The 72,089-nt window shown below is 40.1% G+C and overlaps 1 pseudogene; it reads right to left on the bottom strand.

Moving 5' to 3' along the window:
• Nucleotides 1–40,764: 40,764 nt before the first annotated feature.
• On the bottom strand, nucleotides 40,765–41,393 carry LOC149467655 (uncharacterized; annotated as a pseudogene).
• Between the last annotated feature and the right edge of the window lie 30,696 nt (nucleotides 41,394–72,089).

Genomic DNA, 72,089 nt, shown 5'->3' with positions numbered 1-72,089 from the left:
CCATCTCCTGTAGTATGCCTGCAGTGTCTGACCATCTCCTGTATCATGTCTGCAGCCTCTGACCATCTACTGTAGTATGCCTGCAGTGTCTGACCATCTCCTGTATCATGTCTGCAGCCTCTGACCATCTACTGTAGTATGCCTGCAGTGTCTGAACATCTCCTGTATCATGTATGCAGCCTCTGACCATCTCTTGTAGTATGCCTGCAGTGTCTGACCATCTCCTGTATCATGTCTGCAGCCTCTGACCATCTCCTGTAGTATGCCTGCAGTGTCTGACTATCTCCTGTAGTATGCCAGCAGTCTCTGACCGTCTCCTGCAGTATGCCTACAGTGTCTGATCATCTCCTGTAGTATGCCTGCAGTGTCTGACCGTCTCCTGTAGTATGCCTGCAGTGTCTGACCATCTCCTGTAGTATGCCTGCAGTGTCTGACCATCCCCTGTAGTATGCCTGCAGTGTCTGACCGTCTCCTGTAGTATGCCTGCAGTGTCTGACCGTCTCCTGTAGTATGCCTGCAGTGTCTGACCGTCTCCTGTAGTATGCCTGCAGTGTCTGACCGTCTCCTGTAGTATGCCTGCAGTGTCTGACCATCTCCTGCAGTATGCCTGCAGTGTCTGACCATCTCCTGCAGTATGCCTGCAGTGTCTGACCATCTCCTGTAGTATGTTGCAGTCTCTGACCATCTCATGTAGTATGTCTGTAGTCTCTGACCATCTCCTGTAGTATGCTTGCAGTCTCTGACCATTTCATGTAGTATGTCTACAGTCTCTGACCATCTCCTGTAGTATGTCTGCAGCTCCTCAAAATCTTAGCAGTTGACCATCACTGTTATGAAGTAATGGCTACCCCCCCCCCCCCAAAAAAACAAAACAAAACAGAGACCCCCATTATAGTTGACATTGTCCTCCCAGACACAAAAATGCCCCATTCATTTTGAAGTAGGTATAAAGTGGCTGGCTGTGTAAAACTGGTACATGGTACTTAGTATTAGATACATACACAAACAAACACTCAGGGTGTGTTCATTGGTCTTCATTAGTAACATATTTAACATAGGGATTATTTACACAGCCCTGGTGTTTGCTGAAATTGCTTTAAACTATAAAGAAAAGCTTTTGAGAGTTTTCCTCTCTTTTTCAGATCTGAAGCAATACCTGAGGAAGAAAGGAAAACTCTTGAAAGCTTGTCTTTTAAGTGTTAGTTAGTACAATAAAAAAGGTATCATTACATACCGTATCACTCTCTTATTTTGTAATCTTATTTATATATACCTATTTAGTTGTTTTTAGTGGTATGATTTAGCATTGAAAATTATTACTGTTAAGTTTTGACTGTGGTATCTTATGTGCCTCCTCCGTATATTATTCCTAGAGTCGCCACTGGGGGCAGGTATGCCTGGAGGCAGCCCGTTCCTCCTTAAAGCTGAAGTTTAGCTATGTTTTTGCTCTATAGCTTTAGTGACATTACTTACTAGTAGTGAAGGGGGTCCCACATCATGCAGGCAGGTGGATCCTGGAAAAATCTTTAGTGCAGGGATGCTCCATCCTCTTCTATGATCTATGAATGGGGGATAGGATTCTGTGACTCATCAGACTCTCCCACTTTCACAGGTCATGTTACAGGCAGTGAAAGCAATGCAAGAACTTTTCTCAATGGATGAGGAGGTCCTTGTCAGGAGCTTTTTCACAGCAGCTATTCTGAAAGTATAATCACAGGAAGAGGACATGGCAGCCCACCAGTGAAGATTTCTCCAGGACCTAGCTGTCAGTTGACCAAATGCTCATCTTCAAAAAAACTTTTCTCCCTTGGCTTCCAAGGCTCTGCTGTTTCCTGATTCTTCTCCTACCTATCCAAGTCCTCTTTCAGTGTTTTTACAACTCTGTTTCCACCTCTCCTTTTTCTGTAGGAGGGCCCCCAAGGATCTGTATGGCTTTCTCTCTACTCCTCAGCTGGCACCGAGAGTCTTCTTGCACATTATCAATTTTTTAGCTGACATATCTGTATAGATTTCACACCATTCTTTAAAACTCGAACATTCAAAAACTAAACTCATAATATTTCCACTCCCTTCCCTGACTTATCTATCTAGATCAATAGCACAACTATTAGTCCCTCCCCTCATATCAGAGTTGTAGATATAATCCTGGATTCTGACCTTTTCTTTTAGCCTCACATGCAATCACTGTCCAAATCTTGCCACCTTAACTTCCGTAACATTTCCAAAATATGTTCTTTTTAAACAATGAGATCACCAAGATACAAATTCACTACCTTGTTATCTTCCACCTTGGCCATTGCAACTCCCTCCTTATTGGCCTACCTTTACACAGACTATCCCCCTTTCATTAATGCTGCTTCCAGACTCATCTGCCTTACCAACCACTCAATGTCTGCCATCCCCCTTTGGCAATTCCTCATCTCCTAACACATGGGAAACAAAATACTAAACAGCATACAATGCCATCCACAGCTCTGCTCCCAGTTATAACACCCAAACCTTCGTCTTCACTCTTCTCAAAACACCCTGCTTTCTAGCTCCCTTATCACTGTAATGGTAACGTGTACTGAGCACTCAAAAAACTGTGTGGAAGGGCAAGGATGACATGGTATTCAGATTCAGCCATGACAAGTTGGTGAATAGCAACAATGGTTCCCTTCCCTTCATCCCCCCAGGAAGCCTCTGGTGCAATACACAAACTGTTAACTGATGCCAGGACCTTGTTATCAATCCATTGATCAGACACACAGACCTCTCCATTACCCAATCCACAATTTCAGTCTGAAAACCCTAATAAGACTGTCACCCTCACAAGCTTGAGCAATCCAGAGACAGACCTTGGGTCATAAATACTTCAGTGGAATACACATTTCTGATAGAGGGCTTATCAGCCAAGATTCTAAAACTTCAGCACATTTCATAACTCATGACATTATTACAACACGGCCAGAATATAGACATATTTACCTCCCGCATTTATTGGGTTTGAACCCAAACATCCCTTTGTTAAGAGGTACTGGCATGGATCAGTCCCCCACACCCCTCCTGTGAGAAAAAGATCTGCTATATCCATATCCATTTTGAAGCTAACTTCATGCTGAAAAATAATCTGCATGGTAGAAGACTGTAAATGGTAGGTATTCAGAAATATGAATACTTATAAGAAACTGTATTTGGGACTTGGTCATAAACATGGTGACCTCCCAGCGCCCACCCCTTAAACTGAATAATTTGTCAGAAGGTCTCTGTCAACACCCCTTTGACACCACAGAAAAAAGAACTAGTAGGATACTGTTGTCAAGCTCTTGTTTTAACATCTACCATGGAAAGCCTAACCCAACGTGAGAGAGCCACAGCACCTTTTTCGTTTGAAGAATTGTAGTCTGCTAAAACCAAGTATTGCAAGTATTATTAATTTTCAACTCCTTCTTCAAGGATAAGTTCACCTTTGGGAACATGTTACATATTCCACCTGCTTTTAGGGTGAAACATGTAACATGTTCCCATAGCTGAAGCAGCGCCCACCCCATACGGCAAGCAGATATTCTAACAGGTGTGCAGGAGACCTGTATGGCATCAGCAATCTACTGATCGCTGTGCCATGCTTTCCAGGCTCCTTTGGACAACAATAATAAATATAAATTTTTTTACCTGCAAAAAAATGTGCATTTATTATTTTTGTCTAAAAAGTGAACTTATCCTTTAATTCTCTGCTGCTTTATTGTCTCTTTATTTCATTTTTATTTTATTTGCACCATTTTGACCTTTTAATTATTAAAACCTATTTGAAAAGTGTTAACACTGTCCCTAAGGCTATTAATGCAAGCTAAAGAATCCCTGTCTCTTGAAGAGTGCTAATGTATATGACAAATCTCTGAATATACCTGTCTGCTAATTGCTAATTAACCTAACCGAGTAGCAATAGCTCTCAGGTTGCTACCATGTAGTTACTAAACCCAGGACCCTGCATTCACTATATCTGGTCTCCCACACTACACAGAACATGGAAGTGCAATTATTTTAGTAAATATGAACTGCTAAATACTTTGCTCATCAGCAGTTACAGCAGTCTTGTGACTTCAGCTGAATACTTTGTAAAGGTTGTAGGAGGATGCAAAACCCCTGACCTCTGTTTGAAGAGTGCTGATTGGCCCTGTGCTGATCACATGCACTCTCCCTAGAAAAAAAAAAACCTGTCTAGCAATACACACTAAACTGAGCATGTTCAGAAGGGCTACAAGTTCAGTCTGTCTTATCAGCATGGATATTTGAACAAGAGGAGGGGCAGTGAAGTCAGGATCAAACACCCTTTTTACACAATGCAGAGGATTAAAACCTTAGGTTCCACAGTGAGTATAACTAGCATATTGTACTTCATATACAGACTGGTTTTCATGTTGTGGGTTTAGTAACACTTTAAGACTCCTTTCACACCAATTCTTTTTTTAGTGCTTTTTGCAGAAACCACTACAGTTCATTTAACATGGTTTTCTATGGGGCATGTTCACATCTATGCTTTTTGGAGCTGCTGCATTTTTGGAAAGGGTCAGAGACTTTTTTTTAAAAGCAAAAAGCAGCATTTTTGCTACAATAGAGTTCAATACAGAAGCTGCTGAAATGCATGGTAGTGGGTTTTTGCCGCATTTTTGCAATGTTTTGCATTTTTATTGTGCCCAGGATCCCAAAAAATGCCACTTTAACAAAAAAAAAAAGAGCTGAACAAAATGCGAAACACGGTAAAAATGTATAAATAACGCATCAAAAATGCGTGTGTAGAAAAACGCAAAATGAACTGTGAAAAGCACTGCAAAATGGACAAAAAGCAAATTGCATAGGTATGAATAGAGCCTTAAAGAGGCAGCTTTGGACAGTAAAGGGGAACTACAGATGCAAAAATTACTAGTTTACACTAATGATTGCATATAATGCAAAATGTTATCAACTATCTTTTTTAAAATTTGCTGATTTTATATCAAGAAGATTCATTGCTATATTACATTGCATATACTGCATGCCTCTACAGTTATTGTAATCAGTTGTGAACCAATTTTTTTTACTTATGTCTTCAGACACTAACTTTTTAAATGCAGAAAGTCCTTTGTAAAGACAGGTAATTGTACTTTATTAATGATCTACATTTGTTAAATAAAATGGATTTAAAATTTTGAATTACACGTTTTATATATTTTCAGTAAAAAAAGCATCACACAGTCTAGCACTTTTGCATGAACAAAGGAAATTATTTAATTTAAACAATGTTAAACTGTGATATCATTAATATAATGGATTTCCTTTTCCTTGAACTTTAACTTTCTCAGTGTAAAAGGTGTAAGACAAAGGTGCAAACAAAGTATGAATACTGCACAGAAAGATTTCTTTTTACTAATCTCATGAGCAGAATTAGATTAATTTGTGGAAAAGTAACAGCCAATTTAATTAAACACAAACTGACTAATTTAGCACTGTATTGCGAAGAGCAATGATAATGTATCACTGAGCAATCATTTTCAGCTTATAGCAGCTTAGGCCTAAGCTAAACAGACAATTGTAAGTAGCTCAATCAGACTACTAAAATTAAAAATAAATCATCACTTAGTGTAGGAATCTGCCCTTAAAAAAGATCAAACAGATTGTTCCCTATGGTATAAACTACATAATGTATGTAGTGTACAGTAGCACTTAATCATACAGCAACTGGAGCACTGTGTGACCATACACAATTGATGGCTACTATATGTTGGTTGAGTAGTTTACACCAGAACTAATATGTAAGTGCTGCAATGTGTTTTTTTTTTTTTTTGCTGTATTCAGTCTCTCTGGGGAGCTTTAGCCCTAAAGTGAGTGTGAAGGAAAATCCAAAACTTTAGAGTTGTCTCCAGAACAAGAGCTATGGGTAAATCATCCAGTGGAACCAGATGTTATGTTAACTGTATAAGATGGTCATCCCCTAACTCCTCTTATTTCCTGTTTAATATACAAGAAGTGAAGAAAAATCTACAGCTGGACAGCAAAATACAACTCAATTAACGCTTTACCCCTTCATTACTCTATCCAAACTCAAACATCGTTAGCTATACATAAACATTAAAGCATATTCAAAAAGTAACTTGACAGCTGAACAGTAAGATCCCAGTTGTTGTATCACTGGGACTGGTCAGAGGACACTGATGCTGTTAACCTGTTACTGCTAGCAGAGACTAATCACATAAGGACTGCCAATCTATCAGCATTATTTATTGCACACAGACTTTACTGGGACTGTACTAATGTACATCACCATAAAGACTGGGCTCAACGCTAGCCGGCTGAAGAACTAGGGCTAAAGACTGCTCACTCAGACAGCTGCTTCAAAAGAACTTTGCCTATTGTCAATAGTAAGAAGTACCTCTTTAGGATGTTTTGCATTTCATCACTGCCATTCATATAGAGTGTACTCAAAAGTAGATATAGCCTATTGTTTATAGAGGAGTTCTCTCAGTATTGATTATCATTGCTGTTACTGTTTCCTAATGCAATTACTTACTGCTGATTTTGTGGATTACCAGGTTTACTCTAATTTAGCTGCATATAACTCCACTCTATGCTGCTATACCCTAGTGATCCATGATTGACCTAATCCTTTACTAACTCATTTATGTGCATACTGCTATTTACTGCAACCATGACAATACATTGGGTTTACTTACCACTAACCAGTCTGATGTTTGCTATTTGATACTGAACCTTGGTTGTGTGCAGTGTATCTATATCTGTGTCCCCAGTTGCACTGAAGTATCCATTTATTTAACCTGGTGTGTCAGTGGGCCTGAAGTTGTTCTCAGAGGTGAGATAGAAGAACAGAGAACCAAATCCACCAAGCAGTTCCTGCGGGGTTAGTGCTACAGAACATTGCTTAAATATGAAAAAAAAACCTGCAACTAAGGGAGATAACAGTGTACCATATACAAAGGAGTGTTGTCCTCTCCAACTGAAAAAAAATCTGAATTGGTTGACGGTCATCACATGTATATGGGTGGCTTTCTGGGAGATAACAGGAACAAAATATAGACAAAAGAAGTCCTGTTAGTATTTTGTGTAGATTTTATTCACCCCCCCCCAAAAAAAAATCATGTTTTCTTATTGTAATTTAGCATGGTTAAGGTTGACACCTCCCCTTCCTCCATATTCCTTTTTCCAGTTCCTGCATTTGTGTAAGTGCTAAGTAATGGTTAGGTTTATATGATTTTAAAACGTTGTCTGCTTTGTGCAATGAAGCTTTTCCACGATACTGTTTCTGAGTGGCGGTGTATTGCGTGGAAAGCAATCGCATTTCCGGTACATGTGAATGGTCAAGTTGGTGACAAGACACACAGTAGGTCCAACCAAAAAAAGTTCAGTGAGACCTATCTAGCAATAGAAGGTCCATCCATTGTGGTGAGTGTAAATCTATGTGGGGTCACCTGGAGCACCTGGAAGTGGTCACCTGTTTTTTCTGTTACTAATAACCAGCATAACCAGCACCTGTTCACCTATCTTTTGGCGTTCAATCAACTACTATTTGAATGGGATTTACTGATACATTAGACATTATTTGTATTTTGTTGTGCTGTCCATTTATATAACTTTTTTTTTCTGTTTTTTTTCATTTTCACATGTGGCAAAATATTAAGTAATTTTGGTTCACATGTTTGGCAGCACAGGCTTTATACACATTTATAGGGCTTTGTAAGTTATTGTTAGTATTTTTAATTGAATTTGTTGGGTGAGCGGAAGCCAATGGAACGACTGGCAGAGAGGGGTAGCAGACGCTAAATGGTTGGTAAGGTGAATGAATCTGGCAGCAGCATTCATGATCAACTGAAGGGGGGATAGCCTATCTAAAGGTAAGTAGGGAGTTGCAGTAGTACGAGGTGAGAAATGACAGGGAGTGAATTAGAATTAACATGGCAGTCAGGCTTTAGCATTTTAGAAGGAAAAGTATTTCTCCCAATACAGGTTTACTTTAACATTTAGGCCTGTGTTTCTCAACCAGGGTACTGTTTGGGTTCCCCTGGGTGCTGCGATCACATAACCCAGTTTGCCTTGGATCAGAATCATGACTTGGCATGGTCCAGGCCAACTGACAGCACCATAACAACCAATGATGCTCTAGGGCAGGATTCACAGTGGCATTCCTTACTATACTGTTGGTAGTTGGCCTGCCTGCACCATGGCATCACATGATGGTGATCCAGGGCAGGCAACATGCAGTGTCACCCCCAGCATTCAGAAAGGGATGTAAGTCTGTCTCCTCCAGACCTGCTCCACCTCACACCATCTACCATTGGAGTCAAAATATAGGGCTCTGATGTGAACAGAGGATTCTGTGATTGTGAGGGCCTCTGAAGAGGGGACTGTGTGATTGGGGGGCTTTGTGATGGTTGGACTGTGTGATTGGGAGGTTCTGTGAAGGGGGCTTTCATGTAAAACAGAGCTTCTGAAGTGATGGGGGGACCTCTGATATGATAGGGATATCTTTGATTGTGGGTGCTGGAACCGCATAGTCAAAAAGACCCTGCGGTTCCCTGTGGTCGCATGCACCTTTTTTTGTGTGGAAATGTGGGCACAACTGCCTATTGAAATGAATGGGCTGCTGTTCCTGAGCAAACACGAGCTGCACTGCCCGCAATAGTGTGAAGTGAGCCTCAGGGGGGTGATCTCTGAATGTGGGCACTGACGTGATGTGGTGACTTCTCATATGCATTTAGTTTCATCAAGGAGGCTGTGTGCATGAACCCAGGCTCAGGTTTCCCATTGATAAGTAAAATTACTTCCCCCCCCAACTTTAGAATGAGATGCATCAAGATTGTGAATATCTTTAAAGGGTGTTGTGGCTGAAAAAAGTTTTGAGAATCGTTGATTTAAACACTGTAACTGCTCTCCCTTTCATTGACTTGAGCAGCACAAAATTCCTGACCCTGTGATAGCTAAAATCTTGCATAATCTTCCTTGTGATTATAATATACACAGTATTGCCATGCCAGTAGTATGCACATATAAACACGCTGATTTAATGCTTTATCCAGAAGTTGATGCAGAAGTAAAAAAAAAAAAATTTCACATGCTTCCTATTTTGCAGAATCGAAGAATAGATCAGGGGTACATTTGCAGAATGTCAGTCAATGGAGGCTAGAAACGAGTACAGGTGAGATGGATAAACTGACAAACTTTTTCTCAGTTTAGTTTCCTTTTAGTCCTCATGCACACTTGACATTTTTAAAGCGGCTGTTTTTGGCTTTTGATGTTTCTATCTACAGAAAGAAACATAGAATGTAATCAACATTTTTTTTGACTGGGATGTTTTTTGGCTGGAAAAAAACCCCAAGACTAGTGGGTTTCTAGAGGAAAACTATATGAATAAGAATTTCTAGAGTGGGTTTCTAGAATTTTTTTTAGCTGTAAAAACACTCTAATGCTGAAAAACACAGAAAAATGCAGTAAAATGCGGCAAACCTGCATTTTTGGATTTTTTTTACCATGTTATTTTTTACCACTTTGTTTGACCAAAAAAATGCTAAAAAACACAAACATGGAAAATCGCAGCTAAGCGCTAATGCATAAACTTTAAAAAAGCCAAGAAATTCATATTTTTAACGTGACTTGACACAGCTAACGTTACCAGCATTATCAAAACATCCAGTGTGCACGAGGACTTAAGCTGAGCTCTAAGCAAGAAGCTTAATAGCTTTATTTAAAAATACATATATGGGACCTGTCAAAGAATTAAATACTTTATCCATCCATAAACAATCCTGCTGTACTACAGAGCCAGACTGGTCACATGACTTTTCTTTCCTGCAGCCATGAAAAATAGCTTGGTCATCCTCATATCCTCAGCCTATGTTTGGACAGATGAGCTTGTCCCTCTGCTCACTCTGTTCTCACCTCCTTAAGCATGTTTCTTGTCAGCATAAAGTATACTTGCTTATTCAGGTACTTACACTAGTTCTATTTACAAATGGATAAATGTGTTAATTAATACACTGCTCAAAAAAAATTAAAGGAACACTTTTTAATCAGAGTATAGCATCAAGTCAATTAAACTCCTGGGATATTGATCTGGTCAGTTAGGTAGCAGAGGGGGTTGTTAGTCAGTTTCAGCTGCTTTGGTGTTAATAAAATTAACAACATGTGCATTAGAAGGGGATCAATGAGATGACCCCCAAAACAGGAATGGTTTTACGGGTGGAGGCCACTGACAGTTTTTTCCCTACTCATCTTTTCTGACTGTTTTTCTCTAGTTTTGAATTTGGCTAGGGTCAGTGTCACTATTGGTAGAATGAGGCAATACCTTGACTGCCTGTGCAACCTCTGTAAAGTCCAACTCCTCCAGGATGGCACATCAACACGTGCCATTGACAGAAGGTTTACTGTGTCTCCCAGTACAGTCTCAAGAGCATGGAGAAGATTCCAGGAGACAGACAGTTACTTTAGTAGAGCTAGACAGGGCTGTAGAGGTTCTTACACAATCAGCAGGACCGGTATCTGTTCATTTCTGCAAGGAGGAACAGGATGAGCACTGCCAGAGCCCTGCAAAGTGAGCTCCAGCAGGCCACTGGTGTGAATGTCTCTGACCAAACAATCAGAAACAGACTTCATGAGGGTGGCCTGAGGGCCCAACATCCTCTAGTGGGCCCTGTGCTCACTGCCTGGCACAATAGAATTTGATTGGCATTTGCCATTGAACACCAGAATTGGCAGGTCTACCACTAGCGCCCTGTGCTTTTCACAGGTGAGAGCACGTTCACCCTGAGCACATGTGACAGATGTGAAGAGTCTGGAGAAGCCATGGAGAACATTATGCTGCCTGTAACATCGTTCAGCATAACCATTTTGGTGGTGGATCAGTGATGGTCTGGGGAGGCATATCCATGGAGGGACGCCAGTCCTCTAGAGGCTAGACAATGGCACCCTGACTGCCATTAGGTATCGGCGTGAAATCCTTGGACCCATTGTCAGACCCTACGCTGGTGCAGTGGGTCCTTGGTTCCTCCTGGTGCCTGGCCTCATGTGGCAAAAGTATGCAGGCAGTTCCTGGAGGATGAAGAAATTGATACCATTGAATGGCCCCCACACTCGCCTGACCTAAATCTCATAGAACACCTCTGGGATATCATGTTTCGGTCCATCCGACACCGCCAGGTTGCACCTTAGACTGTCCAGGAGCTCAGTGATGCCCTGATCCAGATCAGGGAGGGAATACCCCAGGACACCATCCGTCATCTCATTAGGAACATACCCTGACGTTGTCAGGCATGCATACAAGCACTTGGGGGCCATACAAACTACTGAGTACCATTTTGAGTTGCTGCAATGAAATTTCAGCAAAATGGACTAGCCTGCTGCATCATTTTTTCACTTTGATGGAAATGAAAATTATCAACCTACAGAGGACTGAATTCAAAGACACCCCGAAAATCAAACGATGGGGCATCCTTACGTTCCTAACACATTATCAGTCCATATCAGTATAGATATCCAGCATGATATTTTTCCCCGTTGAGATGTGATGTGTTTTAAAAGTGTTCCTTTAATTGTTTTGAGCAGTGTACAGTATATAAATGTATGAATTGGTGTTTTATTTATCTTTCTGATATTCATCTTTAAAATAGTCCATTATTTATCAACACTTTATCTACTACCACAGAGAAGTTCCTTCATTAGTTTCACCTTTTACCTTTCCTGTACACATTCATCTCACTAGGTTTGCTAGGGTGGTGACATAATAGTCCATCCACATTTATTAATTTACTTTCAGTATTAAATGGTCATTTTCCTTTGTAATAATTACTAGTAGAAATACCATTAAGTTATTTTAAGGCTCGTTCACATCTATTTGCCGTGCTTTGATTTTGATTTGAACATGCTTCATGTTTGTGTGTTTAGATACATTCTTGTACATTTGTCTTCTTTTTTCCCTTGTTTTCCCTTTTTTTTTTCTTTGACATTCCTTTTTTTTCTTTGACGTTCCTTTTTTTTCTTTTTCTCCTTTTTTTTCACTTTTTTAATTTTGTTTTTCCTCCTGTTGGTCTTGGCACTTTATTATTCCTTTGGCATTTTTGTTAGTTTAGTTTCACATCCTTTTCATATTGCTCATTACTTATCTGATTTCCATTTTTCTTATGTTACTGCATAGTTGCTAACATGGCAAAATAGTTTGTAGGGAACCTTTTCTTTCTCTGTTTCCACAAAGCCATGAGTCACATCCTGAAAATTATTCAGATGGGCTGGGCATGATCATCTCTGAGCTGGCAGCACCCCCTTCTGAGTCCTACCCATATTCAGTTCCATTCAGTCCCAATGAGAGTGCCTGCACATCAGTTGCTGGGGGAGGAGGTATGGGGAGGGATCTCTGTCCCTCAAAATCAATGTTCTTCTCTGCCTCTTGTGGGCACGCTGCCGAACAACACACATGAGCTTCGCACTGAGTGCCCCGATGTGTCACATCCTGCGCTGGGCACCCACAGCGCTGATTGTTCTTGACCGGTCTTAATTTCTGGTGCGCAGCCCGGGACAAGGTTGTGTCAAGACACCATTTTAAAATACGTGACTGTACCAGCCAAGTTAAAGACAGTTGGCAACTATATTACTGTTCTCATTTAATGCCCCTTAATCGGCATGTTCTATGAACATTTCTGGCCCTGCAGTTAAAGCAGAAGTTTAGTTTCTCAATCAACATTGACTATTTTTAATCTAACTCAAGAATAGAAAGGTTGGGAGGGTGTCTGCTTCCACTGTTAGATGGATTTACTGGTACCACATCCGCTACAAGTAATACACATCACAGGAACAAGTCCCTAGACAAAAGGACTGCACTGGATTTTAAAAGGTACCACACCGTTAGGTAAAATCAAAAATCAAATCACATAAGATATTTGATACCCCAGAAAAACAATAAAAGTCTAATGCATTTTAATATACTACAAATTACACACAGCAACAGGTGGAACATAATATAAATAACTAGTTTTGCCCCAATTGTAGCAAATTCATAGGGACTCCAACAGATAAATATCTTCTACACGCTTCACAGAACAACAACCACTTCTTCAGGAAGGAGATGCTATTGTGTGTCTAAAAATCTAAAAATAAATATCAGAGCTCATACAAAACCATTTTCATTAGGGAATATATATATATATATATATATATATATATAATTTATTTATACTGTATATCCTTTTATACAATAGCCACATTCGCTACCTGTGATGATGATGGATGACATGCTGATAGAATATATAAACATGCATAAGTATATAAATATATACAGCACATAACATGTAAAAGCACAGATTGCTTCAATAGATGTGGATAAATGGACCCCTAGATGTAAAATACAAAATAACAGAAAAAATTCATAATTAAAGCAAAGGAATTAAAAATACACCCAAATCCAAATATTGTAAGTGGTTCTTACATCATTTCTTACAATAAATGACTATTGACTACTGACAATGTTTGGATTTGAATGTGTCTTTCTTTCCTTTGCTTTAATATTGAAATGAGTGATTTTTCAGCAAAATAAAGCACGAAGACATGTATGGATAGGGAGTTTTCTTTGAATATTAAAAGTGAATTAATTAAATTAAATTGCGTTTTTGGATTGTAATGCTATGATGCAGTGTATTTGTGCTTTAAGGACGCTATCTCAATGTGTTTAGGCAGAGAGGATCTGGTGTCATGGGTTGCCATGATGCCGGTGGCCCCTACTGCTTTGATCAGTAGGCTACTGCACCAGGCAACTGCACAGAGCATGCACAGGCTGGCCCAGCTGCTATTAGAGGTTCAGGATGACACTGATTTGTGTTGCCTAGCAGAGGGTCTGTATTTACCTGTCCCGATCAGGCTGCATCTCACAGATCAAATATCTAAGTTTCTACAATGGTTGTTTTGGCACTTTGGGGCATGTGACATGCATGTCTTAGGGATACGTAACTGTATCTAAAGGCAAAACCTTTTTCATTTTGGATAAAGTAAGGGAGGGTTATAATCCTGTCAGTTTTTTCCCCATTTGTGTCCTATAGGGGAGATTTCCCTTCACTTCCTGTCCCATATCCAAAACAGGAATTCCTCCATAGTAAGTGAATCCCAGGGTGTCACCAGAACTAGTGTCCTTAATGGAGGGTTTATCCTCTATTACTTTTCTGAAGTCAAACCAAAATTTGGGATTTTTCTTTAAAGTGCTTGTAAAAGCAGAAGTTTTTTTCCCCTAATGTATTCTCTATATTAAGGTAAAGAATCTTCTGTGATCACCCCCTCCTCCCAAACACTTATCTGAATCTCATGTCAGTGTTGTGCCTGAGAACAGCAGCGGATCTCTCTCCTCCTCACTGAACATGGAGACAACAGTGGGAGCCATTGGCTCGTGCTCCTGTCAATCAAATCCAGTTAGGAGGGAGTGGGGCTGAACCCTGCTGTGTATGCCAATAGATGCACACATCCTGGCTCAGCATTGAGCTCACATGAGTGGCCCCAAAGCAAGCCAACCTTACCAGCTAACTATGTGACTTTGCAATCTGATCGCTTTTCAAAGAGCATTTGACAGGTGGTGAGGAGATATTGTATTGCCTCTTCACCTCTTGCTTTAACCTATTGGGCCCCACACAAGCACCCCAATCACATGAATAGGTCACAATTAGTGGTCATAAAGGTGGCATAATTCCTGCCAGAGCTGCAAACAAAGCACTGTAGTGGCAGCATTTGCACATCCCTGGCTACTGCCTCTGCAGCTAAAGAGGGTAGCAGTTGAGGGGCGGTAAATGCATGGCTCAACTATGAGGTTTTTACCGTACCCAAATCTCAGATTTGAACAAGCCCTAATAGTATTCTAGAGGAGAGCAAGTGTCACAAGAGCAGAGTAAGTTCTTAGTTGACAACTTTGCATAAAAAGCTAAATTTTCATCCTGCATTTCTGAAAAACTTTAAGCAAAAAAATTAGGTCTTCAAAAGACTCACCATGCCTCTTAGACAATACCTTGAGGTGTTTGATTTCCAAAATGTAGTTATTTTGTGGGTTTTCAATTGTCCTGGTGTAATTTATGCCCCTAGAACACATGAAGGTCCTTGGATTTTGGGCACTTCTATGTGGCTAGGCTGTGAGAAAGTTTCACACATGTGGTATCGCCATACCTAGGAGCAGTAGCGGAATGTGTTCTGGGGTATAGTTTTAAGTATGCCTATGATATGTATTACAGTGATACAGTTATGTGTGTCATTGACAACTTTGTGTAAAAAAAACACATTTTCATTTTGTTTCCTGCATTTTTAAAAACGTGGCAAAATTTATATTTTTCAAAGATTCACTATGCCTTTCAGAAAATATTTTGGGGTGTTTGCTTTTCAAAATGTAGTAATTTTGTGGTTGTTTCATCTGTTCTGGTACTTCAGGGAATCAAGAAATATGATAGGTAATTGGGAAATTAGACACCTAATTTATGCTCCTTCAAAGCTCAAAGGTGCTCCTTGGATTTTGGGCATAGCAAAATATGATTTAGTGTGTAATTTTAAGTATGCCTATGTTGTGTTTAGGAAATGACAAAAAACTAATTATATTTTATTTCTTCATTTTCAAAACAAATGTGACAAAGAATTACAACTTCAAAAAACTCTTTTATTACCTTGGACTGTTTACTTTCCAAAAAGGGATAATTTCAGGAGTATTTGTACAGCCCTGGCATTTTAGGTCCTTTAGAAATAAGATTGGCAGTAAGTACATCAGGAATGCTAAAATTTCAAATAATGTATACTGTATATATAGGTGCATCTCAATAAATTAGAATATCATCAAAAAGTTTCAGTAATTCATTTCAAAAAGCGAAACTTAAATATTATATAGATTAATTACATACAGAGTGATACATTTCAAGCATTTATCTCTTTTATTGTTGATGATTATGGCTTACAGCTAGTAAAAACCCATAATTCAGTATCTCAGAAAATTAGAGTATTGTGAAAAAGTTCAATATTGTAGACACTCTAATCAGCTAATTAACTCAAAACACCTGTAAAGGTTTCCTGAGCCTTTAAATGGTCTCTCAGTATGGTTCAGTAGGTTACACAATCATGGGGAAGACTGCTTACTTGACAGCTGTCCAGAAGACAGTCATTGACACACTCTACAAGGAGGGTAAGTCACAAAAGGTCATTGCTAAAAAAGATGGCTGTTCACAGAGTGCTGTATCCAAGCATATTACTGGAAAGTTGAGTGGAAGTAAAAAAAAGTGTGGTAGAAAAAGGTGCACAAACAACAGGGATAACCGCAGCCTTGAGAGGATTGTGAATCAAAGGCCATTTAAGAATTTGGGGGAGATTCACATGGAGTGGACTACGGCTGGTGTCAGTGCTTCAAGAGCCACCACACACAGATGTATCCAGGACATGGGCTACAACTGCCTTACCTTGGCTAAAAAGAAAAAGGACTGAGCTGTTGCTCAGTGGTCCAAAGTCCTCTTTTTGGATGAAAGTAAATGTTGAATTTCATTTGAAAATCAGGGTCCCAGAGTCTGGAGGAAGAGTGGAGAGGCACAGAGTCCAAGTTGCATGAGGTCCAGTGTGAAGTTTCCATAGTCAGTAATGATTTAGGGAGCCATATCATCTTCTGGTGTTGGTCCACTGTGTTTTATCAAGTCCAAAGTCAGTGCAGTCATCTACCAGGAAATTCAAGAGCACTTCATGCTTTCCTCTGCTGACCAGCTTAATGGAAATGTTGATTTCATTTTCCAGCAGAACTTGGCACCTGTCCACACTACCAAAAGTACCAATACCTGGTTTAATGATCATGGTATAACTGTGCTTGATTGGTCAGCAAACTCACCTGACCTAAACCCCATAGAGAATCTGTGGGGCAAGCCTGGACTGGCCATAGGGTACATCGGGCATTTGCCCAGTGGACCTGGGCCGCCTGGATAGGAGAAGCAGCCGGGTGGCACATAGAGGAACCAATCTGTACATTTCTCTCCTGCAGCCACTGAATGCCCGCTTCTCCTCCTCTCCCTCCTGCAGGCACTCAGTGGTGGCAGGACAGAAATGCATGGATCAGTTCATGCCATTGTTGCATTTCTGAAGAAGAACAGGGTAAGAGGCCAAGTATGTCTCCTGATCTCAACCCAGTCGAACACCTATGGGGAATTCTAAAGGGACAAGTTGAGCATCACTCTCCATCCAGCATACAGGCTCTAAAAAGAGGTCGTTCTTGAAGAATGGAAAAAGATAGATGTTATGTATGTCGCCAACTTGTTCATCTCATGCCTAGAATACTTGGTGCTGTCCTTACAAATCATGGAGGTCACACAAAATACTAGATGTAGTAGTTGTTGTGGGGTGTATTCATTTTTGCATCAGCTAATTTGAGTACAACTGAAGATTTTGTAATCTAAGTTAAATTATTAACCTTACTTTCATGTATTGAGCTAAACAAATGTTCTATAAAACTCACTTTTGTCAACATTTAGGAAGTTGTTCAAAAAGAGGTGTACTCATTTATGCTGAGCACTGTATATATACAGTATATAAATCTATGTATATTAGTTATGGGCCGAATACCCCCCGTTCGGTTCATGGTCGAACATTAGAACCTAACGATCGTTCGACCGCGAGCTTCAAACAAGGACAATTCACTAAGCAGCATTTTACCACATCTGAGTATGCGGTAAGATAACGCATGGCTACTAAAATATCAAATGAGTGATATTATTAAGTCATGCAATATTTTTAGTAGTGAAAACATCCTTTAATGTTTCAGCTGTTGGCAGGGTTCCCTGCTGGTTGAATGTAAAAAAAAAATAATTGCGAGAATTGCCCGGCAAATAAAATTGTTTTGAAAAAAGGGAGTGGGGGTCTGAGCATGCAGCCCGGCAGGTCAGGAAAGGGGGAGGATGAAAGCGGTCCCCCCTTCCTGAACCATAGCAGGCTACATGCCCTCAACATATGGGGGTGGTTTGGGGTAGGGGAGCTCCCCACAGAGCACCTTTAACAAGGGGGCCCCCAGATCCCGCTATCCCCCATGTGAATGAGTATGGGGTACATGGTACCACTTCTCATTCACAAAAAAAATACGTGTAGTGTAAAAAAATGACAGTGGACAGTCTTGGACAAGTCCTTTATTAAAAACAAAAATTTAAAAAAGTTCCCCGAAGTAGATCCAACATCAATCATGATGCCAGCCACCACTGCCGACCTGAGAAAAAGAAAAAAAAACACGCTGCTCTCAATCCTGCCGTCTGACAGCTGCGCCAGGATGACAGTTCCTAAATACTGTGATGATGTCACAAGGGGGCTGAGTCACCCCACCCCCTTGTGACATCATCATGCATGTTGATTGGCGAGAGCGTTGCTTTGGCCACTCACAATGCACTGTCAGAGCATTGTGGGGTGCAGCGGGCGAATAGCTCGCGGAACACCCTTACAATTCATGTGTTTGCCAAACACACAAACAGCCGATGTTCGAGTTGAACATCAAGCCTAGCACATATATATATTTTATGTATACAGGGCTTTTTTCAGCTGGAACATGGGGGAACTCAGTTTCAGCACCTCCACCACTGAATGTATGCAATGGTAAAGGGTGCTGCAGTGTGATGGAAGGTCTATTGATTCTGGCTGCTGGAGGATCTATTGTTACTGGAGGAGATCTATTTTTGCATGGTGGTCTATTGTTGCTGGTGGGGTCTATTGTTGCTGCAAGGGATCTACTGTTGAGGGAGGAGTCTATTGTTGCTAGCTGCTGGAAAGCCTATTGATGCGGTCTGCTTGGGGATCTATTGTTGCTGCTAGGGGTCTTTTATTGCTGTGGATGTATTTTGTTGTTGCTGGGGGGAATTTATTGTTGCTGGGGGGTCTATTGCTGTTGGCTGCGGGGGATTCATTTTACTGCTTGTCTTATCATTAACAAATTCCGTACAAATTACTTTGCACCATAAAATGATGATTGGCTCTGTATTCTTTATAAGGAGCGGTACTGGGAGGTGGAGGGAGTTCCTGCACCTATTTTCTGGGAAAAAAGCATAAATATATATATATATATATATATATATATATATATACACACTATATTGCCAAAAGTATTGGGACACCCCTCAAAATTATTGAATTCAGGTGGTACAATCACCTCCATGGCCACAGGTGTATAAAAATCAAGTACCTAGGCATGCAGACTGCTTTTACAAACATTTGTGAAAGAATGGGTTCCTCTCAGGAACTCAGTGAATTCAAGCGTGGCACCGTGATAGGTTGCCACCTGTGCAATAAGTTCATCTTTGAAATTTCCCTAACTATTCCACTGTCACCTGTTAGTGGTATTATAAAAAGTGGAAGCTACTGGGAACAACAGCAAAGAGTCAATAGCTAAAGACCTCCAAACTTCATGTGGTCATCAGATTGCCACAACAACAGAGTGTAGAGAGCTTCATGCAATGGGTTTACATGGCTGAGCAGCTGCATCCAAGCTTTACATCACCAATTGCAATGCAAAGCGTAGGATGCAGTGGTGTAAAGCACAGCGTCAACTGGAATCTAGCAGTGGTGACATGTTCTCTGGAGTGACGAATCACGCTTCTCTGTCTGGCAATCCGATGGACGTGTCTGGGTTTGGCAGTTGCCAGGAGAACGGTACTTGCCTGACTGCATTGTGCCAAGTGTAAAGTTTGGTGGAGGGGGGATTATGGTGTGGGGTTGTTTTTCAGGGCTTGGGCTTGACCACTTAGTTCCAGTGAAGGGAACTCTTAAAATGTCAGCATACCAAGACATTTTGGACAATTTCATGCTCCCAACTTTGTGGGAACAGTTTGGGGATGGACCCTTCCTGTTCCAACATGACTGCGAACCAGTGCACAAAGCAAGGTCCATAAAGACATGGATGAGCGAGTTTGGGGTGGAGGAACTTGACTGGCCTGCACAGAGTCCTGACCTCAACCCAATAGAACACCTTTGGGATGAATTAGAGCAGAGACTGCGAGCCAGGCCTTCTCGTTCAACATCAGTGCCTGACCTCACAAATGCACCTCTGGAAGAATGGTCAAACATTCCCATAGACACACTCCTAAACCTTGCGGACAGCCTTACTACAAGAGTTGAAGCTGTTATAGCTGCAAAGGGTGGGCCAACTCAATAATGAACCCTATGGACTAAGACTGGAATGACATTAAAGTTTATGTGCGAGTAAAGGCAGGCGTACCAATACTTTTGGCAATATAGTATGTGTGTCTGTATATACAGTATATATATATATATATATATATATATATATATACACACACACACTATAGTTTGTACACTATACCTTTCACACAGGCTAAGTAATATACACTGGGAGGGGTTAATTTTACTAAAGGAATGTAGTAGAATAAACTTTTGCCTAAATTTATGAACACTCATTTATTTGCAAAATTGTTTTACAAAAACTAAATTAAATTTGTGTTTTCTTCAAAATACTTGGTCTTGCTCTAAATGGTCACCGTGGTCATGCTACCACCAAAAGGAAGCTCTACCTGTCTCAGAAAATAATATAAAATTCATTTGGATACAATATTGCATGAATGAATAATTGTCATCCAAAGCGTGACAGAGCTGATAACTGAATAATGTCCTGGACCAGAAGGGGGTGTAACAGTCTGGAATTGAAGTGAATGAACAGTAATTACACAAAAACATATGCATCATGCTATTTTGTTAGTTTAAATTAGTCTACACCATGAAAAATCCCTTTTCTAAATGTTTGTCCCCCACTTTGCATAATGAACAATAAATGTTCATAGAAAATGCAGAGACATGCGCAGAAACAAAACCAAGCATAATTTTATAAAGAGCTGTGTATCACATGCGTGCATGACAGCATATTCATAAGTGTGACAGGACCCTAAAGGTCTCTTTTGAACAAGATACTTAGCAACTTGAGTAACAAGTTAATTAAAGGTTAGATTGCTATTTTATAAGTTTGAAAAACAACTCTCATTTTGTCTCCCCACCCCTACATTTATATCCCCCCATACATTAAAGTAACATTAGCTATATTTATGTGTGTCTACATACCCTAAATCCAAAGGGCCTTGAGCAACCTTCCCATGTTGCCTTGTGGATTATCTGGCTCTGAGATAAGGACAGACTGATAAGTAGGTAAAAAATTGCAGATAGAAGGACACAGTGAAAAATATTAAGAATGGGGATAGAAATGAACATATCTTTCAGAAGCCAGTTGTGAAAGACATACAAAAGAAGGGAGAAAGAAAGACAAAGGTGTTGTAGCATGTTAGGCACCTTTTACATGAATATTCCAATCGAGTCCAATTGTCCATTTCAGACAGACCTGATTGGAACCTTCATTCTCTTCTATGGAGCACCAGGAAAACAGCTAATGTTTCTTCTGCCTTAAACAACCCCTGTTCTCTTAAGGCAAGCAGGCCTACAGGTACACGGTTGTCCCACTTCTTAGAACACAGTGTTAAAGTTCCTTGCCAGATAGCACTAGGACTGAGTGAATGAGACAAGTAGGGGTAACTACAGACTTGAGGTCCTATGAATTTAAGCATCAGTTTTTTAATAGGGACCTCGAGTGTTACTTTTTTTGTGGAGAGCCAGACCTTATCCCCAAGGGGCATGGGAATGATGGCAGTGTATTTCTGAAAGGCAGAACTGGAGAACAAACTATCCAAATTTGAGAGAATATTTGAACAGTACTGTTTGCATCAGAAACATCCATGTCATAGAAAGAGCATGATTTAGGATACTAGCCTTAAACACAATAGGAAGGAAACACTCCATAGGAGGAAAGGGGCCAGTTATATGCAAACGTAGCCCAGGGTAGGGCAGGGGACCATTCTATTTGTTTGCCTGAAACAAAACAGTAGAGATAAGTCTTTGAGGGCTGATTGGTGCACTCTATCTGCCTGTTAGCTTGGGGGTGATAAGCCAACAAGGACAGACTGGTGTCAATGAGAGTGCAGAAAGTTTTCCAAAACTTTCATAAAAATTGCATTTATCGGTCAGACTTCATGGTGTGCCCCAGAACGTTGTGTCTAAGTTTAACTGAAAAAACAAAACAGGTAATGACTATGAATAGGGAAGCATAGGCAAAGGAACAAAAGAAGCTATTTTACTGAAGTGATATTAAAGTGGTCTGAGAGAAGAAAATCTACAATGAAGTCCATAGAGAGATGAGTCTAGGGGCATTTAGGGACTGGCAGGGGAAGAAACAAAATAAAGTGGAGCTAGAGGACTTGGAATGAGCACTGGTAACCTAGAAATGGTAATCCTTTTAGATAGTAGAGCATCAGAGGTTGTGGGAAACCAGTGAAAGTGTCTTAGGAATACCTAAGTGTCTGGATCATTTGGCATCATGACCTCTGACAGGATTGTGAGCCTAAGATAAAATGGAACAAATAGATTTTCCATGGGTAGGTTATTTGGTGCATGGGACTGTGCTTCAGATACAGAGTTTGTCAGGCCAGGGGAAAGGGTGGCTAGGATCTGGGAAGGAGGCAGAATACGATAGTGCTCAGAAGACATCTTGCGCCAAGGTTTAAAGGGCATCTGCTCTAAAATTCTTAGAGTCCACACTGTAGGGGGTGGTAAAACTAAAGCAGGCAAAAAAGAGGGACCAGCAAGCTTTTTAGGAGTTAATTCATTTTGCAGAGATGATATATTCTACGTTTTTGTGGTCAGTATAAACCACAAAAGGGTGGTGAGCCTACTGTAGCCTATAACTCCATTCTACTAAGGCCCACTGAAAAGCCAAGAGCTCACTGTTCCTGATGTCACAACTGAGCTCTGCACTACAGAAAAGTAAGTGCACCTGGTTCATTGAAGGAGATTTTTGGGAAAGAACGGCTCCAGCACTGACATCTCAAGTATATGGCATCCAATGGAATAGCAGGATCAGAATGACTCAGGACTTTTCAGCAGCATAGTTTCTCCTCAAGATGCTCCATACAGACAGTTATTTTACTGATCCAATCTTTCTGGATGTACCCTCCAGTAAGGCAACATAAATCACCAAGGCCTAGACTCATTCAGCAGCACCATCCCTGGGAAGAGAACCTTCACCATAGTCTCCTCTCCTGACAACATACCAGGGGACAATGGCCCTTCTGGAAGGTCACCCCAAATATTTTTCCTCAACTTGTATCACTAGCAAAAAAACCTTCTAGTGGTTGGACAGGGGGACATAAATGCTTTGTGCCTGGCCTTTTCTGATTTTCATGGACACTGACTTGAACCAAGCATGCATTCAGTGAATTAGGTACTCCTGATCTGCATACTTGTTCCTGGCACTTGATTCAGAAAGTATAGAACCCAGGCAATTAGCATTTTTAAAAGTGGCCTGCAATGAAGACGTATTTGTTCCATAGTAAATAAGCGTAATCGGTTCTTATCTTCTGCCTTCTTTATTTAGGAATTTTGGGTTGTAGATTGGTAGAATAAATCTGGCACTCCTCTCCTCTGGTAGATTGCTATCTAGATAGCAAAATCCAAAGCTGATATACATGTATGTGATTGACTGTCTTAGCTGCATTTATGTCTGTTCAGCCAGTCTTGTGCTCCAGAATTGCAGTGGGGCTGATGAAGTGTATAACTCAGCAATATTATTTCATATTAAACTATATGCTGGGGACTACAACAGGCAAGAGCAAATAATACCCTGAGCTTAGGTATAACCCAACAAAAGTAGAACTATAACAATCCAAACTCAGGCTGAATACAGCCTAGTTACAGAACTAAATTTGAGCTAGGCACATCCCTGCTTAGGGCAGAGCCCCACTTTCTACAAGAATAAATGAAAGTTAAATAGTACATTTACTTACACCAATCTAAACCAGAGCTAAAAGATTACCGGTTAAGGAATAACATGGGATAAAAAGGATTAATTTACAAAACAGGGACAGCCCCTTCAAATAAAGAAAATTTGGCAGTAATGGTGTCCACGGGCCCTGGTGCATACAACCAACAACTGATAATGTAAATTTAAAATTAATTTAAACAGCAACCTAGGCAGTCTGTTGGGTCCCTAGGAGCCATGCACCTCGAGCGAACCTTAATATGATTCGCCATTTGATGTCAAGGTACATTTTTTCACTTAATCTTTAGTAAACTGTGTGAGTAATCATTTTAGATCAGTTTTGCTTTGCAGTACTTTATATGGTGCTGAATTTTGATACCGTCTGTCTACTGTCAGTTTGTCTGTCTGCTAAACCTGCTACTAAATGTTGTGTTTGTAGATTGTGCACAGACACAAATTAGCATACACACAGGAGCTCTGGAGCTGTAAGCAATAAGGCCAACAATAATTGTCTTCAAAACTGATTGACTTGCTTTCATTGTAACTCATCTAAATGACTTCAAGTCTAAGAGTATTTAGAGTGGATCTAAAGGCAGAAGGTTTTCTACCTTAATGCATCCTATGTATTAAAATAATGCTGTTCTGCATGCAGCTCCCCCCTGTATACTTACCTGAGCCCAATCTTGATCCAGTGATGCGCATGAGAGCAGAGGCTCTCTCAGCTCTCTCCCTCCTCCTCCATTGGATCAGAGACAGCAGTTGGAGCCATTGGCTCCTATTGTTGTCAATCACAGCCTGTGAGGTGAGAACAGAGGGTGTGGCTGAGCTGCGCTGTATGTGTCTATGGAAACACACAGTAGGGCTTGGGAACGATCATGCACAAGTACATGCATAGCAAGGTGCTTGCTATGGGGGCACTCAGCAGGGAGGAGGAGCCAGGAGTATTGGGGGGACACACGAGAAGAGGAGGATCAGGCTGCTCTTTACAAAACCATTGCACAGAGCAGGTAAGTATAAAATGTTTTTTATTTAAAAAAAATGCATTTACAATCACTTTAAATCCAGTTCAAGGCAGGACTGTTTATTCTAGATATGAACAGTTCTTTTGGTGGTCTTTCCATCTCATTAGCACCTTCAAACCATCAACAATTTATTGAAAATCAAAATCCAATGCTTTTGGAAAGCTATAGCATATGGCTGTTGAATTCCTCCCTCTTGTTGCACTCTGATGTAGGACTTTTTCCTCAACCAATAGCTTGGTAAACATATGTCAAAGGAAGGAGACTGTCCCCCATGGTTTTCTCTAAAGATTACAGCATCAAGGCTAACTTGTAAAGTAATTTGTATGTAATATTTTGTCCCTGTATGTCAGATACAGTACCTGTTCAGTCTAGCTACACTGGCTACAGCTGTACCAATTGGGACCATCACTGGAGTGGCAGACTTACTGATCGATGTTTCCATGGTTATAGAAGTTAATCCTGTTTTAGAATGCAAAAATACATTGAAGGGCACTAGTGCAGGTACAGATGTAGATGAACATTCTGCAGGCAGTTTGTTTGACCTCAAGATTTATTTCAGCTCTGTACTTCAAGAGGGTTGCTTCTTTAACTCTATCTGTAGTCATTTCATGTTAACGTATACCAAGAGGATTACAGATAATCACAAAAAAACAGCAGTCGCTGTAGAATGGGCGGCTCATTTTGCAAAACAAAACACAGAAAAAAGTTCACTTGCAATTCAGTGGGGATAATTCCCGTTAATTAGAAAGAGAAAACTTTAAAAAAATGTGCAAACTCTTTATTTTATAGTTTCATACACCACGGTTGTCACTATACTCCCTCCTCCTACTTTTACATTGAGCAGTAACTCTTAGGTTTACATTGTATGGCTAACTATAGAAAAGCAGATGCTGCAAGTTTCATTGTTGCCACTCTGTATTTTGTTTAAAAACTCCTTAATGTAGCATTTTCAATGTGTCTTCTGAGATAGTGTAGTGATAGGTTCTGACACCAACTAGTGTGTTGCAGATTGCACACTCACAGAAACTTTTTTTCCCCAAAAAACACTTTTGTTGTCCTTTTTCCAAAATAAAAGCCAGAACAGAGATTAAAGGAGAAGTAGGGTCAAAGCTCTTTTGGCCCTATGTCTCCTGTGGTTCACAGGAATGCACATCGTCCTGCGCTCCTGTGACCCATGCAGAGCCAGTCCAGGCTCTGGAAAGACCCCGACTTTAATGTGGGGATTCACCCAGATGCCTGACCGGCAGCTGGCACAGCCTCTCCGCATATAAGTGCCTGAGCCAGCAGCTCCCACACCCTCCACAGCCCGATAATCCAGGGAGTGCTGGAGGGGCAGGGGAGAAAGCCTGGCCCACTGCTAGTGTCATGTGATCTCTGACCAATCTCTGCAAAGCCTGGCCCACTGCTAGTGTCATGTGATCTCTGACCAATCTCTGCAAATCACATGACAGTTTCATGGCTTACAACAGTGCTGCTAGCTGTGACTGGTCACAGTGATCACATGTAAAGACTGGGCCAAGCACAGCCCATTTGTAGTATGTGATCAGTTATGGCCAATCACAAAAACTACTGAATTAATCAGTTTCATTCAGTAAAAATACTTTCTTATACCAATTAAATTTGTTGGTATAAGCAGTCATAATGTGTAAAAAAAAAAAAGAAAATACTGATCACTATGGTAATATTGTATTCCTCTGGTCACAGAAGCAATATACCAGTTATATGATGATTCTATACTGCATTGATGACAATATGTAAAAACTAAAAAAAAAATTGTGAACTTTTTTTTATTATTTCTTAATATTCCACAAAATTACAAAAATGACAACTTCAAAAAACTCACCATACCTCTTACTAAATTCCTCAGACTGTCTACTTTCTGAAAAAACTGTCATTTGGGGGGTATTTGAACTGTCCTGGTGTTTTTGGGCCTCAATAAAAGGGTTTATATAGATATATACCATAATTTGTGGACTCTATAACTTTCCTACCAACTAAATAACAAACACAGATTTGATTTATTTTCACCAAAGAAATGTAGCATAATACAGTTTGGCCTATATTTGTGTAGAAAGAATATTTATTTGCAAAAATTTTAACAGAAAAAAAAATTTGGTCTTGTTCCATTTACAGTGCAAAAAAATAAAACACTCAGTGGTGAATAAATACCACCAAAACAAAAATCTCTATTTGTGTTAAAAAATGCTACAAATTTCATATGGGTAGTGTTGCATGACCGCGCAATTGTCATTCAAAGTGCGACAGTGCTTAAAGGTGAAAATTGGCCTGGGCAGGAAGAAGGTAAAAGTGCCTGGTTAAAGTGTATACTTACAAACATAACATGGAAAATTCTAGAAAACTGAAAACAAAGATATATGCATAGATGAAGGTGTTTCTAGAAAATCTATGATTTCTAGCTGAGCAAAGCAGGAAATATTGCTGAACTTTGGGTATGATCTTTATTACCTACTTACATCGGTCCAGCTTGGACCTCACAGCATTGCAGCCTATGTGGAATGTTTCAGAAATGCCTGGCAGGGCAGATCCAGCTTGATGACTGACAATGGCTTCAAAAGGTAGCCCTGCTCTAAGAACAAAACAGCAGATTACTTCCTAGGATACCAGATGCAGCAAATGCATAACTGTTATCACTGACAACTATACAGCATATTGAAAAAAAGACCAATAACTTTATATTTTAAAACAAATTAATATGTCTGTTATAAAGCTTTTTTCCATTGAGCTGTGGTCATGTGATCACATCTTCAACACTCCAGTCTGCATTGTCCAGGGTGAAAGGATAGAATAAACTACATGGATATCAGCAGGACACATGGCATGCTGTAGCTTACTACCACAAACAGACTAAGGCAATGCGGAAAACAAGGGAATCAATCAGGTGACCTGCAAAAATAACCTTTATAAAGTATTACTTCTTTAACTTTCTGTGATGTGGAAGGGTTAGGTCACCCTTTCTGAAGCAGTTGTAAAACCGTTGCCAGAAAAATACCTGCAACAGATCAAAAATTACTAGACTGTCCATTGCTCATAATTTTCCAACCAGAACACACCACCTTTTCACAGCTGAACTGTCAGAATGTGGTAACACTTATGCAGGCCATACATGGGTCGAATTCCAAACGAATGTTCTTTAGAAAATCTGAAATTTTGTGCATTTTGTAATCAGATGGTGCCACCATTAATTTCGAAATTCAACCAACCAAGTCTTCAATTTCACCTCAAGTTGCTACAGAAAAGAATTTGTGGCCAAGAATTTTCTTTTATTTCCAGGTTACAGCTCATGCTCATTTCTTTTTTGTTTATATTTCCCACACAATTCTCCCATCATTGATTTGAAATTTGTTCATTTTTCAAAAAATTTCCAACATGCCCGATCACACAAATTTGATGGTCACACGAAAATCGGCCATTTCTGTGAGCCACTAATGCTATGCTGGGTATACATGGGGAGTTTTTTCTTTCATTAAACCCAGCGGGCTGAACGAAAAAAAAACTGAGAGGTCGCCGTACTAAGTGATAATAGTGCAACAATCTTCCCCACTGACCTATTGTGTTCTGATGGGAACTCTTGGGGACCATTGGTTGCAAGTGCTGATCAGGAAATGGTTTTCCAGCATTCTCGTTTGATAAAAGCCACTCATTAGACTGGCTTCTGTCAGATAGCTTGCTGTACACACAGGCCGGTTTTTGTTGAACCTGCTGATACCAGCCAATACTCAGCCCACGTGTACCAGTCGTTAGTTTGATGGCACATTATAAGCCACACCCTCTTTTCACTAAGCTAAATACCTTCTTTCCATTGTATTGAGGATATCCTGCAATTGTATGCATAGATACATTGCTATTACTGGAAGGAAGTAATGTCATTTCCTACATGTATTCTAATGTAATTTTACAAGGCTTTGGTGCAGAGTTTTTGGCAATGCTAGGAGTAATGATGGTAATGATGTTCCTATTGTTATCCAAGAGACCCTGTCTCAAGCTAAAGTAGCTCTAAAGGCTGAAGGTCTTCATGCTTTCTATACATGAAGATGAAAAGCCTTCAGTGTGCAGCAACCTCCTCTGCAACCCCCTCTTCAATACTTACCTGAGCCTATTTTTGATTAAGCACTGTGTACGAGAACCTTGACTCTCCTGGGTCTATCTCTCTCTTCTCATTGGCTGAAACACAGCAATGGAAGACATTGGCTCCTGTCAATCACAACCAATGAGGAGGGAGAGGTGCTGAGCTGCTCTCTGTGGGCTGGCTTGGGAGCAAGCACGCACAAGTGTTGCAGAGCAAGCAATTTGCTTTGGAGACACTCAGCAGGGGGAGGGGCCAGGAGTACCGGCAGGGGACAGCAGAAAAAGAGGATTGGGGCTGTTCTGTGCAAAACCATTGCTGAAAGCATGTAAGTATGACATTTTTGTTTTTTTAATTTTTTAAAAATCGTAGCTTTACAACCACTAAATGGAATTAAAATAATGGCTGTTGACCCTAAGATGGCTACATCAACCTTCCCTCCAGGTTTAGGTTGTTATTAAAATGTCCATTTATCATTGGTATTATTGACGCCTTAGTTTTTATATCCTATTAAATAGCAGAAGAATGTGCAATACATTAGACAGTAGCACACAACAACATCAACAACAAAAAAAGCTTGTAACCCTATACCTGTTAAGTGGGTTCTTCAGAGTATTCTTTCTTTATGTTTATAAAATGCATAGTTTTCTTGTGTTAACACCTGCAATCATGTTTTTGGCATGCAATTTCCTTCTATTTAAACTAGTTATATCACCTCTATTTCCTTTTAACCTTCTTCTGAAACTCATTGGACACCAGGTTCTTCAATCTTGGATTATCCCATGCTATCATGTAAACCCATTGGGTACCTGAGATTGCATTTCCATATTACTATTATTATTATTATTATTATTATACAGGATTTATATAGCGCCAACAGTTTGCTCTGCGCTTTACAATATAACGGGAGACAATACAGCAACAATACAGTTCAATACAAGAGGGATAGGAGGGCCCTGCTCCTTGGAGCTTACAATCTAGGAGGGAGGGGCTAGTGGTACAAAAGGTAGTAACTGTGGGGGATGGACTGGTTGGAAGAGTAGAAGATTCCATTATTAGCTGAGGGCAGGATAGACTTCCCTGAAGAGATAGGTTTTCAGAGATTGCCTAAAAGTGAGCAGAGTAGGCGATAGTCTGATAAATTGGGGTAGAGAGTTCCAGAGGATGGGGGAAGCTCTGGAGAAGTCCTGGAAACGAGCATGGGAGGAGGAGACAAGGGAGCTAGAAAGTAAGAGGTCTTGCAAGGAGCGGAGAGTATGGTTTGGGTGGTATTTGGACACAAAATCGGTGATGTAATTTGGGGCAAAGTTATAAATGGCTTTATATGTTATTGTTAATGTTTTGAATTTTATCCGTTGGGCAATGGGAAGCCAGTGGATGGATTGGCAGAGAGGGGTGTCAGATACAGAACGGTTAGTAAGGTGGATGAGTCTGGCAGCAGCATTCATGCTAGACTGAAGAGGGGATAGCCTGTGATGAAGATGTGAGTGAGGGAGCATAGGATGGAAGAAGAGGGTGACCGTATTAGTTGTGAGGGGACAGGATCCAGGGGGCAGGTAGTGAGACGGGCTTCTGAGAAAACCTTAGTGACCTCTTCGGTAGTAGCAAGGTCAAAAGAGGAAAGTGTTGAGGGAGGTTTAGTAAAAGATATGCGAAAGTGGGATGGATGTCTGTGCAGTGGCAATGCCCCTACGAATTGCATCAATCTTGTTTTTGAAATGATTTGCAATGTCTTGAGCAGTGAGTGAGGTACTGGGTGGAGGTGGAGAAAGTAGAGAGTTAAAAGTAGAGAAGAGACGACAAGGACTGGATGACAAGGTATTAATAAGAGTGACAAAGTAGGCTTGTTTGGCAGCATGGAGGGAGGAATTGTATGTTAAGAAAGCAGATTTATATCGGGTGAATGCTTGTTGAGATTTGGTTTTACGCCACAATCGCTCCAGCGCACGACTATGTTGCTTAAGATTTTTAGTGCTGTCAGTCTGCCAAGGTTGTAATTAGAGATGAGCGAATTATTCAAAAATTCGATTCGGCTGATTCGCTGAATTTGTGGAATAAATTTGATTCGATGCGAATTTATTCGCTGCGAATTTAACTTATAAAAAGGGTTTCTAGGCTTCAGAGAGCCTTTATATTAGTGCAGAACACTGTACCTTTAATTTAAATGCCCTTGGAGTCTGCTGGGGAAGAGAAATAATACTGTCAGTCAGTATGACATGCAGATGAGTGCCGTCGATCTTAGAATCACCGCACACTTCACTCATTTGGGCAGTCACGGGGCCAAAACCAGAGTGTGGAGCCACAGTGTGGCGGTGGAGGAAGCAGCAATGGGAGGCCATACAGCACCCTATTTTAAAATGGAACCCACCAGCAGTGTGAGGAGACCTGAAAGTGGCACATGGCAGAGTGTGGCGATGGAGACAGCAGCAATGGGAGGCCGTACAGGGACCCATGACACACTCTGAACCTGGCAGCAGCATGAGGAGGCGGTACAGGGGCCCATGGCAAGAAGAAGAAGAAGAAGAAGAAGTAGGATGAGGATGAAGAAGAAGAAGAAGAAGTAGGATGAGGATGAAGAAGAAGAAGAAGAAGTAGGATGAAGATGAAGAAGAAGAAGAAGAAGTAGGATGAGGAAGAAGAAGAAGAAGTAGGATGAGGAAGAAGAAGAAGAAGAAGTAGGATGAGGAAGAAGAAGAAGAAGAAGTAGGATGAGGAAGAAGAAGAAGAAGTAGGATGAGGAAGAAGAAGAAGAAAAAGAAGTAGGATGAGGATGAAGAAGAAGAAGGATGATGAGGAAGAAGAAGAAGAAGGATGAGGAAGAAGAAGAAGGATGAGGAAGAAGAAGAAGAAGTAGGATGAAGATGAAGAAGAAGAAGAAGAGGATGAAGAAGAAGAAGAGGATGAAGAAGAAGAAGAAGAAGAGGATGAAGAAGAAGAAGAAGAAGAGGATGAAGAAGAAGAAGAAGAAGAAGAAGAAGAAGAAGAAGAAGAAGAAGAAGAAGAAGAGGATGAAGAAGAGGATGAAGAAGAAGAAGAGGATGAAGAAGAAGAAGAGGATGAAGAAGAAGAAGAAGAAGAAGAAGAGGATGAAGAAGAAGAAGAGGATGAAGAAGATGAAGAAGAAGAAGAAGAGGATGAAGATGAAGAAGAAGGATGAGGATGAAGAAGAAGAAGTAGGATGAGGATGAAGAAGAAGAAGAAGTAGGATGAGGATGAAGAAGAAGAAGAAGTAGGATGAGGATGAAGAAGAAGAAGTAGGATGAGGATGAGGATGAAGAAGAAGTAGGATGAGGATGAAGAAGAAGTAGGATGAGGATGAAGAAGAAGAAGAAGGAGTAGGATGAAGAAGAAGAAGAAGAAGAAGGAGTAGGATGAGGATGAATAAGAAGAAGAAGTAGGATGAGGATGAAGAAGAAGAAGAAGTAGGATGAGGATGAAGAAGAAGAAGAAGAAGTAGGATGAGGAGGAAGAAGAAGAAGTAGAATGAGGATGAAGAAGAAGAAGAAGTAGGATGAGGAGGAAGAAGAAGAAGAAGTAGGATGAGGATGAAGAAGAAGAAGAAGTAGGATGAGGATGAAGAAGAAGAAGAAGAAGTAGGATGAGGAGGAAGAAGAAGAAGAAGAAGTAGGATGAGGATGAAGAAGAAGTAGGATGAGGAGGAAGAGGAAGAAGAAGAAGAAGAAGTAGGATGAGGATGAAGAAGAAGAAGAAGAAGAAGTAGGATGAGGATGAAGAAGAAGAAGAAGAAGAAGAAGAAGAAGTAGGATGAGGATGAAGAAGAAGAAGAAGAAGAAGTAGGATGAGGATGAAGAAGAAGAAGAAGAAGAAGAAGTAGGATGAGGATGAAGAAGAAGAAGAAGTAGGATGAGGATGAAGAAGAAGAAGAAGAAGTAGGATGAGGATGAAGAAGAAGAAGAAGAAGAAGAAGTAGGATGAGGATGAAGAAGAAGAAGAAGTAGGATGAGGATGAAGAAGAAGAAGAAGAAGTAGGATGAGGATGAAGAAGAATTCCATTCCAGCAAAAAGTGTATCTGCAGAGAGCTCCGCTATTTCTGACAGTTCTCTGACAGTTCCTTCACATTTACAGCGGTTGAAACATTGTATCTATTTGTTTCCGAATAAAAACATCTGTATCCTAAATGGAAACAAATAGATACAATGTTTCAACTGCTGTAAATGTGAAGGAACTGTCAAAGAACTGTCAGAAATAGCGGAGCTCTCTGCAGGGACACTTTTTGCCGGCTGTAGAAGGGATGAAAATCGGCCGATCGGGGAAAATTCGATTCGTGCATCCGAAGTTTGCTAATATTCGGATTCGGCGCAAATCGAATTTTTCCTAATATTCAAAACGAATTCCACTTCGCCAGGTTCGATTCGCTCATCTCTAGTTGTAATGGTTGGGGCCTGATGATTCGTGTTGTTAGAGTAGCAAGTGATGATTTCAGGAGATATAGGTGACTTTGCGTTCCAGGTGGCAAGGTGATAGAATAGTTAAAATACGCACTCACCAGATGCGTATCTAATATACGCATATAATCAAATAACCAGGGGTCCCCCTCATGGGATGGGATGAATGAGCTGAACCACTTGTAATGGACTCTCCCCCTCTGGGTATTGGTCTGGTCAGTGGTCGTCTCTCTTGGGATAGCCCCAAATACCACCATGGAAACCTCTCAGAAATCTAGTCGGGTGAATTGCGCAGGACCTGGCGTTCTCCTTGGTAGTAGTAGGCTGTGTGGGCTCTAAGGGTGAATAGTTGGCTCGCAAAGAAGTCAACAAAAATAATAGCCCATAGTGTACTATTTATGTAAAAAATTGATTTATTAATCCACGTGGGTAAAATGTAATAGATATACCACAACAAGATCAAGGTACACTGACCGTACAATAAAGGAGGCCACCAGACCTATAGCAGGTGTCGGTGGCTGGACGTCACAGCGTTATGGCCCCTTGGACGCATTTCATGCAATTGCACTTCCTCAGCAAGGGATAGCCATTGCTGAGCCATGCAAAGCAGAGCCATGGAAAGCAGTGAGCAAGAGCTGACAAGGAAGAAAACTGTATTGTTTACATACAGTTATCTCCCTCCATCGGTAATGCTCCACGATCACTGGGTGCCGGTGAGTAATCACCGGATGGGGTGATTGACAGCTGAGGCTGTGAATAATGACGTGGGTAAGGCACGTGCCCCCTACTCAGAAATGCATGATTTTGCACACCCCTTGCGCCCTATAGCAGTATATCTGCTATAGAGCGGCAGGAAAGCGGTTAAGCTCAATGTTTAGATTTAGGAAAAAAACCCTCCTGGTTTGCGTTTTTGATTGGAGCTTTCTGGCAGAAAAAATGCTAAACTCTCATAAACTGTAAACTGTGTACAAAAATACTCTATATCAGTGTTTTTTCCTGGCAAGGGAACTGATTTTTTTTTAAGCCCAGTGTGCATGGAGCCCAATGCCTAGTACACACAATCAGATAATCGGACAGTTTATTGTTCATTTTTTGTTGCTTCCTAATCTCATATTGAAAATGTTACTAAAGTTACAAAAATTCTTGTATGACAGAATACAACTTCAGAAGTGATGTAATGTATTGTAATGTAGTCTGTCGTTTATGAGCATGCGTGGTCTTGATCTCGCTTTTTTTTGGGATGAATAGTGTACTGATTAAATGAAAATCATTCTCACTGTTATCGTATGAAAAACATTTTCGTGCTTGTTCCTTTGGATATTGTCACCCGAACTGTCATGATTGGCTGTTGAAAGCTGTGTATTAACGATCAGATATGATCCCTCCGAAAGTGATTTTTCTCATCCGATATTCTGATCGTTTGTACAGGGCATCACTCTACTTCTTGAAATTAAAAATATATTCATTAAACGAAAAATTATTATATCACAGCGCTTCCCATATATATTTACCTATTTATTTATTTCAGGTGCTTATATAGCGCCGTCAATTTACGCAGCGCTTTACATATATATAGTACATTCACATCAGTCCCTAACCCTTAAGGAGTGTACAATCTAAGATATATATATATATATATATATATATATACAGATACTCTTTGGGGGGATTTTCTAAAACTGGAGCACTCATATTTTGGTGCAGCTGTGCACGGTAGATAATCAGCTTCTAACTTCAGATCAATTAAGCTTTGACAATAAAACATGGAAGGTGAATGGTTTCTATACAGAGCTGCACAAGATTTTGCACTTGCCAGTTTTAGTAAATCAAGCCCTGTATGTATTCGATTTGGAGTCGAGAAGGTGATGAAGTTAATACTAACTCAATAAAGGTCATTAAATCAGATACTGCTGATTTCATGACCTGTATGCAGCGCCATTATCCAAGAGATTAAACCTCACTGTGATGCAAAGTACGCCTTGGAGAAGAGAACATAGCTTCGCCTTGTCAGAAAACACAAAACCTTTTGTATAATTAGTTTTGCGTCTGACTAAAGAAGGGAAAACTTCTAGAAAATGACTTTCAAAGTGATTTTCACTCACATCTGCTGAGCTAACGTCTGTTCTGCACTGAAAGCAATTGGAGGAATCCCCTATATAGAAATAATGGAAAGGAGAGAGAGATGGAAAGCGTGATGATGAAGTCCCGTCAAGCAGACAAGCTCTGCAGTGCTCATTTTGTCCATGCTTCTCACGTTTCTTACCAGTTACACAGGGACTCGGAGATTTGTAATTGTACAGCCGACTCCTGAAAGCCCCCGGCATCTGTGCACAGGCAGTTTATGGGCGCAGGGAAGGAGGGGGGAGTTTATGACATGCAGAGCATCAGGGGACAGGGAGCCAGCGAAGGATTGGGAGCGTTGCGGAGAAGATGCAGAGATTGGGAGTAAGAACACGTAGAGAAGATTCGGTTATGGCACAGTTATTTGCTGTGTTTGTTTATTTTTGGAAATATTCAGCTAGCGCAGACTTTTAATGTCGTCGTAGTTTAGTGACAGATAACAAACAAGTTTATAAGACAAGATGGCAGCACAAGCTTGGAAAATAAATGTAAATTCACTATTAAAGCAAACATTGGGCTTGGGAATAGCAGCATCTGAGGATAAGGATAGAACCCCAAGGCACTGTCTGTCAGTGACATGACAAGAAGAACGCATCATGCGGAACTTTTACTTGTTTACAAATGTTTACGGGACACCCAGGACTCGTTTATCCCAGTATTTAGCAATAAAGAAGAAATATACTGTGCTGCTTATCATGCAACAGTGAATGAAAAGCATTGACCACATATCTTCCACAGCTAGTTAAAACATAGATTCCATGAGCACATATAAATGAAGACCTGCTGTTGCAGAGAATGGGTTGGCATACTCTTCCTTCTTTACACAGTATCATCAAGACCATGATGATGATTTACTAAAGGCAAATAGAACATGCACTTTGCAAGTGCAGTTGCACCTCTGCAGCTGCAGTTGCCAGAGCTTAGTAAATGAGGGGAAGCTCTACTGACTTCCAACATTGAAACGTGCAAGCAAAAATGCTGTTTTTTATATTTTCCTTACATGTGATTGGGTATTCTTTGTAATATGAAGATTTTCCTCAATTACTGAGCTCTGGAGCAATTACATTTGCCTTTATTTAATCCCCCACCATTTCTCTCATCCCCCTCTATTATCTTTCAGAACATACTCTGTCACTGCTTGTGTATTTTTACCTCTTTGCTGCAGTGCTTTTCCTTCCCTGATTCCTTTCACATGCGTGATTTGGCTGTACTCACCTATGGGCATCACCTGCCAATCTGTGGGTTTTATTTCCTTGCTCCCATCAATTCCTGACCCACTTCCTAGTTTGCTTGCCTATATAAGACAAGCTCAGTATGGCCCACTTTGCGTGAGCAATGTCACGGTTCTCTGAGTACCTGGTTACTTGCTACCTGTGTACCGATTCTGGCTTTGTCCACTGTCTGTGCTTGTTTGCTGCCTGTACTGGCTTTGCCTTGTCTCCTGGATTTCCTGTGGTCTTTTGCTGGTTGTACTCTGCACATGCAAGTGATCTCCACATCCTCAGCTGGGCGCACATGGGGGCCACAACCTAGACTCGGCACCCTTGGGAACCCTGAGTTTGTTATCTATAAGGGCTCACTACCACAGATGTTTGACATATTTCTTCTAATATACAGACAAACATAGTGATTCCTTGTGTCCATCAAGAAGTAGTTACCAGTCAGACCACTTACCTTCTCCCAAATATCCAATTTCAATATGCAGATCTCAAAGCGTGTTCTGTTTCAGCATACATTATCAAATTTTCCCATCCACACTGTGGTAAGGACAAAAATTTGGCTTGTTTAAACCAAGCTGAATTAAAGTTGTTAAATGAGCCTCCATATATTTACAGTTCCTAGCCAGACATTGAATGACTATAAATGTGCTGTCATGAAGCACATAGGTACCTGACTGGGTGCTATGAAAACACATCTATATGTCCCAAGGATTTGGGAATGTCCCAATACTGAACACCTCTTGGTGGACATACCAGCTGTGGACAGATGTCAGGATACAAAATCCCTATCTTTGTCTTACAGTGCTAGACCACCCAATGCATCACAAACCTAAAACTATATTAATTCATTTTTAATTTTCAAAGCAAACTCACCCATCCATCCATGTCTCCATGCTTTATTTTGCTGAGAAATCACTTTGAAAAACACCCCCTAATATTTATAGCCACGGCCTACTTGAGTAATGGCAGATGATTCATGTACCATTTACTTCCTGGAATCCATCTGCCTGCCCTTAGCTCAGGCATGCAAGCAGGAAGGCATGCTTAGCTGAGAAAAACCCTTCTCCCCTCCTTGAAGACTTCTAGGATGTGTGACATCATTTGCCAAGGCCTGGAAATCAAGAAGTAACTAAAGAAATGTAAAACCTGAAAACCGGTTAAAACAAGTAAATATGATATACTTTGCTTTATATTTACTAATGCTAGCAGCATAAGAAATAATATTAGTCAATGTTGACTGAGAGAGTGAAGTTCTGTTTTAACCCGTTTACGACCATGTAACACATACAGTATATGCAGTTGCCAAGAAGTGGGATTTAACCCTAGGCCCTGTCACAAAATAAAGAGAATTGTGGCACAAAACAGCCAATAACCTCGATATTGATAAAGACACAGTTAGTTTATAAATTCATAGGGGTAGCAGACTAGCTTGCTTGTCTTCAGAGCAGCATCTCAACAGAAAGGTATTTATAATGTAGTAAATGAACATCAGAGGGCATATGAACAGTACGTAAGTGCAGCAAATTAGAACTATAGAAAAAACTTTTTTTTTTTTATTCTGGATAGAGTAGGGGAGGGTTATAACCCCTGCAAGATTTTTTTACCATCTGTGTCACATTGCGCAGATTTCCCTTCCCTTCAATTTTTTGTGGACCCCCAAGTCACCAGAACTAGTTTCCCCATTTCTCCTCTATTACTTTTCTGGGGACAACCAACAATTTGGGATTTTTTGTAAATTTCACTTTCAATGATAATGGTAAAAAGGACAAATAGAGAGGGTGAACCTCCCTAAAGGGGGCACAGACAACAATGAGAGCTGACAGGCATCCTAATCCCTCTCAACTCTATTCAACGTTGTTATACATGCCCCCAAAAATGTTGCCATTGTACACAGGATGTGTGTAGTACATCCAGCCCTTCTGCCCTGCTTCCAGCCCCCCCAATGTCCCAGTACACGGTAATTCAACTCTGTTTAATGACAACTGCATTGCTGAGTATACCGAGAAGGTCCAGGCAAATGGAACAGTAAAAAAAGTAGTCTGACAATGTTTATTAACAGCATTGCTAAAATAGAAAGCTAAAAAGAAACATTGTTTCATTTTGAATCTTTGGCCCCATTCACACTTGGACAATTTGTAGCTCGAAGCTCAAAGCTCGTAGCTCAAAACCACTTGGGGAGAAAAAAAAACACTATTCTCAATGGAGATGGTTCACATCTCCACTCCAAGTCACCTGGAAGCCAAATGCCTGAAGCTCAAACAAGTTCTGGAACTTTTATTTTCGCTCAAATGGGGCAGATTTGCACGGTTTGGGCGAGTTTTTAATCCCATAGAGATGAATGGTCATGCGCATTTTGCACATTTTTGCTCAAATGAAAGTTACAAAATATTTCCAAGAAAATACACAGATCCCCATTTTGTTTTGAAGGCATAGAGAGCAACATGGATGAGGCAGTGTCTCTGCTGGATCCTGATAATTATATTAGGATGGTGAAGCAGCACCTCTGCCTGTATGATTCTAAAAATCCATCCTACAAGTCCAGAGCAAGGAAGAAGAGGGTATGGGACCAGATTGGCATCTAGGTGTTCCCAAACTGGCCAGATTTCAATGCCACTGTCAAGGATGATAAAGTTAAGCTAAACCCATGAAAACCCAACCACTCCCCACACCCACCCAAGTGAAATGATATCAACCTATAGAGGACTAAATTCAGTTCCCCCATAAATCAAAGTGAAATAATGATGCAGCAGGCTAGTCCATTTTTCTGAAATTTCATTGCAGCAACTCAAAATGGTACTCAGTAGTTTTTATGCCCCCCCACGTGCTTGTACGCATGCCTGACAATGTCAGGGTATGCTCCTAATGAGACGACAGATGGTGTCCTGGGGTATTTCCTCCCAGATCTGGACCAGGACATCATTGAGCTCCTGGACAGTCTGAGGTACAACCTGGTAGTGTTGGATGGACCGAAACATGGTATCCCAGAGGTGTTCTATTGGATTTATATCAGGCAAGCGTGGGGGCCATTCAATGGTATCAATTCCTCCAGGAACTGCCTGCATACTCTCACCAAATGAGGCCAGGCATTGTCATGCACCAGGAGGAACCCAGGACCCACTGAACCAGTGTAGGGCCTGACAATGGGTCCAAGGATTTCATCCCGATACCTAATGGCAGTCAGGGTGCCATTGTCTCGCATCTAGAGGTCTGTGCGTCCCTCCATGGATATACCTCCCCAGACCATTACTGGGCCACCATCAAAATGGTCATGCTGAACTATGTTACAGGCAGTATAATGTTCTCCACAGCTTTTCCAGACCCTTTCATGTCTGTCACATGTGCTCAGGGTGAACCCGCTCTCATCTGTGAAAAGCACAGGGCACCAGTGGTGGTACCTGCCAATTCTGGTGTTCAATGGAAAATGCCAATTAAAGCTCTATGGTGCCAGGTAGTGAGGACAGGGCGAACTAAAGGACGTCGGGCCCTCAGGCCACCCTCATGAAGTCTGTTTCTGATTGTTTGGTCAGAGACATTCACACCAGTGGCCTGCTGAAGGTAATTTTGTAGGGCTCTGGCAGTGCTTATCCTGTTCCTTCTTGCACAAAGGAGCAGATACCAGTCCTGCTCATGGGTTAAGGACCTTCTACGACCCTGTCCAGCTCATGGGTTAAGGACCTTCTACGACCCTGTCCAGCTCTCCTAGAGTAGCTGCCTGTCTCCTGGAATCTCCTCCATGCTCTTGAGACTGGGCTGGAAGACACAACAAACTTTCTGGCAATGGCCCGTATTGATGTACCATCCTGGAGGAGTTAGACTGCCTGTGCAAACTCTGTAGGGTTCAGGTATCGCCTCATGCTACCAGTAGTGACACTGACCCTAGCCAAATGCAAAAACTTCAGTGGCCTCCACCTGTAAAGCCACCCCCTGTTTGGGGGTAATCTCTTTGTTGCTCATCTAGTGCACCTGTTGTTAATTTAATTAACACCAAAGCAGCGGAAACTGATTAACAGCCCACTCTGCTGCTTAAATGACCAGATCAATATCCCAGGAGTTTAATTGACTTGATGCTATACTCTGATTAAAAAGTGTTCCTTTAATTTTTTTGAGCAGTGCATTATTCAGTTATTCCCTTGCCTCCAGCTGCCATGGGGCCTGTTCTGTTGGAGACATAAAGTTGGATGCAAATTGATCCCTAACATGTGTACCTTGTCTGCTACCCCGAACCCCAGTCCAATGAGCTCTTTCCACATTGTTTATTAATGAGTCCTCAAACAGGAATCCATCACGCTGCCTAACAAAGTTGTGCAGGGCACATGCAGCTTTAACAGCACAGATTGCATTTTGCATGTTCAAGACAATGCAAGTATGCAGAAGCCGCCATTTGTTAGACAAAATTCCAAAAGCACATTCAACAACTCTACGTGCTCTTGTTAGCTGATAATTGAATAATCTCTTCTGTAAATTAGATTGTGACCCAAATAGGGCCACCTAGGGCAAAGGCTTCATCCCCCAAAAAAACACTGGGTAGGGGAGGGCTATTTGTGCCCAGGAATAGACTATTTTCAGGAAGGTTCATCCCATTTGCATGCAATATCTGTCCGAATGAAGAATGGCCAAAAATGCTTGGGTCAGAGCTTCTGCCATATGACCCAATATCAATATAATGAAAGCAATAATTGGCATCAGGAACTGCCATTAAAACAAATGAAAAATATATATTGTAATTTAAAGTATTGGCTCCCGCGGGCCATTGGCTTTATGATCCTGATGTGTTTCCCATCAATCGCCCCAATGCAATTTGGGAAATTGCAGCGTTGCCAGAAAAAAACGGATATCTGTGACAATTCTTCTGTTGTGGGTTTTTTCATAACAACATCCTTCAACACATCCCAAATAGCAGAGCAGCTGTCATGGACTATGTAACTTGTCCTAGATTTTCCAACCAGAAAGGCATTGTTTAGACTAACCAATGATTGTCCAGTTGCTAGGTACTTACAAAGAAATAAAATTATATTATTTTTTTGTTTTTTAACAGTTAAGCTTCTGAAAAGCAAGTGGAAGAGTCTACGGGATGCCTACACTCCACACCAACGTCAGCTAAGGGAGTTTAGGAGTGGATCCGCGGTGTGTGCTCCAGCAGACTATGTCCATGCCAGAGACTTGGAGTTTCTTTGGCCAATTGTGGCTTTGGGGAGGTAAGCTTAGTATCTGTACATATGTCATAAAAAAATTAAAACAGCAGCAACAAAGATTTACTATTTTCAGTATGGAAAGCTGCTGGGAGGATCCTACTGAAAATGAGGATTCAGATCCAATATGCAAGCATTCAGCAAGCAGGTCAAGAACCTCTGGAGAGCCAAATGCCAACTCCAGCAAGCTCTACCTCTGGGACACCTGTGGTAGAAGAAGAGTCTACACTACCCATTTATTCTCATGTACCTCCAAGACCAAGCACACATGCAAAGAGAAGGAGGACTTCTGACCCTGAATTTAACCGTATACTGGACATAATGGCCAGTATGTCAGAACGCATGAACACCAACAGGTCTCATGTGCACTTTCCCGCAAGGTGTCTGGAAGGCATTATGGAGAAGGTACCATCAGAACTCCAGGGAGACATGTACCATACATGTCTCCCTGGAGGTACCATACGATATATATTGGAACTTTTGTCCTGCCAACTACCACATACAGGTCCTTTGAACCTCAACCACTTTATTGCCCCTATGCAAATATCTTCCCCCACCAACACCACATTCCTTAAACCCCCCTCATCTGTTAATACCACATTCTGCCCAAGCCCCCCTCCTCTGCTAACACAGCATCCTGCCCCCCCCCCCCCCATCATCATCTGTAACACAACATCCTGCCCAACCCCCCCTCTTCTGCCAACACCACAATCCCCCTTTCAGCACCTGGTTACATTATACCCATGCCATAAATGTGCTGATGTCACCCAATGAGCCAGCCAACTCCCCACACACCTACCATCAACACTATTTTTTTTATCTACATTAGCTCTATTTCTTTTTTTATTGTCCTTTTTTTGGGCAATTTGCATTTTTCAATGTGGTGTGACCTTGCTGCTGGCCATTATGTCCAACATGACTTTAAATTCTGGGGAAGAAGTATTCCTTGTTCTTGGACTTGTGCTTGCCCATATATGACCAGGACTTGAATTCATACTCCTGTATCCATGCTGGTACTATTTTCATAAGTTCATAACAAGTTTTGGCAATACAGAGCCTGTTGTTTGATCTTAAAAGTTATTATTTAAAAAAACATTTATTTCTATAAATATCTGTTTGTTTTTTTTTAAATAGTCATGTTTGTTTCCTCATATACCAGTTCTAATGAAGGTTTTTATTAAAAATAATACAAATTTCCTCAGCGTGATGGTTAGTCGTTCAACAGGAGGTACACTATTAAGAAAATATGTGTCCATTCACTGCAAATGACTACTGAGTAAACCCAGTAACTATTTAAACTGTCAAAAAAAGGGAGGTTTAGTGGACATGATAAAAAAGCAACAATGACAAATTATGAATCAAAAGAAGTTGGACTAGATTAGCACTAAATCAAGCTGCTCAGCAGGGGGAGTGGCCTGAACATGGCACCGTGAGGAGCAGGAGCTCCAGACACCCACACAAGGAGATGTCCCTGATCTGCTGAGATTGGCGCTGAAAGTATCCGGGTCCCAGGTTGGTGTAGTGGTGGATGGTCGCGGGGCTCCTGTGTGCGGGTATTCTGTGTGGTTGGCTGGTGGCATTGTGGGTCCCACTGGTGTGGAGTCCCGTGAGGGCAGATGGTTGGCGGTGGCCAGTGAATTGCACCAGGGAGGCGAGAGCCAGCGGAGAACGAGGGAGCAGGAGGTGCCAGCATTGGAGGTGAGAGGAATGGTGGGAGAGTCAAGGTGACTGCCCATGTGACAAACCCATGTGACTGGGACAGAAACAGGAAGTCTCAAAGGTCCGGGGAGCAGTGGCTCCGAGGATGAAGAGGAGGCAGGACACCTGAGTCGATACCCCCCCCCCCCCATCCACAGGTAACCCTGAGATACCCCTGGACTTTTGAGGCTAAGAGGACCCCCCCCCGCCCATGCTACAGAGAGTCGGTTCAGAGGTCATGGCCTGGATCCAAAAGTGTAAATTGGAACTGAACTACCCTAATCTGTTGGAAGGAGGTGGTGAGTTGCCATGAGTAACAGCAGGACATTCGAATCTCTGTTATGCACACTATCTGTGTTAGTCATGTTAAGTATATCTAAACAGCGGTGGGGTCAGAGGACTGTATGGCTGGGGTACTAATTGGTTGGTGGAACAGCTCATTTCACTCCTGCTCCTAAAGTAGCACAGGAGGGACCTTAAAGGCCAACAGAAGGAAAGATAAAGGGACTTTTAATGGGGACTATAATATAGTGTGTTTGTATTCCTAGTCAACCCAGTGTTAAAGCCTAAAGAAATGAGAAGTAAAGTGCTTAAGGGGGGGGGGCAAGAGTCCCCACAATCAAATGCAAATACTAGCACAATAAGGAAATATCTACAGCTGCAGGTGAAAAGCCCCGATAGCTCAACCCCCGATAAAAAAACAGTAGAGATTTAGTAAAACTGTTGGTGACCAATCTAGAATGTCATGTGGGACATGAGAAGTAGACTAATGAATTAATAAATGTGGACATTATAACAGACCAAAGTGCCAAGGAACATCAAGGGGCTGTGTCACAAATACCTACAAAGTTTGAAATGGTGGAAATGTTTACAAAACTAGAGATGTCCATGAAAAATGAAATGGTAATCTGAAATTATTTAGGACAAATGCTGTCAAGAGTGGAAGAAGTAGAGGAGAAAATGGAGACAAATAAACAAGTATTTACTAAATTAGAAATGCAGGTGGAAGAGTTGCAAAGAGAACAGAGAAAACTCTCCTTCAAACTGGGAGATCAAGAAAATAGAAACAGAAGAAATAATCTACGGATCCGCAGTCTACTAGAAGAGCTCCAAAGGGAGGATTTGCAAGAGAAAATAAAGAGAGTGCTTAATCCATTGATGGGTAGATCAGCAACAGATCCTTTAAAAATGGTGAGAATACATAGGATTAGGTGACCGCAAGGAGTTGTAGCAGAGTCTCCCAGAGATGTGATTATTCGTTTCCACTATTACACAAGATGGAGAAAGAATATGGAAAAAACTGCGTGAGACCACTGAAGTAAAATATGGAGAAATAAAATTGCAAATTTTTGCCGACATTTCATTTGAGACATTAGCCAGGAGAAGATCCCTGAAACCGTTGTTGGAACAAATGAAGGAGAAGAAAATTCGATATAATTTGGATTTTCCAGCATGTCTGATTGAGTGGAAAAATGGGAAATCAGCAAGACTGAGATCCCCAGAAGAACTAAGTGATGTTTGTGAAAAATTTGATTTCCAGGAAATGGATATTGAGGGTTGGACAAGGGGGATTAAAGAGGGTGTGGGGCTTGGAAGAGAAAAATGTCAGAGGGTTTCTAAAAGGAGGACATGAACCAGAGGGGGATTAGCTTTACCTGTACTTTGCCCCCCTTTTTTTTCTTCTCTCCTTCCTTTCTCTTTTTTGTGGCCCACCCCTCCTTTTTTTCCCCCACTGGTAGCATGATTCCTTAATTGAATAAAGGGTTAGATAAGCAGCAGGACCTACGAGGAAGATTAGCAGGAAATGGCGGGGGAATATCTGGAGATTAAACTTTCTCCTAAACTCTAGATCCCCTATCCCCTATGCCGTGGCAAAGAGGAGGTGGTAAAAAACTAATGATGTTGAAAAAGATGTTACATCAAAGTCAGTTAATAGATACATGGAGGGTGAAACATCCCAGAGGAAAAGATTATACCTTCTTCTCTCTAGTGCATAGATTCACGATCTATATAATGATTGAGCATAGACAATTGGACTCATTGGTTAAATCTATAATAGAGGTTATGTCTATTTTGGATCATGTTCCTGTCACAGTTAGACTAAAAGTAGAAGGAGAAGGAAATAAGGGGGCTACTTGGAGATTAAATGAGATGCTTATACAAGATCCTGAAATAGAGAAAAGGTTAAAGGAGGAAATTGAGCAATTTTTCCTGTTAAATGAAACTGATGAAGTTTCGGTGGCTACTGTTTGGGAGGCACATAAGGCCTATATTAGGGGAATTCTGATAGCCGCGGGGACCCAAAAAAAGAGAGATGTTGAGAGAAAAATAAAGGAGGTGACAGAGGAATTATATAAACTAGAACAGGCACATAAAAAAAACAGAATACAGAGATATATTCAAAGACCATACTTAAAAGAGAAGAGCTAAAAGAACTGGTGGAGCAGGAATCAAGGAAGATATTTAATAGGGTGTCAAAGGAAAGATATCAGTGTGGGAAAAAGACAGGAAAATACCTGATGAAAAGACTGAAAGAAAAGGAATCGAAGAACTATATTGAGAAAATTAAAGATGAAAAAGGAGAACTGGTGTATTTCACCACTGATATCGCTAAAATGTTCCAAAAATACTATAGTAAGCTGTATGATGTGAATTCTAAGAATCAGAAAGTTACAGAGGAAGAAAGAGAGGGAAAAGGCAGGAATATCTAAAGGCAGCAGATTTGCCAAAAATATCAGAACAAAAATGAGTGTCTCTAGAACAAGTGATCTCTTAAGACTAAATCAATACCACCCGGAAGAATACAGCAGGAGGAAAGAGCCCAGGACCCGATGGGTATATGGTGGGATATTATAAGAAATTTAAAGAATTATTGGTTCCTAAACTCTTTACATATAAATGCCTTAGGAGAGGGAATGGGAATAAGAGAAGGATCGCTGCAGGCACATATAACAATTCTTCTAAAAGAAGGGAAGGATAGTTCACAATGTGCCAGTTATAGACCCATATCTTTATTAAATACAGACACAAAACTGTTCGTGAAAGTGTTAGCTACTAGGTTAAAAGAACTGATGCTAGAATGGATACATTTAGATCAAGTGGGGTTTGTCCCAAGTAAGGGAGGGAGGGATAATGGACTAAGAACACTGCTCCTGCTACAAAAGGCAAAGAAAGAAAGGTTACCAACAATTATATTGTCGATTTAATGCCAAAAAAGCTTTTGATAGGGTACACTGGGGGTTTATGTAACTACTTTAGACGTCTTGGGAATAGGGACCAGGATGTTGAGGTGGATAAAGGAGCATTATAATTATCCATCAGCAGAGGTAAAGATAAATGGATCCCACTCAGAGTTTTCAAAATGTATAATGGTACTAGACAGGCATGTCCACTATCTCTGTTGTTATTTGTTATATCCCTGGAACCCCTGCTGGCGATGGTAAGAAGGAGTATAGATATTAGAGAAATTAAGATAAGGGAGGTAGACCATAAGGTAGCAGCATATGCAGATGATAAATTGGGTTAGAAGGTACTTTAAGTAATACACAATTAGAGAGGATTATTTGGATACCACAAACATTTTTCATTATGGATGAGACTAGTAGCACATTGACATAGGAGGTGTTTAAAATATGGAATAGAATGCACAAACACATGGGTTGGAAGTATAATTCACTTTTGATTCCCCTGGTGGGCACTGAATTTTTCCCACCAGGGAAAGACAATATTTTGGGGAAATGGTTTAAAGACGGAGATACACGGTTAAGGAATATAGTAGTTAAGGGGAAGTTGTGTACTTTTCAAGATTTAAACAGTAAAAAAGAGTTGTTTGTTGAATTAGAGGAACTGAGATATTAGCAATTAAGACATTTTGTTTCAAAGTTGCCTCAACCACTGAAGATGCCAGAGGACATGCTCCCATTTGAAAAAATGTTGAGTTCTAATATAGCTCCAAGACATGTCACTTCTAGGTTGCACAAGATTCTTATTGAATTTATGGGGGGGGGGGGGGGGGGTGTCCTCTGTTATTCTTGGAGAAATGGGAAGGGGAGCTGAAAACAAAAATGAGTGATCAACAGAAAAATAAAATGTTTAAATTAACATATGGGGTTCTGATTACGAACACAGTTGAAATGAATTATAAATGTTTAACAAGGTGGGATTTTACACCGAGTGTAGCACATAAACAACGAGCAGAAGTTTCACCGTTGTGTTGGAGGGGATGCGGATTTAAGGGAACAATGGCACACATATGGTGGGAATGTCCAAAAATACAAGGGTTTTGGCAAAATATAATCCAATTTATACATGAAATACTGTGTACCACCATACAGAAGGATCCGTGGGTGTGTTTATTTTATAGGTCATAGAAACAATATGAAACAATATAAAAATAGTGTATTATATCATCTAATTAGTGTGCCTAAGGGACTTACCTCCAAATTCTGGCAGGTACAGGAGCCTCCAACAATAAGAGACTGGATAGATAGGGTCGCATATATAAATAAAATGTTGTTATATCACATAGATGAAGATAAAATTGAAAATTTTTGAAAAGAATGGGGTAGATGGTATGACTTCAAGACTTAATTAAAATAAATGGAAGTAGTGGGAACCTCAATCGGTTTGAGATAGGAGAACTGAATTGAACATGTGGAGGACTGTAGCAAAAATAGGAACAGGGAAAAGAAAGGATGGAGAGAAGGAGAGAATGGAATGTGTAGAAAGAGATGATCGAAGAAAAGGGATATGGACATGGATAGAAACGATGGAAAGAGAAGGGAAGAGCTATATGAACTAGGGTAGGTTGAGGGGTGGTTGGGGAGGGGGCTGGGGGGAGGGGAAGGTTGGGATGGGGATGGACAATTTAGATGAAATGTTTGTAATTTTATTTTTTAAATATGATATACTGTTGAGTTTTGTAACAAAAATTTTTAATAAAAGCTATAATTAAAAAAAAAAAGAAGTTGGACTAACCTTTTTATCGACATCCTGGTGTACTCAAAAAATGTATCTTCATGAGCACAAGATTACAGTAAACGACCCAGAACTAGCCTTTCTTTTTTTTATCAGCAATTACAGGGTGGATCCAGTATCTGCGTGCCCTACTCTTCCTCTGTGGCTGCTGCCACAAAACACGCCATCTCATCATCACTCATCTTTGCAGAGCAAAATACACCACATAACACAGCAAAGAAAAGGAAGAACGATGAAGAATAGGAAGAAGAGATTTCACCCAGACAGCAGATGAAAAACATAGTAACAAATGATGAGAAGATAATTTTTTCTATTGCCTAATAAAAAATACCAAAACTCAAAAATGCCTGGAAAACACTGTATTAAAATGCAAAAAAAACACACAAAAGACATGCAACAAAAAGTGCAACAAATGCTCAAAGATGCTACACTCAAGTGTGAATCCAGCCTTTCTGTTTACTCATATACAGATCAAAGAGATGAACTTCTTGAAAAGTAGTTTTTTTTTTAATTAAATGTTCCTCTGTTTAACCCCATATTAACCCTTAATTTACTCTAATTAACCCTACTTAACTCCTTTTACTCCTTATCCATTTAATTATTATTTGCCTGCTGAATTTTTTTTTTGTTCATTTCTATTTTATAAACTATTAATATTTAAAACTTTTTGTTGTTTTTGTTTGCTTTGTTCATTAACATTTTTATACCTTTAACATATATTTATATATACATATACATTTCACACTGAAAAAAGTGCGAAAATGGAATAAATATGTACTTAATGTGTAAATAACTTTGCAATGCCACCAGAATCATAATTTTGGTGTCATTTTAAATGGCAAATCACAGAATAAAATGCACACTTTTTATGTACAGTAACACTATTTATTTTTAAACTAACACTGCTCAAAAAAAAAAAAAGTGCATATTTTGTTTTTTTTTAGTTTTGTTACGTTTAATTGTTTAAGGATTGTGAAAAAATACCATTGTTGCAAGACAATATTCATGAAAAGAAAAAAGAAAGCTTTGTTTGTCCTTAAAAAACAATATATGTATTACGTTGTTATCTTATGTAATCACAAAGTTATTGCTGAATAAACAATTCCATAGCAGAATTGTAAAGTTTGCTCTGGTCTATAAGGGGTGAACAGGTGTGAGAGCCAAAGTGGTTAAATAACATCTTGATAAAACAGTAAATAATGCACTCACATTTAGTAGAGTAAAAGAACACATATTATAAAAGCAGAAGTAGTCATCTCAGCGACCCAAGTCAAGCAGCAGTGATCCGGGGTCATGTAGTGTAGAGCAGTCAGCAGCATAGAGAGCTACAGTAACACCAGAGCTGATCTGACAAATTTGAAAAAAAAATCTGAATAATGCAAGAAAAGAAAAGGGAAGGGACATAAGGACGTTAACATTTATCTCTAGGCTTTTTTTTTTTTTAACAGAGCGGGACGGTTAGACTTTCTACATTTTATTGCTGTCTTAGACCCCATTGGGAAGATTTGCCCTTTTTATTTGTTCTGATGACTTTTGTTACAAGAAAGAAAATTCGGGAAATTCATGATTTCAGAGATGCCCCCAGGATAAGAGAAAAGGAGAATTCCACTAATGGAGACACAGCGTAAGGGGGAATTTCCTTCACTGTGGAAGGTTTCCCCAAAATTCCTATTGTATCTCTGGGACAGGAAATTAAAGGAAATTTCCTCAATAGCTCATAGAGAGCAAAAAAATTAATTGAATGTGTTTTAATCCTTCCCCTACACTATCCAAATGTAGTACTACCCCCTTGAGGGCACTGAAGTTAACTGGTTCTGTCGATCATCCAAGCAACAGTCCATGCATTCCGGCTCTAATAAGCAGTCTTGAAGATTTTTCTTTTTGTGATTTATTGCCTGCAGAACTTGTAACAGCAGAGGGATTGAGGCATGGAATACTCCAAAATTCCCAGAAACATTAGTAAGAGGACCCTCTTCACCTTGTAAAGATAGCATGGTTTGCATTCTCACAGCTGGGGGCCATGAGGTAAGTCTCTTGCATCTGGTTACCCTGCACAGCTGTGCAGATATAAGTGACCACTGCAATTCTAAGGTGCTGCACAGTCAAAGGGGGTCAACCAGGGTCTTTACTCACAGGCTGCCTCCTTCTGACTTCCTCTGGACACGGGCCAGTAAGCTATACTCTTCTTCCAGACCTGATCCCCTTGTAAAGAATCCTACATCCAGCTTTTGTTTAGTCCCAGGTCTCCCACCTGCCACAGGCGAGACCCAGCAGAACAACAACACAATCCATAGGTGCTTCCAATGCAAGCAGCCTCCTGAAGTTCTCAGAACCTTCCCTGATAGGGAAAAGAACTGTTTCCTCAGTGTTTCAGGCTGTTTACTACCTCCCAGACCACCTTCTGGGTTGCACATCCCTAGGGATTGGCCAGGGCATAGTAAATATTCTGGCCAGTTGTTTGAATTTCTCACACTAAGCTCTGGAAGCTTCTCCCAGAGGCAGGGAGAAACAATCAAACTCCCAGGCTTTGAAACCCCGAGCAGACCAAAGCAAATGATCACTGCTCCTCTGATTACAGAAGGAGCCAAAAACTTGATTTATGTCTAAACACACTCTTTAATTGTATTTTTCAATTGCATTAATTTTTACTTTGCTTTAGTAGTAACATATAAGGTCTTTAAAAGGTCAACATTGTTTCTCTACAGTGTTTTTTGTGGTTTTGAAAGACAGTAATGTCTGCAATGGCTCTCTTCTTATGGCCAGGGAGGGAAAAAAGAAAGGAAGGAGGCAAGGAAAGAAAGAAGGAAAAAAGAAATGGAGCTAGCGAGGAAGGAAGAATGAGTGTAAGCTCCAAGGAGCAGGGCCCTACTTTTTTTTTTTTTTTGTCTTTTTTTTTTTATTTAAATATTTATTAGTTTTTCATATTATTACAAAAATTCCATAAGAAGAGACACAATACATATAAATAATCAATACATTTCTACTTTGCCCCTTCTATTTACCTCTTTTCTTTCCCTCCCCTCCCAACCCACTTCTACCCCCCTTCCCCCCTCCCTCCCCTCTGCAAGATCTCCAATCTCTCAAGGCCCAATAACTTTAAATAACTTCCTAGTTTAAAATTTTCTATATTTCTCTTTCAATCCTGATTTTTCCCATTTTTCCCATCGCAAATAGTATAATTCCAACCTGTCTTCCTGAATATAGTAAGATTTTTCCATTCTACTAATCTGGTTTATCCTATTGATCCAATCCTCCTCCGTCGGCACCTCTGTCTTCCGCCAAAACTTGGGTATCAACCCTTTTGCAGCGCTTAAGTAGTACCATAAGCCTGATTCTTTATATTTATTTACTGTTGTCTCAACATTATGTAGGAGACACATGGTTGGGTCTAACCCTATGTCATTTCCAGTTATTATTTCTATTAATTTAACTATTGTCTTCCCTACCAACCAGGGGTGGACTGACAGCTCATGGGGCCCCCGGGCAATAGGGGATCATGGGGCCCCTGTGTCCTTGCCCAAACGCAAAAAAGCCTATGAAAAAGGTACCAGGGGCATCTCATGGGGCCCCCTACTGACCCCAGGCCCTCGGGCAGTGCCCGAGTTTCCAAATTGTCAGTCCGCCCCTGCTCCAAACCCTCTTGTATTGAACTGTATTGTTACTGTATTGTCTCCCGTTATATTGTAAAGCGCTGAGCAAACTGTTGGCGCTATATAAATCCTTTATAATAATAATAATATATTGTACCATATCTACATCTACTGTATTCATTTATGTATCTATAACAGGGGTGCTCTGTCTTTTGAAGAGTGAGGGCCACTTAAGTGATCTGGTAGCCTCAATGATATGAAATGTTTCAGAATTTAACTTTTTTTTTTTTGAATAGAATAATGAACATTTTCCTCCTGGAACTGCTGAATGCTGGTAGGAGGGAGAGAAAGAGAAGCCAGATTTCAGTGTTTGCAGGAGGAAAATAGGGAGCAGTGGTTCCTGTATATGCCATCCCCGCCACCCCTCCTGTCCAAGTGTAAAACAAAATGTAACAAGGAGGCCACACGGGCTCCCTGGAGCATGGGGTAGGGTCAGCATTGCAACCCCTGACACTACACCAGTGGTTGGGGGTGTGATAAAAGCAACTATGCGGTTTTACCACCCCCCAGACTGTAAATGTATATGAGCCCTTACTGTTCTGAGTTCACTTTAAGACTGCTTTCACACTGATGCGCTGCAGTTTACCAGCTGCACGGGTGAAGAGCAGTGCACCTGTGGTTTTCCTGCGGGTTAGCTGTGCTTTTCCATAGATTTACATGTAGTGCACTTTCTGAAAGCGTGCCAAAACTCCCGGCATTCTGTAGTTTTGGTGTGCTTTCAGAAAGTGCACCAAACCCGCAGGATATATTAGAAGTCTGCGCTGCACCTGTGTGAAAGCAGACTAACAGTTGCTAACCCTTTTATAGGTGCTAATATGTGTTGTTTAATATACTGACCTTCTTGTCCTTTTCCAACTTCTGCTGGCATCATTCTCTGTCTCCAAGCTGCTAGCAAAGTCCCAGAAGAAGTGCACTTGATATCACTCCGCCTCGCACAGGGCAAGCATTGACCTATGCGTCCCCTGCTCTCTTCAGGGTTGCCTGCTTCCTTCACTGCTGGCACCAGCTTGATGCTCTCTGATTCTCCGGGATGGTGGGTCGGCAAGCCCAGATCTCATTAAATGCACTCTTCCTGGTTTATGTTTCAGGGCCACATCTGAGGGCCATAGGTTGAGCACCCCTGATCAATAAAGAATTCAAATAAAAGATACAAAAAAGAAAGTAGTCAGTTGAACCTTTTAAAAAAAATCTACCAAACTACCATAATTTATGTATTCCCAGAAAATTGGATGGGTCACGACAAGTATAAAAAGACACGGGGAATATTGTATTGCATGGTAAATATATCAGCATCGAGGAGACTTCTTTGGGGCAGGAATCCAATGGTACCTATATTTTCAAGATACTAGCAGCTTCCCGACTGCCTTATAGCAGAAATACTGCTACAGGGTGGTACGGGTGCACAAATTCGCTGCCGCAGCTGTCGATCACCGGGTCCCTGCTTTTGATTACTCACTGGCGCCTGGTAATTACCGAGCATCTTCGATGGGGAGGAGAACTGTTTTATTTACTAACAGTTCTCTTTACTGTCAGCTCGGGCAAACTGCTTTGGATGGCTGTGCACAGCACAGCCATCCAAAGCAGTGTGCTTACAATGAAGCTCACAGACACCGCCCCATAGTAAAACACTCCCTGCTCACAGTTAACCTTTTGATCGCCCCTCATGTTAACCCCTTCCTGCCCAGTGCCATTAGTACAGTATCAGTGCTTTTTATTAGTTATTACTGATCACTGTATTGGTGTCACTGGGGATGTCAGTGACACCAAGTCAGTTCCCCCCCCCAGTGTCAGAATGTCTGCCGCAGTCCCGCTATAAGTCACTGATTGCCACCATTACTAGTTAAAATTAAAAAAAAAATCCCAGTATATATATTGACATTTGTAAACGCTATAACTTTCACAAAAACCAATTAATTTGCACATATTGGGTTTTTGATTTAGCAAAGACATGTCGCAGAATACATTTTGGCCTAAATCGATGACAAAATTTGATTACATTTTTTTACTGGACATGTTTAAAAGCAAAAAGTCAAAAATATTGTTTTTTTTGCTAAAAATTGTTTGCCCTTTTTTTTTATAGCGCAAAAAAATGCACAGGCGATCAAATACCACCAAAAGAAAGCTCAATTTGTGGAAAAAAAGGACGTCAATTTCATTTGTGTGCAGCGTTGCATGACCAAGTAATTGTCAGTTAAAATAAAGCAGTACCGTAATGCAAAAAATGGCCTGGTCAGAAAGGGGGGTAAATCCTCAGGAGGGCAAGTAGCTAGACAGCTATTTTGATGGCTGGCATTCTTTTCATTGGCTTCACCTCAAACACAAACATAGAGGTTCAGTGGAATCATGTATAGAAGGTAATCTGTATTCCTCAAAGTGGTATTGTGCTTTTTTATCAACAGTGAAGTGCCTTTAGTCCTTGTCTGAGAATCAGCAGTGAATACATAAGAGGGTATCTCTGCAGGAAATGAATTAAGCCATTGCACCTACATTATACACGTCTTCCTCAGGCATTATACTGATCAGTGTCAGCAAACTGGCAGGACGGATTTTAATCAGTTATTACCATATACATCAGGGGAATACTCCTTTAGTGAGGTTATAAAATGTCCAGAGCAATATAAATCTGAACAGCTTTATTCAGATTCCCTGACCAGCAGCCTGCCAGATGTGAGGAAAAAAGGTCATTGGGTTAGTAACAGGTGAGATTGGGACCAGCATTCTTCAACTGGGAATTGATTTCCATGGGGACATGACCTTTAAACAGAACAGAATGACATTGTAACAGAAAGAAGGAATAAACCATTAGGAATGGCCCATTTAAATGAATGACAACACAGGTTATGAGGTGAAATTCCCTTTCTGACATTTGTGATTATCTCACTTAACCAATGCCAAGTATTGTAAACAAACTCTTCATTTAGACAAACAACAATTACTGACTTTGGAAGACAAAATGGGAATCTCTGCCACATTATTACCTCATTTGTCATTTCTTTAAAGTGGAACGATGGGCGAAATATCTAACATATGTGATACAATCTGTCAATAGCATTCATTTTTTTTTCAGAGTACACCGGTTTCATTACCTGTCAATTCTGTGAATAAATCAGTTGATCTTCCACGTCCTGTAACAGGCCAGGCTTTCCAGCATAAGTGGCAGTTGGGGTTTGAGAGAAACGCTATGGGCTGTTTGACACAATTGCAGTATTAATCTTTTCGCTGCCCTAGCCGTTTGTTCGCACAGAAATTTAAGGTTTGACATGTTGGGTATCTATTTATTCGGCGCAACCTCATCTTTTAAATTTTACCAAAAATGTTGGTAATTAAGTGAATTTTAGGACAAACAAATGCAATAGAGTGTGTTTTTAACTGAAACAATGCATTTTTAGACCTTTGTGGTAATATCGTGTGGCATAAAAAAATGGTACTACCACTATTATATTTTTTGCACAGGTTTAAAAAATCATTTTAGGCCTGTAGATAACACAAAACCTCCAAACATTAGATATTTTCTGAAAGCAGACACCCTAGAGAATATAATAGTAGTAGTACCATTTTTTTTTATGTCACATGATATTACCACAAAGGTCTAAAAATGCATTGTTTCAGTTAAAAACACACTCTCTTGCATTTGATTGTCCTAAAATTCACTTAATTACCCACATTTTTGGTAAAATTTAAAAGATGAGGTTGCGCCGAATAAATAGATACCAAACATGTCAAACCTTAAATTTGTGTGCGAAAAGCTTCAGTACCCTATATTTTTTATAGGTGACGCTACAAAAGCCCCTACAGGTCATCAGTTTAGCGTTATGGAAGAGGTGTTGTGTTAGAATTATTGCTCTCATTTCAGTATGCAAATCGCATGCGTTTATGTTCATATGTGGGGGTGCCTCTAAATTTTCTTCTGGGGAGGGATGTTATGTGCTTGGGTGTAACTTTATTTTTTTGCAATTAAAAACTTTTTTTTGCTTAACTTTCTTTTCATCACATGGGGGCACATAGGGGGCAATTGTCAGAGGAGGGATTGGCACCGATCATCAGGGCCCTGATGATCAGTGCCCAGCAGTGCTGCCCATCTGTGCCCAGCAGTGCCACCAAGTGCCCAGCAGTGCCACCCACCTGCACCCATAAGTGCCACCCACCTGTGCCCAACATTGCCAACCATCAGTTCCACCCATCAGTGCTGCCCAGCAGTGCCGCCAATCAGTGCAGCCAGTCAGTGCCACCCATCAGTGCCGCCTGTCAGTGCCCATTTTGTTGCATATCAGTTCCAGCTCATCAGTGCCACCTATCAGTGCCCATCAGTGCCGTCTATCAGTGCCCATCATTGTTGCTAGAGATGAGCGAATCGAACTTGGCGAAGTGGAATTCGTTTCGAATATTAGGAAAAATTCGATTCGCACCGAATCCGAATTTTAACAAACTTCGGATGCACGAATCGAATTTTCCCCGATCAGCCGGCAAAAGGTGTCACTGCAGAGAGCTCCGCTATTTCTGACAGTTCTCTGACAGTTCTGACAGTTCATTTACAGCGGTTGAAACATTGTATCTATTTGTTTCCATTTAGGATACAGATGTTTTTATTCGGAAATAAATAGATACAATGTTTCAACCGCTGTTGAGCGGAGCTCTCTGCAGATACACTTTTTGCTGTACTGGAATTCTTCTTCTTTTCATTCTTCTTCTTTTCATTCTTCTTCTTCTTTTCATTCTGCTTCTTCTTCTTTTCATTCTTCTTCTTCTTTTCATTCTTCTTTTCATTATTCTTCTTCTTCTTTTCATTCTTCTTCTTCTTTTCATTCTTCTTCTTCTTCTTTTCATTCTTCTTTTCATTCTTCTTTTCATTCTTCTTCTTCTTCTTTTCATTCTTCTTCTTCTTCTTTTCATTCTTCTTTTCATTCTTCTTCTTTTCATTCTTCTTCTTCTTCTTCTTTTCATTCTTCTTTTCATTCTTCTTCTTTTCATTCTTCTTCTTCTTTTCATTCTTCTTTTCATTCTTCTTCTTTTCACTCTTCTTCTTCTTCTTTTCATTCTTCTCATTCTTCTTTTCATTCTTCTCATTCTTCTTTTCATTCTTCTTTTCATTCTTCTTTTCATTCTTCTTCTCATTCTCCTTCTTCTTTTCATTCTTCTTCTTTTCATTCTTCTTCTTTTCATTCTTCTTCTTCTTCTTTTCATTCTTCTTTTCATTCTTCTTCTTTTCATTCTTCTTCTTCTTTTCATTCTTCTTCTTCTTTTCATTCTTCTTCTTCTTTTCATTCTTCTTTTCATTCTTCTTCTTCTTCTTTTCATTCTTCTTCTTCTTTTCATTCTTCTTCTTCTTCTTTTCATTCTTCTTTTCATTCTTCTTCTTTTCATTCTTCTTCTTCTTCTTTTCATTCTTCTTTTCATTCTTCTTCTTCTTCTTTTCATTCTTCTTCTTCTTCTTTTCATTCTTCTTTTCATTCTTTCTTTTCATTCTTCTTTTCATTCTTCTTCTTCTTCTTTTCATTCTTCTTCTTCTTCTTTTCATTCTTCTTTTCATTCTTCTTCTTCTTCTTTTCATTCTTCTTTTTCTTCTTTTCATTCTTCTTTTCATTCTTCTTCTTCTTCTTTTCATTCTTCTTCTTCTTCTTTTCATTCTTCTTCTTCTTCTTCTTTTCATTCTTATTTTCATTCTTCTTCTTCTTTTCATTCTTCTTTTCATTCTTCTTCTTCTTTTCATTCTTCTTCTTCTTCTTTTCATTCTTCTTTTCATTCTTCTTCTTCTTCTTCGTCGTCGTGCCCCGTGACTGCCCAAATGAGTGAAGTGTGCGGTGATTCTAAGATCGACGGCACTCATCTGCATGTCATACTGACTGACAGTATTATTTCTCTTCCCCAGCAGACTCCAAGGGCATTTAAATTAAAGGTACAGTGTTCTGCAGTAATATAAAGGCTCTCTGAAGCCTAGAAACCCTTTTAATAAGTTAAATTCGCAGCGAATAAATTTGCATCGAATCGAATTACTCCCGCAAATTTGGCGAATCAGCCGAATCGAATTTTTGAATAATTCGCTCATCTCTAATTGTTGCATATCAGTGCCGCCTATCAGTGCCACCTCATCAGTGCTGCCTATCAGTGCACGTCAGTGCTACCTATCAGTGCAGCCTCATCAACGCACATCAGTGAAGGAGAAAAATGACCTGTTTGCAAAATTTTATAATAGAAACAAAAATGTATGCTCTTTTTTTGTTTATAGCGCAAAAAATAAATTACCCAACTGCGAGTACATACAACTAAAAGAAAACTCTATTTGTGTGAAAAAAATAATAAACATTTCATATGGGTGCAGTGTTGTATGACCGCGCAATTGTCATTCAAAGTGCTGTAACGCTTAAAATTGGCCTGGGCACGAAGGGGGTATAAGTGCCTGGTAGGCAAGTGGTTAGGTGCTGCCCAACTAACCACTTGCCATCTGCCCTAGAGTAGAAGTACTACTACAGGGCGGCACGGCTACACAAAATCACATATGCATAAATGATTTGCATTTCCAGATAGGGGGTGCGCTCTGCCCTACCCACACCACTATAGTATAAAAAATAAATAAATGCAAATTCCAGTATATATACCATCATTTTAGACGCTATAACTTTCCAGTAAACCAATTAATAAACAATTATTGGGATTTTTTTTTTTGCAAAAACGTAGCAGAATACATTTTGGCCTAAATTTATGAAGAAATTTTATTTTTTTAAATGTTTTTATTGTTTTATAGCAAAAAGCCAAAAATATTGTTATTTCAAAATAACAAATTTCAATCTTTTTTTGTTTATAGCGCAACAAATACAAATGCAGAAGTGATCAAATAGCACCGAAAGAAAATTCTATTTTTGGTGAAAAAATTACATAAATTTAATTTATGTACAGCACTGAGTTGAAAGAATTGGGCAACCATTGGGTGGCTAAAGGTCACACCAAGCGAATATCGTTGTGCCACGCTTGTACAGCGTTGTATGTACAGCGTTGCATGACTGCGCAATTGTCAGTTAAAGTAACACAGTGCTGTATCGCAAAAAATGGCCTGGTCAGGAAGGGAGGTTAATTTTCTGGAGGACAAGTAAACACCAAGTTGTAAGGGGTACAAGATCAACTGGTAGTGGTAGCAGTCAACCATGCATGAGACAGGGACATCTAGGAACAGTCCAAGCTGGTTTGCCCTGCAGTTTCAAAGCAAGAGGGCTTTGTGAAGCAAGTCCATTGCATTAAACAAATACATCTGTTTCTCATAGCAACTAAATCAACGCACATCAGCTTCTGACTAAGAAAGTGCCCCTAAAGTATTGCCCATAACGAAAAAAAAAGAAAAGAGAAGAATAGCTGAGAGCAGACATGACTAGGTGAAGAGGGGAAAGAAAGACAGGAAGGGGTTAAGTTAAAGGGGGTGGTCAAAAAGGAAGATTACCTGATGTTAATGGTAGTACTGGGTGGGATCTTCGACAATTTTGGGGAGTGGTGGGGAGGTCGGAAGAGCTAGTGCTGGAATAGCAGCTGAAGAGGAAACTTCCCTCCCGCCCTCCCCTGGGGTTGTTTGGGTCTTTTGGTGCTTGCTTTATTTTGTTTGGAGGGCGGTTGTTGGTCTTTGGAGGCAGCAAATTATTTTAAGTGAAAGTATATGGTTGAGACCCATCTGTGGTATGATGTGCCCGGCTGCATTCCAGTTAACCGAGGTTTAACTAGAAGGTGGAGGTTCTACACTGCGGAAGGTGTGGTTTTGCCTAAGAGCTGGTGCGTTGTGGCTGGAGGCCTAATATGAATATTATGGTTACATTTTCACAGGGGAATATCAATATTGTTTGGTGCCTTTGTAGACCAACAACTTATCCTGTATGTTTCTGTTTTAAGGAATGTTTTGTGATTTAAGTTGAATTGTTAATAAAAGGCCGTGAAGGCCATTTTACTCCAATGGTGTTTGGTCTCCTTTATTGGTAGATGGAGATTTGGGGGGAAGGGGTATTTCGAGAGTCGGGTTGGGGATGTTTTTATTTGCTCTTGCCTTAGCTAGCACATGTGTATATTGTATGCATATCTTGTTATACTTTGCATGCTATGAATTTTGTTTCCTGCAGTTGTTTGTGCAGCCTTTTTTTTTTAGTAAACCGCATTAATACACTATAGAGTTTTAGGTTTCATTGGCTTATACCTAAAAGCAACCTTAATAGATACCAAGCAAAACAAATGCATGTGACAAATACATCTAGAACAGAGAAGGGATTCTTTATTTGCAGACTCCAAATAGTATTTTTTATATATTAATTTGGTTCTAAAGTCAAGACTTTTTTTTACCTTAATGCATTCTATGTTCCACAACCTCCACTGGTGGTGGACTCTGGAAGAGGAGGTCAGGGACCGCTCTGTACAATATCATTGCACAGAGCAGGTAAGTATAACAAAATTTTGATTTTGTAATTTGTATTTGTATTATTTTTTTGGTATATGCCTTCAGTAAACAAAACACAACACCATGTTAAATGGTCATTAACACAAAAATTGCTTATACATTAATTCAGCACAAATTCTCATAAATAAAATGCTTGTTAAGGAGAGATCATATCACCCATGAGGACAAATGACCAATAGACAGACCTCATCATCACCACCTTGAAGACATATATAACGTTGTTACCATTCACCATCTGCTTCTCTGTATTTAGTTGTGGGTTTTTTCTACATAAGTGCCCACAACGGGATTCAAGCTGAATTGGGCATATGCCCAGATATTGGTGAGCCTTTTCAAATCCACTGATAGGATTCACTCCCCTGAACAGGAGAACTGGTAGAGAGGGGTTTGTCTGTTCACTTCTGCTCTTAGGATCAAGGAATTTATGTTTTCACTGAATACGTAAACCAATAGCAGTGCCATATTTAATAAATTAAAATTACAGCTCGGTAAACATGGGCAACATTAATGTCTAAGATATTAATTATTTAAATGAAGGCCTTTTCACTAACTAAGCTATGTGTATTTCTGGCATTTTTTACATGTCCACAATTTGTTTAGTAAGTAAAATATATGTATGTATCTAACAATGCTCCCATGTACTTTGGTAAATACTATGTAACTGTGTATTCTTTGTAACATCACTCACATAAGCCATTCAGTGCTTTCAGACATAACGACAAGGTCTAAGATAATCTTTATTAGATTGTGCAATATTTTCCTATATGAATAATTAAAAAAATAAAAATGATTGCAGAATATCAGCTATCAATGTAAAGAAAATTACCATCACCTGTCTGAAATGACGATTGTGAAAACAGATTAAGTGTGGATTTACACATGTGCGGTGAGAATTGAAGCTCCGGTTTCATAGCTAATTGACACAGTAATTGTTCAGCAGTTCAGCTCAGGATCAGGTCAGGTTTACAACAGGATCAGGTCAGGTTTACATCAGGAGAGAAAAGCGACCTGAAATCGTGCTCACAAACTCATGACATGTGCGATTCTGAAGCGGTTCCCATAGAAGCAGGGGCAGACTGACCATTCGAGCACTCGGGCACTGCCCAAGGGCCCGGGGTCAATAGGGGGCTCCATTACATGATCCTGGTACCTTTTTATAGGCTTTTTTGGGTGTGCTTTGAGTGTGGGCAAGGACACAGGGGCCCCATGATGATCCCCTACACAGTGCGCAGAAGTCGCCAACTGTCTGCAGAGTCAATAGCTAAAGAACTACAAACCTTGTGTGGCCTTCAGATTAGCAAAACAACAGTGCATAGAGAGCTTCATGGAATGGATTTCCATGGCTGAGCATCTGCATCCAAGCTTTACATCACCAAGCGCAATACACAGCATCGAATGCAGTGGTGTAAAATTGGCCTGGGTAGGAAGGAGGTATAAGTGCCCAGTAGGCAAGTGGTTAAAATTTATATGCGTGTAAAGGCAGGCATCCCAATACTTTTGTTTATGTGAACAGGCATAATAGGAAGCAATGTTATTTCACATGTCATGCAGATCAAACCTCATCCAATCCTCATATATGTAAATTGACTCTAAAGGGAATGTATGTTGGTTTCATATTTATTATGATTAGGACTAAATATGCAGTATAAAGAATTAAAAAGTTGAATTGTTTAATTTATTTATTTATTTTTAATTTGACCATGAAGTATTGCATATTAATATTATGTTAGCTTATTTTCCTTACAGCCAGTTATAAAAATGTGTTTAACTGAAGTCTAACGTTCAATAGTTCAAGCTAAAATTTGTATACAAAAGTGGAGGAATTAGAAAAAGAACTCATCTCTTATGGGATTTCACAGTTTCCTTTGTTATATAATAATTTTATATATATATATATATTAGATACAGTATATACCCACACACACACACACATATATATATATATACAATGTTTATTTACATTTATTATATATTATATTAATATTATATATTATTTTAGTGGTCAATCAAAGATTTTGTACATGTAGTAAACAAGTATATATAATTTGAAAATCTTAAAAACTGTATAATACGCTAAAACCATGTATGCAAAACCTTTATAGTTTATTTTTACAGATAGTCCATGGGTACTTGGCAGTCAATTTTATTCTGAAGGTCTTTCCAAATAGAGGAAACATTTCTAAAACTACTTATTGGCAATGTATTTTCAAAATGGAGTATTGGATGGGTGCCACCAGCACTGTAGTTTGGCTTGAGGAGCACGTAGATGGAAATGATCATTGATTTATTAAGGAAATAGGAATAAAAGGATATTGTTGAAGTCTACACACAAAATACGACCATCCACTAAGAGTAAATGTAATTAGCAAAATTATATCTCTGATTTGCATGCTGTCCATGGGAGAAACACATTCTTATGTTAAGTATGCATAGCATTTTCTGCAATATTTTTTCTGTTTTATAGTTTCAAATGTTTTTATAGCCATATAGGACGACTCCAACCTAAACTGAAATGTAAAGCTGGAAAAGCAATGAAGGAGTGTAATGTATGAGTTACTTGTCACTACCAATGCTGGGTCCCCTGCAGAGGGGTTCAATGGGAATGTATAAATCTGAGTGGAAAGGCTACAGTGTGCAATTACTGGATTCTGGTAAAAGATCTGTAAACTGTAATGAATTCCTGAAATCCATGTTATGAGTATGGATGAGCTTAGAGTTTGGTCTAAACCTATGTTTTGATCAAACATTTACTTGTTTGAATATCTGTATTAAAGGATAAGTTCACCTTTGGAACATGTTACATGTTCCACCCGTTTTTAGGGTGGAATATGTAACATGTTCCCATAGCCACAGCCATACCCGCTGTACCCCCCCCCCCCCGACAGATAATACGGGGAGAAGATTCCCTGTACTATCTGTCAGATTTGAAAACAGCGTGGCCATGAGAGGCTCCACCCACACAGCCGCATCACTCTTTCAGTGTTCTGTGAATGAGTGCCTACAAATCCCAACTGCCTTAGAGGCTGTGGGCTTGTAGTTTTTAATGAATTACAACGGCACTGTTGAGCGCTGTGGTAGTTCATTGAAACTTCTTGCCAGTATATCTGCTTTCTTGTACATCCCATACAGCAAGCAGACATTCTGACAGGTCTGCAGGAGACCTGCATGGCATTAGTGATTTACTGATCGCTTGTGCAATGCTTTCTAGACTCCTTTGGACAAAAATAATAAATGCTAATTTTTTTTACCTGGGAAAAATTGTGCATTTATTATTTTTGTCCAAAAGGTGAACGTATCCTTTAAGTCCATACTTTAGGGACATACAATGGGAGTTGCTCTGTCGAACATCCCATCATGAATTGCAAGAGCACAGTTGCCAATTTCCACGGTTGACTTTGGCTAGTGATGGCTGTGAACACAGTTGCAACCCACACACTTTAAAGGTCTGCTGTCCCACAGTGTAGGGGTTTAATGTGAGGGACAGCTGACAGTATTGCAGAGACAGAGAGTTTGCAGTGTAGTGCTCTACTACAGCTATATAATGCAATATACAGCACTGTATTTAGTGCTGTATTTTATATTGCCTGTGATATTTCTCAATGAATTGCAGTTTGTATGGTTGGGGAGGGTGGAGTGTAAGCCAACTTGTGGTACTACCTTGTTTGTTTTGTGTATTGGCAACAACTTCTGTTGCTGTGTTACTGCTATTCTTCTTATCAATTTGTTTTTTGGGGGCGTTTTTTCTTTTTTTCTTTATTTTTCTCTTTAGCATGTACTTTTTTTTTCCTGCAGTTTAGTTATTTTACTTTTTTGTCATTCAGCTTTATTTTTGTGTTTCATTTTATTAGAGTATTTTATTATAATTTCTTTTTTACTGTGAAAGCAGCAGCAGCAGTGAGAAGTTGTTAGCAACATCACAAAAGCTGGCTTGTTTGCAGCAGAACACTGCATAATATTGTGGTGCTATTTAGTCCACAAAAGGGCCACCATTTCCAGCACACCCAAGCACCACATATTGTACAGTTCTTGCCATAGCTGCTATTAAAAGTATGGAAGAAGGTTAATGATATCATATCTGGGAGGCCCAGGGAGAGGCAAAAGTAGTTCCTGTGCAGTTTTCAGTTGGTAAAAAGCATCTGTATCCAAAGGTTAAGGTGGTCATTGGAGCACAGCTGCAAGAGACTGGTCACAAGTGCCTTTATTTTTTGGCAGTGGGTATGCTACACACCCAGAGAGAAGGTGGTGAAATTGTAAAAAAAAGACGAACGAAAGAAAGAAAAAGTTAACAATGAAAAAAAAAATTTTTTTTAAACATACTGTCACCAGTCAGTATCCCTGATCACTGACACTGTACTGCTCTGGTGACAGTACTGTACATTAAAAAGAAAGTAAAAAAAAAATTACAATTCCAAAAAGTTGTGATAAAAAATTACATCTTCAAAAAACTCACCATGCCTCCTACAAATGCCTCAAATGGCCTGCTTTCCAAAAATGAGTCATTTGGGGGGATATTTGTACTGTCCTGGCATTTTAGGGCCTCAGCAAATGAGACAGGCAGTCAGTGCATGAGAAATGATGAGCTTTCAAATATATATACCATAGGTTGTGGACTAAATGTTATACACTGATTTTGATTTTGTTTACCAAAGACATTTAGCAGAATATATTTTGTTCTAAATTCATTAATAAAGATTATTTATTTGCAAACTTTTAAACCAGAAACAAAGAAATATTAGGGGGGGGGGGGCAAAATGTTTGGTATTTTTTAGTTTTTTTTAAACAAAAAGTCCATCTAGTTCAACCATAAAACAGAAGGAAAAAAAAAAAATTTGTCATTAGCAGGAAGGGAGTGAAAGTGTCCGCTGTTGTAGTGGTTAACCTCCTTAGCGGTAATCCCGAGTGTAGCTCGGGGTAAAATTTCTATACCAAGAGCGGTAACCCCGAGCTACACTCGGGCTTACCATGCGGCGTTGCTCTGGGGGTCCCTGCAGCACTTACCTTGTCCTTCGCTCCCGCGATGTGTCCCCTGCATCGTCCCTGGCCATCTTCTCCGGCCGATGCCGGCATCCGGCTTCTGTGTTCCGGTCCCTGTGACGTCGGGACGTACGGGCGCCGGAAATTTGAAATTTTTAAAAAATGTCATTTTTGCTGTCATTGCTGTTTCAATGCATTTCACATATATTTTGTCCCTACTGCTTTGTCCTGTGCCCTGCCTGCATTTTGAATGTTCTTTCTGCCTGGAAACTGAGAAAAGTCCATGGCGTCCAAAAAGCGTCCCTTTACGTCAAAAGCGGTTTTAGAGCAGCGATAGTAAATCAGAACCACTTGCAGAATTGAGTGATAATGATTCGTGGGGAAATTCGTCATCAGACACTGAAAACGATTTTGCGACTTTGCTCAGCGATGTGCGAATTTGCCTCTGTATTTCAAATTTCAGTGTTTTTGGTTTGATTATATTATTGAATTAAATGTATTATTATTATATTATTATTTTTTATGATTATTTATTAAATTATAATTTATGATTTTGTGTTTCAAATTTTATCCTACCTGGGATGTTTACTAGACTCTTGTTCGTACAGATTTCAGTGAGTTATTCCTAAAAATTACAGCCTACAATAAAAAACTACATATTTCCATGCAAAAAAATGGTACCGCTTTCAGCACCAAAAATCGGAAAGAATCATACTGCCAAGGAGGTTAATAATCCTTTGTCATTAGCATTGTACAGCATTTGTGCAGCCTAAGCCTCTCCTTTCATCATTTCAGGCCTGCAACAGATCCCACCTCCTGCCTCCATTAGCATCTCCTGCCCCATGAGAACACCCAGCCACCATTAACACCTTCTGATGACCTGGTGCTGTTAACACATACTGCCACTTCTTTAGGCTCACCATTACCATCTTACACTGGGCCCATTGCTTGTTGCAATTGCACCTTTAATTTGGCACACTCAAAATGTTTGCAGCAGTTTCATAGTTGTGAAGCATTGATATATTTTGGACATGTACTATGCTTTGTTCTGCAAGAATATTTTGTAGGGTTACGGTGTTCTATCCCCACTTACATGGCAAACCCAACTTTCAGTTGCACCATGGCAAATAATTACTATTTTTGTCAGGTAACATCCTGTGCTCTGCAAAAATATTTGTGTTGCTTTACTGTGTGCTGACGCCAATACAACTCAAAACCTAATTTTTATACAGCTGTTTTCAAAATTTGTAGATATTTTTCATATCTCTAACTCTTTCATTGGCCATTAATGCTTTCAAGTAATAACGAGGCATCACTTAAAATTGACAACACTTTATGTTTCTGGATTATTTGCTTTCGTTTTGAATTTTTTAGTCTTTCATGCAGACAATATCATGCTGCTTTTTTTTTATCAATCTTTTGATCCTACTTGACTACACTGCCCCAATTCATAATTATTTTGAAAACACGCTCTTTAAAGTAGTAGTGTCCTCACAGTGATTCTTTCAATAGAAACCACATATTCTCATTCCTGAAACTCTACATTTTGTGACTAAATAAATATACTTTACATTGTGGAAACTAATTTGTACACCTTTTGTCTCCTGTTGCCACAGGAGGAATAATTAGATTTTATGTGGCTGCTCTGCATACTTTAAAAATTATGTATCCGAAAAAACTGGAACAATTTTTTTCCAATTAAAATATGACTTCTCTCTGCTTCCACAATGTAAAATGATTATATTGTGTGCAGGGAAGAGAGGAGCCCACATGGAAGAAAAATATATTTGAAATATATTTTAAAAATATATTCTAATATTGTTAAAAAAAATCTGAAAAATATATATGTAAAAAAATATTTTTAAAAATATATATTTTTTTAATATATTCTTCAGATTTGAAGAATATAAATATATTCTTCAGGGTTGAAGGAAATAAATGTGCTTGATTCCCCCCATCAACACAGTCAGCGGAGGTTTCTCAGCCATCAGAATACAATGATCACTGCTGCTGGCTATAGCCGGCAGCAGTGATCAAACAAGAAAAAAAAACAACAGACTGGTTGTACTGAAGTTTATTGATAAATCAATTTCAGTGCAACCAGGGTGCGTATAGATGGATCAAACTTCAGACGGTTGGTTGCTGAGTTTGACGAATTTCAAGTTGTCACAGGCTGGCTATAGGTAGTGACTATCACTCCTCTGAAAAGTGATCCATGCTTGATCTCTTTTCAGAGCTGTTTGAGAGGTGGCGGGAGGTGATATATTGCCTTCCAACTGCCTGATTTACCTGATAATTGCCATACTACCACCCTGCAGTCACATGCAGGGCAGTTGCAGCTCAGCCCCCATTGAACTGCATTACCACGTTCCGTGGCAGCAACATGCAATTTAAGCACAATATTGTGGTCGTGGTACAGTGGGGCACAAAATTATTTAGTCAACCACCAATTGTGCAAGTTCTCCCACTTAAAAAGATGAGAGAGGCCTGTAATTGGCATCATAGGTAGACCTCAACTATGAGAGACAAAATGAGAAAACAAATCCAGACAATCACATTGGCTGATTTGGAAAGGATTTATTTGCAAATCGTGGTGGAAAATAAGTATTTGGTCACCTACAAACAAGCAGATTTCTGGCTCTCACAGACCTGTACCTTCTTCTTTAAGAGGCTCCTCTGTCCTGCACTCATTACCTGCATCAATGGCACCTGTTTGAGGTTGTGGACAGGTGCCTTTTATACTGATAACAAGTTCAAACAGTCACACTCCAAACTCCACTATGGTGAAGACTAAAGAGCTGTCGAAGGACACCAGAAACAAAATTGTAGACCTGCACCAGGCTGGGAAGACAGAATCTGCAATAGGCAAGCAGCTTGGTGTGAACAAATCAACTGTGGGAGCAATAATTAGAAAATGGAAGACATACAAGACCACTGATAATCTCCCTCGATCTGGGGCTCCATGCAAGATCTCACCCCGTGGGGTCAAAATGATCACAAGAACGGTGAGCAAAAATCCCAGGACCACATGGGGGGACCTAGTGAATGACCTGCAGAGAGCTGGGACCAACTTTACAAAGGCTACCATCAGTAACACACTACGCCGCCAGGGACTCAGATCCTGCAGTGCCAGACGTGTCCCCCTGCTTAAGCCAGTACATGTCCGGGCCCGTCTGAAGTTTGCTAGAGAGCATTTGGATGATCCAGAAGAGGATTGGGAGAATGTCATATGGTCAGATGAAACCAAAATAGAACTGTTTGGTAGAAACACAACTCGTCGTGTTTGGAGGAGAGAGAATGCTGAGTTGCATCCAAAGAACACCATACCTACTGTGAAGCATGGGGGTGGCAACATCATGCTTTTGGGCTGTTTCTCCACATAGGGACCAGGATGACTGATCCATGTACAGGACAGAATGAATGGGGCCATGTATCATGAGATTTTGAGTGCAAACCTCCTTCCATCAGCAAGGGCATTGAAGATGAAACGTGGCTGGGTCTTCCAACATGACAATGATCCCTAACATACCGCCTGGGCAACGAAGGAGTGGCTTCGTAAGAAGCATTTCAAGATCCTGGAGTGGCCTAGCCAGTCTCCAGATCTCAACCCCATAGAAAACCTTTGGGGGGAGTTGAAAGTCCGTGTTGCCCAGCGACAGCCCCAAAACATCACTGCTCTAGAGGAGATCTGCATGGAGGAATGGGCCAACATACCAGCAACAGTGTGTGCCAACCTTGTGAAGACTTACAGGAAACGTTTGACCTCTGCCATTGCCAACAAAGAACATATAACAAAGTATTGAGATGAACTTTTGATATTGACCAAATACTTATTTTCCACCATAATTTGCAAATACTTTGTTTCCAAATCAGCCAATGTGATTGTCTGGATTTTTTTTCTCATTTTGTCTCTCATAGTTGAGGTCTACCTATGATGCCAATGACAGGCTTCTCTCATTTTTTTTAAGTGAGAGAACTTGCACAATTGGTGGTTGACTAAATACGTTTTTGCCCCACTGTATGTGTGCAGCTGGTAGTAACTGTATGTTTAGTGTTCAGACAGGAAGTTAAGGGGTCAGTAAAATGATGGTTCAACCACCAGGTTTTACTGTCCCCTAGACAAATGTGTGAACAAGCTATAAGGATCCTCTCAAACAGAACAGAGCTCACTTCAATCAGCAGGGGATCCATGAGCAGATCCCTTGCTGAATCAGAGCTGAACAGGATGAAAGTCCGTTTTTACATCTGTGCCCATTCAGTTTGTGCCAGCAGACACAGGTGGACCTGGGACAGCTCTATGAGTGGCTGGACGAAAACAGACTCCAGTTTCTGTTTACTGTCTGTTTACATCAAGCTTCCTCCAATGTATTACATTTAGGTCCAGATAAATGAAATGGGACATAATCCTTTTCTATTTTTTTGCCCAGATCTGGATGGATTCAGAGCTAGGTAGGTTTAAATAGACACACGTCCATTTACATCCACAGTCAGCTAACATCAGTTTCCTACAGTGTTCCATAAATATTGGTATTTTATAATTGCATGCCACAAACATTAGAAATATTATTGTGCATGCCAATATATTGGCCTCTCCCCTTCTTTACCCAAGAGGGAATAGGATTTGGTGGGGAGGAGCGCAATTTCCCATTTTTACCCTGGGCACTGGATGCCCTTGTCCTGGCACTGATCATGTACATTACACTTTTCCAATTTTGCAATTACAATTTTTTTCAATGTTTGAAAAATTCTTATTATTGTGTAATTTTGTTATTATGGCTGTATTAGGAATACAATTGCCTATTAAAAAAGAAGAGATTCAGTGCAGAACAGCAGTACCATTATAGCACATATTGTGCCGAAATAGGACCTCTCTCTCTCTCTCTCTCTCTCTCTCTCCTCTCTCTCGCCAAGATTATTTCCCATAACAATGGATGAGATTCTTTTTAGTTAATGCACACTATTTTTATATAGAGTTTCTTTTTAGAAAAAATATTTGCTATCCACATTTCAGGGTGAAAGAAGCCGACTCTCTGCCTTCAAGTTTGCCTCATATAAAAAAGGATAAGATTCTGTTCTGCAAATAGGTGCAATTTTTTTAAATCTGTGTCTGAAACAATAGTTATAGGCAATATTTCTGTCTGAAATAGAACTAATCTCTGCTTCAAAATTATTCTCCCATAAGGATGACATTCTCTGCTGCAAATCTGAACAATATTTATACTATGTCTATATAAAGATTTTGTGTAATGTTATATTTATTAATAAAATCTGACTGCTCTCTCTGCCAGAAATAATGGTCTATCTAAAAAAAAGATGACTTAAAATCAGTTAAATTTTTATGTTTTAAATTTCAAAAGAAAATAGAATATTTTTTTTCCAGAGGCAATCTGCCTGCTGTCTGCCTCAACACTATAACACTTTAATCTTGTTCAAAAGGGTTAAAAAGCTGTGGTGCATTTTTTAATGTTGTTTCTCTCTTCTGTCTAGGAAGAAATTACCCCATTACTTTTTTTTCCAGAAGATTCAATCTGCACATTGGCCAACATATGCAGCCTGTGATGCTAAATTGTTAACGTACCGCCTTGATTCATTTTTGGGGAAAAAATAATGACCTATTTATATATATATTTATACCTGCAATACTTGCTCTATCCCTCAGAAAAAGGATTGTAAGCTTATTTTTTTAGCTTGCGGATGCATTCTGCTAACTCTCCCATTTAGAAATTGTGGCCTATTCCAACAAAGGCTTTAATAGTGTGCTGCAAATCTGTTCAATGTTTATATTCAATGTTTATGTTCAATGTTTATATTTTCATTAATACACACAAATAACCTACTATTTTGTTTCAGATGCAATACAAGTGTTCAATCTCTCAGAAATTGCAGCCTGCCCATACAGACTTAACCCTCACGCACACTTGACGTTTTTACAGCTGCTGTCTTTGGCTTTTGATGTTTCTTTCTACAGCCAGTAAACCCCCAAGCAAAACAGAATATGAAAGCTGCACAGACATGGACTCCTTACACCAATGCCTCTGCGGCTCAATCACGGTAACACGTGGGTACATAGCAGAGTTTCTATAAAAATAGAGAGTCTAGCTGAGAATTACTACTTCAGCAAAACAATTCAGAACATAAACAGTGGTGTGCAAATATCCACATAAACAGAGTTCCTTATAATGAAGTCCAGGGTAGTTCTGAAGCACAAGCAAAAAGGTGGGAGAATCCCAGGCCTGAGGATACAGTGGGGCCACCCCACTGGAACTAAAGTATTCTGGTATCAATTGGGGAGGTGCTGAGTGCGGGGTATCTAGAGAAGCTACATACCAATAGGTTCTCTCTGGCTGCCCACATGCAGGTTCTGACAGTGGAGGGCCTTTGACCTGGCTGCAAATCACTATCCAACTATCTCATCAGGTGTGGCCTCTATGAGCTGTTGGGGGACAGAAACAGCAAACCTTTTCTTCCCTGTATGTCTTCAGTAACCCAAAGAATTGTGGAAACAGGAGCTAAGTGGGGCCTGCACCTTCATCTGAG

The sequence above is a fragment of the Staurois parvus genome, unplaced genomic scaffold, assembly GCF_062004578.1.
Source record: "Staurois parvus isolate SC_StPar_1 unplaced genomic scaffold, SC_StPar_1.0 ptg000104l, whole genome shotgun sequence".
Lineage (NCBI taxonomy): Eukaryota > Metazoa > Chordata > Amphibia > Anura > Ranidae > Staurois > Staurois parvus.
Note: the sequence above shows the minus strand (reverse complement) of the source record. Positions and strands in the feature narration are given on the sequence as shown.